Genomic DNA, 72,089 nt, shown 5'->3' with positions numbered 1-72,089 from the left:
GACATCACAGTATTACAGGGGAAAATATAGTCAGGCCGTAAGTGATTGGTCAACAGGCTGCATTAGTCTGTTTGGGCTGCCATAAAAAAAAAACTTGCCACAGACTGGGTGGCTTATCAACAAGAGAAATTTATTTTCTCACACTTCCAGTGGCTGGCAGTCTGAGATCAGGGTGCTGGTGTAGTTGGGTTCTGGTGAGGACTCTTTCTAGCTGCCTTCTCCATGTGTCCTCATGCAGTGGGGAGAGAAAGAGAAAGAGCCAGAATGCTGGTGTTTCCTCTTATAGGGGCATTGATCTCATCATGAAGTACCACCCTCATGACCTTATCTAAACCTGAATTCTTCCTAAAAGTTCCATCTCCAAATACTATTACACTGGGGGTATAGGGCTTCAACACATGAACTTTGGGAAGATAAAATTCAGTTCATTGCAACAGCTGTGCTACTTTGATACAATTGTATAACCTCTCTGGGAGTCCAATTCTTCCACTATAAAGTGAAAATAATACTGCACACATTTGAGATTATTGGGATAGTAACATAAGGTAGTATAAGTAAAAGCATTTATTAAAGATGGTGCCTGATAAATAGTAGGGACTAAATAATTAGTGTCACAGTCCTCTTCTACCTGCCCTTTCTCTGCTTAAAGCTCCCAATGGTAGGAATAGATTAGATAGTGGGACAAGGAAAAATAAACTGTAAAGGCACCTCTCATGAGGCATTATGATATGCTCTGTATTGACAATACTTTATCATAGAAGGGAGACATTAATTCCGATTCTGATTTCTTGGAGTAGTGAGCGGCATGGCAGAGGGCTGCAGGGGAGTGACTAGGAAGGAGGAGATATTTGAATTGGGTTTTGAAAACGAGGTGGAATTGCCCTAGGCTGAGACCCTCTCTGCTGATGGACACAGTACATCTGGGGAATCTGGTTGGCATGACTGTGAGCACCTATCTGAGGAATTTCAGCACACTCTAAGGTGATTTGCTTTTTTTCCTTTGAAAGCTCCTTTACCACTTCATCTTCTCATCTTAGTAGTCTATCATTTCCAGGTAAGAAAAACATATGCCATGTATTACTGAGTGCAAATTGGAAAGATTACAGCACTCTGGGTTTTGGAGTTGCAGATATAAATCTCTTCGCAGGGACTCCCAGACAGAAGGAGGCACATGTGGCAAGTCTCAGCCTTCCACGGGGCCTGACTGAGCCTCTCAGCAGCTGCTATTTTATTTCCTTGAAAGCATGTCTGTTAGAGAAAATCCTTTTGCACACAGTCTCTAATGCTAACAGTTTCTTTCCCAGACAAAAAAAAGTATTTTATTTCACATACAGAAACCAAAGTAATAGAACCATTTAAATGCACAACTTTTAGGGTATCTGATTTTTCTTCTTAAAATAAAATATTAATGCCCTTTTTTTCTTATTACAGTGGTAGTTCATGTTCAGTTTAAAAGCTACAAAATACAGATAAACAGGAAAAAAAACAAACATAAGTCACCCGAATTCCTACTACTTAACGATAGTTAATGTTTAAATTCTAGGGGAACTTAAACTCTTTAATTTGTATTTTATGCATATAATATTTTACTTTTCTATATGGTTTTTAATGTTTTATCAAATATTTTTGGAAATAAGGTATTTTTCTAATATAATTATAGTAGCTGTTTAATATTTTAGTATAATGTTGTGCCATAATTTTTTTCACCAACTTTATATTCTTGTTTATTTAGCTTTTTTTTGTGTGTGAAATTCTGTGATATCACATTTATAGCTTGTAAATTTTGCATAAGTTAATACTTCTTACGATAAAGTTCTAGAAGTGGAATATTTTAAGTTACAGGTATACATATTTTACATGCAGTTGATAAAGTGTTACCAGTTTCTGACCACAAAGAATATGCTAATATAAAATTTACCAAAATTTTGTGAGAAAATAGATGTCTTTCTGCTTTTTCCAACACTGGACATTAGTATTTTTTAAAAATATTGCCCATTAGATATCTTTTTCTTTTTAAGAATGAGCTTTAATAGGGAGGTACTACTTGAGCTTTAAAAGGGAGAGACCTGGGGAGAATAAAACCCGAACTAGAACAAAGGACTTGAGAGTTCAAGGATAGAGCTTCCCTAGCTTACGTTTTTGCCTGGGGTTAGCCCTGAGTTGCAAGACATATTGTTGCATTTTGTCTGAGATGCCATGACATACTTATTTGGAATTCTAAAAAAGACCATAAAACCACCTTTCTTTTTTCTCCATTTCTCTCTCTCTTTTTTTTTTTCTTTGCTTTTCTCCAAATATACCCTTTCTTTCTCACTGGAGTTGCCTCCACTATTGCAGGAATGACAAGCAAGTGGCAGAGATTAGACTTTGGCTTCTCTACGAAGGGTGTCTATACTTTCTTCAAAGACTACTATGGAAGGGGGCCGCAAAGATGCCTACTCTGCAGGCAGGATTACCTGGTGGAATACTTCAGTTCATTGTTTATTTATTCGATGACACACAGAAATGGAAATTTCTACCCGATACACTGTTGAAGTGATCATGGAAATAAAACCAACAAAAGAGAACTTTTAAAAATAATGTTTTTCGGGAATGTCATTTTCCTCACTCAAAATTTACTAAATCACAAACCTGGACCTGACTATGAAGTGCATGTTCCAGCCTTGGGGTTGACTTAAATTGTAAATATGTAGTTGCAGTGTGGCCAAGAGGACTGTGTGTGGCCAAGAGGCCTGTGTCTGGCCCAGTGCCGTGTGGGAAGAGGACTGATTAAGGGTAGAATGAAGTAGTTAGAGGACTGGCTGTGAGACTGAGACCTGAGTTAGAATTCACTTCCATCATTCACTGACTGTGTAACTTTGGTAAGTGGCTTAAATTTCTAACACCTCAGTATCTTATCTGTAAAATAGAGATTATAAAAGCCCCCTTAAAGGATGTGAGGATTAAATGACATACTTGTAAAGTATTTAGCAAAACATCTGGCTCATTGTAAGTGGTCAACAAGTAGTAAATATGTAGATACAGTTGTATCTACTACCAAGAACCCAAAAGTCTCATTACTTCACACTGTAGCCCCTTGTGTTAACATTGTGTGAAATGAAGAGGCCACATTCCGTTAAGTGTTAGTTTTAAAATGTTCACAAAGGATGAAAGCAAGAGGAGGAGGAGACCCATACAAAACTGTGAAATTCTCCCATAAAGGGAAAGATACGATGTAGATCATAATCCTGCTACTTTACTGAGATTGTTCAAACTCATTTCAACTGGAAAATTGATCTTGGCTGGGGCACAATTTACAGATAGTATTTTTATTCTTTAGGACAGGCCTCAGTTCCTATAGTCTTCTTGGACTGAGATGAGAGATAGCTGATTTTTCCCCCCAGGAAACAGGTAAGGCAATATTAGTTAAACAATAAATTTATAAACAGGCTTTATCTATTGGTCTCAAGAAAGTGAGAATTCTGGTCAGGTGACAAATCAGATTCTTGAAAATGAATTTGGATGTGAAGACCATTTAACAAGAGGCTGGAAATAACTGATGAATGATTCAATCATATCTATCTCTAGATTGATAAGTCAAGGATACTGAAGCTGGTGTAATGAATGGCTAGATACTAAAGTGCTTGTTTATCCTTTTTATCCTCCCCAAGTGTTTAGCAGGGCTCACACACGTAGGTGTTCAAGAGCTACTCATTTTTAATTAAATCAAATGCATATTTCATTATCATGTTTTTACTATTATATAATACTTCAGTGTAGAGAAAGTAGAGTATTAGTATTCTGTATGTGCCAACAGGTTTAATGTTTAGTTCCAGAAACAATCAGTTGTTTTTATAAAGAATCCATTCTCCAAAGATGGTGGGCTAACATTTTATCAGACGGGCCACACTCCAGAGATGGCTACTCCAAGATGTATAGCAAACTATCCATATTGCAACTAACATGTTAGGTGATGTTAGTTAACACAGTGAATGTCAAAAATGGGTTATTATTGGTGAAATTGGTGGCTTGTTATTTAGTATGTTTAATATCAGAGATGAGTTCTCACTGTGATGTTAAAGTATACAAAACATGTGAATTGGCCAAAATAGTTTTAAAAATCCTACCCCTTTTTCCTCCTCCTTGCATGAACGAGGATTAAGAATCCAGTATTGTTGGTAGCCAGTGCCTTTAGGCACAGGAAATGAAGCCCCAAATGGCCCTGAGCTCAGCTATTGGTTTAAGAAGCTTAGTGGCCTGGTACCAACTATAAGGGTAATAAAAATCTACTTCTAAAATATGGGTCACATCTCAGAATTGCCTTAAAGGACACTGAGTTCACTGAACAGATTGTATGAAGTGTGTTGAGGGTTACTTGCTAATGAAAGCTGAATGTGTGAAAGAATTGGGCTTGAAGTAGTTTTCATTGGCAAAGCTGTATTGTGCAGAGGTAGGAATGGAATCCTCTCACCCACCTCAAATTTCTTCAGGAACTACCATAAAGAACCTAAGAAATGTGCTTGTCCAAAATGAGTTACGTATAATTTGCAACATGCTTACTTGCTCTATACAGAGTTCCTTTTTTAAGATCCTCTGATTTTTCGGAGGAGCTCCTATTTGTTCAGAAATGTTCAGAGCAGATTATGTAGACTATTCTATCATCCCTAATTAACATCATTATTATATTTAATGTTTTTAAAAAATTGATACTGTGTTCTCTTTCTTTCCTCTGAGTGTACTAGACTCAATGACATTTGATTATATGGATAATATATTGCCTTCAATTTTTCCCAAAGGAAATGTTGGTAAAAGGAGAGAAAGGGCTTCCTCTCTATGCACAAATACAGTGGTGCAGGGATAGAACTTGCCATATGGCCCCAAATGGGAAGAGGGCCAAAGGAAGGAGCAGAGGAATGGGTGCATTGTTGGCCATGACAGGAGTCTGGAGGGGGATAGAAGCAAAACTCTTCTCTAAGAATAGCAATTTTGTTTTTGTTTTTTTTTGGGGGGGGGGGAGTGGAGGGGACGGAGTCTCGCTCTGTCGCCCAGGCTGGAGTGCAGTGGCGCGATCTCGGCTCACTGCAAGCTCTGCCTCCCAGGTTCATGCCATTCTCCTGCCTCAGCCTCCCGAATAGCTGGGAATACAGGTGCCCGCCACCACGCCCTGCTAATTTTTTGTATTTTTAGTAGAGAGGGGGTTTCACCGTGTTAACCAGGATGGTCTTGATCTCCTGACCTCGTGATCCGCCCACCTCGGCCTCCCAAAGTGCTGGGATTACAGGCGTGAGCCACTACGCCCAGCAGAATAGCAATTATTTTTATGGTGACTATTTACTGAGGATTTAATATGTGTAAGGCAATGTGATAAACTCTTTTTAGTACAGAGTCTGCTTTTACTTAAAGTCTCTATGAGGTAGTTACTATTATCCTCATTTTACAGAAGAGAAAACTGGGACTCAGAGATGTTAAGCAACCTGCTCATAAGTGTTAGGGACAGAAATCAAACCAGCTGACCAGCAACACTCTTTCAAGCTCTCCTTTCTTCTTCTTTTTAAAAGAAATATTTTTAAGAATAGAAGTTTGTATATACTTTTGAGACAATTCTACACAATTTCACACACCCTTTTTACATTTCATAATCTTTCAGAAATTTGGTTACTGAATCCTATACTTGCTTCTACTAGCACTTGTGAAGATTCTATAACCAGGGAAAGAAAGGGAAGCAAGTCTCCATTTTTTCTGTGACCTCCATTATAGCAGGGATCCCCACACCCTGGATCATAGACTGGTAGTGGTCTGTGGCCTGTTAGGAACCAGGCTGCACAGCGGGAGCTGAGTGATCGGGCAGTGAGCATTACCGCCGGAGCTCCTACTCCTGTCAGATCAGCAGCAGCCTTACAGTCTCATGAGAGCACGAACCCTATTGCAAACTGCGCATGTGAGGGATCTAGGTCTCGTGCTCCTTAGGAGAATCTAATGCCTGATGATCTGTTGCTGTCTCCCATCACCCCCAGATGGGACCATCTAGTTGCAGGAAAACAAGCTCAGGACTTTCACTGATTCTATAATGATTCTACAATTCTATATAGTGAATTATATAATTGTTAATATTTTATTATATATTACAGTGTAATAATAATAGAAATAGAGTGCACAATAAATGTAATGCACTTGAATTATCCTGAAACCATCCACCGATCCCAGTCTGTGGAAGAATTGTCTTCCACAAAACCGGTCCCTGGTGCCAAAAAGGTTGGGGACCACTGCATTATACCGTTCTAGCACAATTCTAAGTGTTTTAGAGGAGCTCTAACTGAATAATACTATCACTCAGAGAAAACTGCTATTAAATTTTTGAATATTTGTCTTTTAGGTATTTTCCCCCAATGCACATGTAGCAAAATGGAATCACATTATAAATATTATGTTATAACTTGTATAACTTGTATTAACAACACATTATAAACACCTTTTGGTGTCACTAAATATAAACATGGAATATGTAGTCTTAAGAATTATATAATTGGTTTCAACAACACATCCCCCCATCCAGGAACTCTTAAAATCTCCTTACTGTAACTCTATTGAGAGGATGCATATGACATTATTAGCCAAGAGGAAATCAAAGTTATCAAATGCATCTGTACTATTCTCCCACAGCATTGTTTTGACAGGAATTGCAGTATTTTCAACCAATGTTTTGGCACAGTCTGAAAATTCAACTTCTCTTTGATGATCACAGATGGCATAACTGAAGCAACTTGATGCTGCTGTTGTATAAATTTTGTTACATTTTGTTCTGGGAATGGGGTCAATATGGTCATAGATCGAAGCTGGGCACTTCGGCAGCAGGGAAATCAATGCTGTTTTGCATTTCCTTTATTGATAGGCTCTAGAGGACCACACTTAGACCAATTCTGAATTCACATTTTGGTAAACACTCATCCAAAAAGTAGATGTTAATGATTTGACATCTGATAGGGTAGATAGCAAAGTATCCCTCCTTCAAAGTGAAAGAAGTACAAACTATCAACAAAAATTTTCCTTATTTTATTTCTTAGATTGCTGTGATATTCTACCCACTTCCCTCTCTTTGCATACCTGATGGTTATAATTGTTAATCTTAAGTAATTGATATGCATATATATATATATATCTCCACATTACAGTTTTTAAAAATCGCAGTTCTTTACCGACAACACCCAAATATGGCAGATCATCTTACAAAGAAAAAAAAAAATCAGAAACAAACCTCAGATGAAACAAGAATACCAAAAAGAATTCAAGGTTTTTATCTACCAACTTAAGAGGAAGGCAAGGCACTTAGTCGATCTTGCCTTTTGCTGGTGTTTAGTCTCTCAGGCCCTCCTCGGTTTTATGAACCAAGAGCCACCAGAGGGAAATAGAAAGTTGAAACATATGAATATGTCAAAGTGTGGAAAGGTGAGTCTCAGCATTTCCCATGTGGGTGTGTTTTGATTTCATGTCAATTTGCTTATTTCTTCTCTTACCTGGAGCTTCAGAGGCTAAAATTGAAAGTGCAGGAGATCTTGACTGAAATGCTAAATTACTCTTCCGGAGGCTATGATTCCACATAGCCTAGTACCCTAGCATTCAAAGAATCCATGGAGGAAGTCATTTTCATTATTAATCTGTTCATTTTTAAACCTTAATCTATTATAGACTAATATTTTGGTAAAATACAAAATCTTGCTCTTGGCTGTCATGGCAATGCCAAATTGTTATAAAAGGTTTTAATCATGTATTCTCAATCTCTGTGCCAGTAACAATTTGAGTAGTACTGGTCTACTGAACTAAACATTAGTTTGAGGGTTTAGAGATTGGGACTAATCTCGATTTGAATGCTAAAAGTCCAAACGACTCAGTTAGATCATTTAGCTTTTCTAGGACTCTGGCTTTTTTAAGCTTTAAGTTTCTGTATCATAGGAGATGTTAGATGTTAACCAGCTTTGATTAAAAATGTTTAAGCATGACACACAAACTGGTGGGAGAATTTGATACCAGCTCATTTGGTAACTGGGAACAACTTCAGTGCACCTGATTTCAACATTTTCTGTGGAAATTGGTTTCTTAACTGAACTGCTGGAAAGAATCATTAATAATAGATAACATAAAACTAAACACCCACATACACACACACACACAGACATCCATGTAATACAGCCATTGTAGATATGTGTGACTCTTGCAAGAATTGGTCCAAGAAGCCCAAATGGATCTAAAGTACATGAGATTAAATGTGTCTTCTTTTAAATTATTTTAGGCTTTTACAAAGAAATTTAAATTTTCTTACACAGAAAGTGGGTTGCATAATGCTGATTATGCTTACCTTAGGTACATTTTTTTTCCTCCTTATTTTGAGGCAGAAGCTATTAGAGGAAAAAGGTGTGGCTTGGATGAACTTAGTTTATTATAATTTGCAATGGGAAACATGGTGTTTCTGAGAAAACATTATATTTTAATTATAGTTGACACACACAGAAAAGTGCATAAACTGTAAGAGAACAGCTCAATGAATTTTTATAAAATGCATAAACCCACCAAACCAGCACTCAGTGACTGAAGAATACGAACAACCTAGAACCTCTCCCTCCCTTAATCTCCCTTTCAATCACCAATCCCCCATGGGTAATTATATCCTGGCTTCTTATGCAATAGATGAATTTTGCCTGTACTTGAACTTTATATAAATGGACTTACACACTAAGTTCTCATTTTTGGCTGACTTCTTTTGCTCAACATTGTTTGTGAGATTCATTTCTGTTGTTGCCTGTAGTTGTGGTTTGCCTATACTCATTGCTCTACAATGTCCATTATATGAACATACTCATTTTTTTTTTTAATTGGGGAAAACTTGAATGTATTTGAAAACTTTTTGAACCCATCTACAAGACAGAATTATAAATCCATGAAATGTTTATAAAGACGTTGCTCCTGGGGTGTTACACTTCTGTGTGCCATCCCATTTTCTCTTCCCAATTTTCATTCTACAAATAGGCCGGAAGTTTGCCTAAGCTGAGTCAGAAGAAAAAAGGTGAGCAGATCCCATCCAAAAGCATCAGCAGCCAAACAGATGTGGTAAGAGTGATGGTTCTGATGTTAGAAGGCACCTGGCTACTGCCTCCCTGATTCGGGAAAACAGTACCCAGAGAGTTGCTTTGGAAATGAGTCAACTGATCCATGATAGGAGAAGCTGATTTATTTGTTGAAATATAGGCAGGAAGTATTGAAACTAGCCTCACTCATCAAGGTTTATGCAAGGCCATTATAGTATTTCCACATTATCTCTGCCTTTATTAATTCATCCAAGCAGACTATTCGCTTTTTGGCCCAATGTAGCCCATTGAGCAGACATCTTTCTGAGTTGTTCATAATGACGCCTAGATCTTTTTCGTGAGAGGTGCCAGCTAATTCAGAGCCCATCAGACCCATTAGTGTGTGGGAACTTTAAACGATCTTTTTCAATATGCATTACTTTGCAGTGAACTATTTGGGAGTGTGTTTTCATGCATAACCTAATCAATTTCTGTTTTAGTTTCTTTGGGAATGCCACAGAATCTCTCAATGTTTCAATGAGGCTTAAAAGTGTTGTTGAGATCTCATAGTTAAATGGGTCAAGTTTCAATTCTTTTTTCTTTCAGGATTTACATTTTGAGAATTTATTTGTCTAGCAAAACCCTAAGGTTTTTATTTCGAGCTGAAGTTATAGTTGAAATATTTTTTGTTTGTTTCAAAAAATATCTACTTGAAAAAAGCTTTGGGCATTACAAAGCTCCAAAGAATGAAAGAAATCAGAATGTGTACCTCATAATGAAATCCTACACAGAGAAAATGAATTTAAAATTCAACTATAATAAAGGAAACCACACCTAATAATTCTGCATATATTTGAATTGAGCAAAGCACTATTTTGTTTATATTCTATGATTTGAAATTAATTGAAATGAGCTGGAGGTTTTTTTTTATTTTGAAAAATACTCTGTCAATAATCTTAATAATTTAAGACTAGAAGCAATCTGTAGGATCCATCCTTTTTTTTTTTTTAGAGATTCACTTAATTTAACTTTCTCTGAGGAGTTGGGCAAATAATGTATTATAAAAGAGGCAGAATTATGCTCTATGATATGACGACTCTTTATTTCATCTGTAGTTTTACAAATATAAAGGGAAAATCAATCATATTTTATCTCTATAATGTAGAATATTTAGACTGGTTATAAGGCTAACCTACAATTAAGCCTATTAGTCTTTCAACTTTGACTTGAGACAATTTCAAAGCTATATAAGAAATAATTTGGGAATTTTCTTAAAATAGAGATAAATTCTTACTCTGTGTGGGAAAATAGATTTTGGCTGCAGCTCTGCTGACCACCACCCTCACCACCCATAGGTCGGGTTCTTGTTCTTTACATTTTTATAAAACAATATATAATGATGAAAGTACATACTGATCATATGATGTCTTTGATTTACTTAATTCTAATTGACTTAGGATCTTAATATTATATTAAAGCAGTAGTAGCAATAATGTGCATTATAATCCATAATGATATTGTGATGCACATCCATGTGAAGAGACCACCAAACAGGCTTTGTGTGAGCAACATGGCTGTTTATTTCACCCGGGTGCAGGCGGGCTGAGTCTGAAAAGAGAGTCAGCGAAGGGAGATAGGGTGGGGCCGTTTTATAGGATTTGAGTAGGTAAAGGAAAATTACAGTCAAAACGGGGTTGTTCTCTGGCAGGCAGGAACGGAGGTCACAAGTTGCTCAGCGGAGGAGCTTTTTGAGCCAGGATGAGCCAGGAAAAGGAATATCACAAGATAATATCGTTTAAGACAAGGACTGGACATTTCCACTTCTTTTGTGGTGGAATGTCATCGGTTAAGGCGAGGCAGGGCATTTGCACTTCTTTTGTGATTCTTCGGTTACTTCAGGCCATCTGGGCGTATATGTGCAAGTCACAGGGGATGCGATGGCTTGGCTTGGACTCAGAGGCCTGACAGATATAAAGCAACAAATATATCTGTATTTTGAGAGTAATTTTTTCCCAGGTGGTAAGTGAAGGTCAAGAGGAATCAGTTGATTTTTCAGCTCCAGACTCTTAAGTATAATTTCACCTTGAAAATGGCAAAACAAAATATTTAGTATTGCACGAGTCAAAGACAAATAATGCCAGGAGCCCAAATATACTTCATCAAATTCAGATATCCCTCTGGAACCACTGGCGGATTTTGATCACCAAGGATGATCATGTGAGAAGTTATTTATTGACAAGGTTTTTCCTGGTTGATAGAAGCCAAACATCATGCTCAATTGGCTGTTTAGTAAATGATTGTGCTGATAATGATATCAATTTTACATGTGTGTGTTACCCTTTATTTACTCCTTTATTTTTTAAAAATTATTATTTTCATTTTGTAGAGATGGGGTCTCACTATGTTGTCTGAGTTGATTTTGAACTCCTGACCTCAAGTGATCCTCCCACCCTGGTCTCTCAAAATGCTGGGGTGAGCCACCACTCCTGGCCAATGTCACCATTTTTTTAAACTTTTATTTTAAGTTCAGTGTTACATGTACAGGTTTGTTATATAGGTAAACTTGTGTCATGAAGATTTGTTGTGCAGATTATTTCATCACCCAGGTGTTAAACCTAGTGCCTATTAGTTATTTTTTCCTCATCTTCTCCCTCCTCCCACCCTCCACTCTCAGGTAGGCCTCAGTGTCTGTTGTTTCTCTCTGTGTCCATGTGTTCTCATCCTTTAGCTCCCACTTATAAGTGAGAACATGTGGTATTTACTTTTCTATTCTTGCATTAGTTTGCTAAGAATAATGGCCTCCAGCTCCATCCATGCTCCTGCAAAGGACACGATTTTGTTCTTTATTTATGGCTGCATAGTATTCCATTGTGTATATGTACCACATTTTCTTTATCCAGTCAACTGCTGATGGACATTTAGGTTGATTCCTTGTCTTTGCTGTTGTGAATTGTGCTGCAATGAACATATGCATGCATGTGTCTTGATAATATTTACAGAATATTTATATTCTATATTATATTATATTATATTTATTATATTATTTATATTCATTTGGGTATATACCCAGTAATGGGATTGCTGTGTCGAATGGTAGTTCTGTTTTTAGCTCTTTGAGGAATTGCCACAGTGCTTTCCACAATGGTTGAACTCATTTACTCTCTCACCAACAGTGAATTGTCATTATTTTAAAAGTCAGCTTTGTCAATTTGCCTCCTTACATCTTTCTGGTGTTATCAATTACTTCCAGATCCCTGGATCCACTCAAACATTCTGGAGAATGATTGACATTTACTGGTAACCAGTGTCATTAAAAAGGATGTAGCAACAAAGAAGTTATATTAATAATACAACTTTCTAATGATTTGAATCTGAAGAAATATCTATGCCTTTTTATGTATAATATTGATGTATTGAGAACTCACAAAATCTTATGTGAGAAGGAAATATAATACTTTTCCGTGATGATACTTTGGTCCACTTTTTCTCAACTCAAAACTGTGGAATTAAAAATACAGCAGGACCTAAAAATTCATCATTTCAATAGTGAGCACAAATAGATACTCAATACTTCATCTTTGACAAACCAGAAATATAGAACTCAATTTATATTTCATGTTCTTAGCAGTTATTTGAGGACAAAAATTATTTTTTAATGTGTTTTGTGAACAACTCTTGCAGGAATGTGGGTTATTAATAAATTTCAGTTGGGGAAGATGATGATGGATCACACATGAGATTGGATGGACCCTTAATGGTGGATTAGATTCTTTTAGCATGCCTCAGCCACTTGGAAATAGCAACATAATACATAAAGATCAGCTTTGTAAGTTCTAATGCAAGAAGAAAAATGGCAGTACACTGGAACCATGAAAGATACCCCAAATCCTAGCAGGAGGATGCCAGCAAACAGCCTCTGTGACAGTATCTGGCTGAAAAAACTGAGTGAAGCCCCAGTACCTGAGAGAGGCAGAGTGCCTCCCGCTGTGACTCACCTTTCCACCTGGAATTCAAGCAACTCAAGCCAAAAAAGAGCACTTTGTTTATCCCAAGCTCTGGAGTTAACTTGGGGAGAGGCTTGGAGGCTCTGAGAGGGAAAGACACTGGAAAAAGCTACAGGCATTTTCACAGACCCAGCACCTAGAAGAGGATGCCATTTTTAATCCAGGTGCATACAAAATCAGCCATTCTTTGGGGACCCAGCAATGTGGCTGCACAGACACGTTAGTCCCGGGTCAGAGATTGGAGCATCTCTCGGGCCATAGATTGCAGTGGGGTAGAGGCCTCCACAGCCAGGACTGTGGAAAGTGCCTCAGCAGTAGGCACTGGAATTGTGCTCTCCCCTGTTGTAAGCCTAGGGCAGGAGGAGAGCTGCTACAGCTGCAGTTTCTCCTGGATGGCAAGACTTGTAGCCAGAACCAAGTTGGTACTAAGAACCGGTCTGCATGTGCCATGGCTGGGTGCTCCAGCATGCTGCCCTGAGTTCATGGTGCAGAAAGGCCATCTCTGCTCCATCCCCAGGCAGACATGTGGGCATTTGGTGCACATGCTTGCCTGAACCAGCAGCCTTAAGCTTCCCCATCCTTCCTGAACATAGGTCATGGAGCAGCAGGGCTCTATCCACTCCACACCCAGACAGATCTCCAGGCATTCAGAGCACCCATTCACCTGGTTCAGCAGCCTGAGCCACTCTACCCTTTCTGACATAGATTGTGGTGCAGTGAGGACCTCCTCATTCCATGCCCAGGCAGATTTTCAGGTATTCAGAGCACCTGTTTGCCCAGTTCAGCAGCCTGAGTCACCCCACCCTGCCTGTACAGAGATCTGAGTGTAAGGGGACCCGCTCTGCTACATACCTAGGGAGACCTCCAGGCATCAGGAACACCCAATCTCCTGGTTTAGGAGTTTAGTCCACCCTCATCCCCATATATAGAACTTAGGACAGAATACAATGGGTGGCCACCAAGTGCCCAGAGGTGTGCCTAGGCATGGAGCTAGGAAACCATGGAGCTGCTATCCCAGTTCCATGCCAAGGCACACCTCTGGGCACTTGGTGACCACCCATTGTATTCTCCCTCAGTACTGGTGCATGTGCTTGTCATTGGGTGACCTGTAGGTGGACCTTCCTGGTCTGGCCCTGCTCATTGTGGCCCCCACTCACCCTGACCTGAACAGGAAGCTCAGACCACTGTGCATGCCACAATCAGCCCACTTCCTGTGGCAACAGAGAACCTCTCCCACTAAACAGGGATCAAGCATATACCCAGCCACATTGTACACAGCTGGTTCTTACCTGTAACTGCCATCTACTGGCTTGCAAAACAAACTGCACAGCCCAATATAAAACCTGCAGACAAAGGTACATAGGGCTATAGGAAGCAAAACTAAAAGACCCTACCTAGCATTCTCTATAGTCTCACCCCTAAGGAGCAGGGGGGAGGAAAAGGGAAAGAAAAAAACCAATATTATGGGGGAAAAAAGGGGAAAACCCTACATACACACAAATTACAAACATTGGAAGTGCTATTATCTCAGATGAGAAGGAACCAACTCAAGAATTTTGGCACCCTAAAAAATCTGAATGTAGTGACACTACAAGAGGATCATACTAGCTCTCCAGCAATGGTCACTAAGCAAAATGGAAACTCAGAAAAGATGGATAAAGAATTCAAAGCATGGATTGCAAGAAAGCTCAATAAGATCCAAAACAAGGTTGACAATCAACACAAATAAACTTCTAAAGCAATCCAGAAAATAAAGGAAGAGATAAACATCTTAAAAGGAAATCAATTAGAGATTCTGGAATTGAAAAACTCACTTAAAAAGTTTTAAAATACAATTGAAAGGTCTATAAATAGATTGGACCAAGCAGAATGAAGAGTTTCAGAGTTTGAAAACTGCTCTTTCAAACTAACATAGATAGAAATTTTTTAAAAGATTATAAAAAGTGAAAAAAGTCTTTTGAGAAATATGGCATTGTGGAGAGTGACCAAGCCTGAAATTATTGATATTACTGAGGGAGAAAGAAAAAAGTAAACAACATGGAAAACATATTTGAGGGAATAATTCAAGAAAATTGTCCTAATCTTGCTATAGACATAGACAACCAGATATAAGAACTCTAGAGAACTACTGTGAGATACTATAAAAAAGTCAATAATGCTAAGGTATATAGTCAATAGAGTGTCAAAGGTCAATGCCAAATAAAGTATTTTAAATGCAACTAGAGAAAATTATTACATCACATGTATAAGGCAGCCCAGCTTGCCAAAAGTGGACTTCTCATCAGAAACCTTATAAATCAAGAGAAACTGGGATCCTATTTTCAGCATTCTTAAATAAAAATAAATTCTAACCAAGAATTTCACATCCCACCAAACTAAGCTTCATTAGTGAAAGTGAAATAAAATCTTTTCCCAACAAGCAAGTGCTAGGGGAATTTGTTACCACTAGACTAGATTTACAAGAGATCCTAATGAATGTTCTAAACATGAAATGAAAGAATAATACCTGCTGCTACAAAAACATATGTAAGTACATAGCCCACAGACCCTATTAAACAACCACACAATAAAAACAACAAAGCCACCAGCTAACAACTTCATGATAGGATCAAAACCTCACATATCAATATTAATCTTGAATATAAATGGTCTAAATGCCCTACTTAAAAGACACAGCGTGCAAGTTGGATAAAGAGGCGAGACCCATCTGTTTGCTGTTATCAAGAGACTCATCCCACATGTAATGATGCTCGTAGGCTCAAAGTAAGAGGTTGAAGAAATAGCTACCATGCAAACAGAAAAAAAAAAGAGCAGAAGTCACTATTCTTATATAGGATAAAACAGACTTTAAACCAATAACAGTTAAAAAAAAAAAGGACAAAAAAGAACATTACATTATAATAAAGGGTTTAATTCAATAAGAAGACTTAAATATTCGAAATATATACCCACCCAACATTGGAACACCCAGATTCATGAAACGAATTTGTCTAAACATATGGAAAAGACTTAAACATCCACATAATAGTAGTGGGGGGCTTCAACACCCCACTTCAACACCCCAACACCCCACCCCAATAATAGTCAGCGTTAGTAGATTATTGAGGCGGAAAACTAACAAAAAAAGTCTGGACTTAAGCTTAATACTTAACCAACTGAACCTAGTAGACAAGTATTGAACACTCCACCCATCAACTAGGGTATATACATCCTTCTCATTTGCACACTATATTAGTCAGGGTTCTCTAGAGGGACAGGACTAATACAAAGGGGAGTTTATTAAGTATTCACTTACATGATCACAAGATTCCATAAAAGGCTATCAGAAAGCTGAGGAGCAAGGAGATCCAGTCTGAGTCCCCAGACTGAAGAACTTGGAATCTGATGTTCAAGGACAGGAAGTATCCAGCCCAGGAGAAAGATCCTCAGATTATTAGGAACATCTCTATGCACACAAACTAGAAAATCTAGAGGAAATGGATAAATTCCCAGAAACACACAACTTCCAAATATTAAGTTGGGAAGAAATGAAAACCCTGAACAGACCAATATTGAGTTCCAAAAATCAATGAATAATTGAAAACTAATCAACCAAAATAAAGCCCCAGACCAGATGGATTCACAGATAATTCTACCAGATGTACAAAGAAGAGCTGGTATTAATTCTACATTCCAAAAAATTGAGGATGAGTGGCTCCTCCCTAACTCATTCTGTGAAGCCAGCATCACCCTGATACCAAAACCTGCCAAAGACACAACAGAAAAGAAAACTACAGGTCAATACCTGTGATGAACATAGATACAGAGATCCTCAAAGAAATGCTAGTTAACTGAATCCAGCAGTGCATCAAAAAGTTAATTCACCACAATCAAATAGACTTCATTCCTGAGACTGAAGGTTGCTTCCACATAAACAAATTAATAAATGTGGTTCACCACATAAACAGAATTACAAACAAAAACCATATGATCATCTCAACAAATGTGCAAAAACTTTTGATAAAATCCAACAATCCTTCATGATTAGAAACCCTGAATAAACTAGGAACTGAAGAAACATACCTCAAAATAGTAACAGCCATCTATGACAAACCCACTGTCAACATCATACTGAATGGACAAAAACTGGAAGCATTCCCACTGAGAATTAGAACAAGATAAGAATGCCTACTCTCACCACTCCTATGCAACATAGTACTGGAGGTGCTAGCAAGTCTCTTCGGGCAGGAGAAAGAAATCAAAGGCATCCAAATAGGAAAAGAAAAAGTCAAATTATCTCTCATATCATGGATGATATGATTCTATACCCAGAAAACCTTAAAGACTGACAGAAGGCTCCTGGAAATGATAAACAACTTCAGTAAAGTTTCAGGATCCAAAATCAATGTACAAAAAATCAGCAGCATTTCTATACACCTATAACATTCAATCTGAGAGCCAAATCAAGAAAATAATCCCACTTACGATAGCCACAAAAAGTACCTAGGAATACATCTAATCAAGAAGATGAAAGATCTCTATGAGGAAAACTATAAAGCCCTGCTGAAAGAAATCAGAAATGACACAAATGGAAAAACATTTTATACTCATGGATTGGAAGAATCAATAGCATTAAAATGGCCATACTGCCCAAAGCAATCTGCAGCTTTAACACTATTCCTATCAGACTACCAACATCATTCTTCACAGAACTAGAAAAAGCTATTTTAAAATTCATATGGAACCAGAAAAGAGCCTAAATAGTCAAAGTAATTATAAACAAAAGAACAAAGCTGAAGGTGTTACATTACCTGATTTTAAACCATACTATAAGGATCCAATAGCCAAAACAGCATGATACTGGTACCAAAACAGAGACATAGACCAATGGAACAGAATAGAGAACCCAGAAAATAAAGTTGCACACCTACAGCCATCTGATCTTTGACAAAGTTGACAAAAATGAGCAATGGGGAAAGGGCTTCCTATTCAATAAATGGTGCTGGCATAGCTGGGTAGCTATATGCAGAAGAATAAACTGGACCCCCTAGCTTTCACTATATGCAAAGATTAACTCAAGATGGATTAAAGATTTAAATGTAAGACCTCAAACTATAAGAATCCTAGAAGTAAACTTAGGAAACATCATTCTGGATGTTAGCCCTGGGAAAAAAGTTTATGACTAAGTTCTGAAAAGCAATTGCAACAAAAACAAAAATTGACAATTAGGACCTAACTAAACTAAAGAACTTCTGTAAGGAAACAGAAACTATCAACAGAGTAAACTGACAACCTACAGAATGGGAGAAAATATTAAGACATTATGCATCTTACAAAGGTTTGATATCCAGAATCTGTAAGGAACTTAAACAACTGAACAAGCAAATAAATAAATAAATTTATTTTCTTTTTTTTTTTTTTTTTTTTTTTGAGACGGAGTCTTGCTCTGTCACCCAGGCTGGAGTGCAGTGGCCGGATCTCAGCTCACTGCAAGCTCCGCCTCCCAGGTTTACGCCATTCTCCTGTCTCAGCCTCCCGAGTAGCTGGGACCACAGGCGCCCGCCACCTCGCCCGGCTAGTTTTTTGTATTTTTTAGTAGAGACGGGGTTTCACCGTGCTAGCCAGGATGGTCTCGATCTCCTGACCTCGTGATCCGCCCGTCTCGGCCTCCCAAAGTGCTGGGATTACAGGCTTGAGCCACCGCGCCCGGCCTAAATTTATTTTCTTAATAAATAATTAAGAAATGGGCAAAAGACATGAACAAGAACATAAACTTATTTTTCCAAAGAAGACATACAAGTGGCCAGCAAACATATGAAAAAATGCTGCACGTCACTAATCATCAGAGAAATGCAAATCAAAACCACAGTTAGATACCATCTCACATCAGTCAAAATGGTGATTATTAGAAGGTGAAAAGACAACAGATGCTGGAGAGGCTGTGGAGAAAAGGAAATGCTTATACATTGTTGGGTGGAATGCAAATTGATTCAGCCACTGTGGAAAGCTCTGTGGTGATTCCTTAAAGAACTAAAAGCAGAGTTGCCATTTGACTCAGAAATCCCATTACTGGGTATATATCCAAAAGAAATGGATATTCATCGCAGCACTATTCACAATAGGAAAGAGAGGGAATCAATCCAGGTGCCCATCAACAGTGGACTGGATAAAGAAAATGTGGTACATATACAGCATGGAATATCACCTGGCCATGAAAGAGAATATCATGTCCTTTGAAGCAACTTAGATGCAACTGAAGGACATTATCCTAAGTGAATTAATGTAGGAATAGAAAACCAAATACTGCATATTCTCCCTTAGAAGTGGAAGCTAAACATTGGGTACTCATGAGCATAAAGATGGTAACAATAGAAACTGGAGACTACTAGATAGGGAAGGAGGAAGCGGGCAATGGTTGAAAAACTAACTGTTGGGTACTATGCTCAGTACCTGGGTGAAAGGATCAAATATACCCAGGTAACAAACCTGCATGTGCATCTCCAAATCTAAAATAAAAGTTAAAAATAACACAAACAAAACAAGAGCAAAATAAAATTTGATTGGGAAAAAGAGGCACCAACATGGAAAGACAGCCACTGCTATAGAAAATTTAATATCTGATGCCTACATGGGGGTTAGACAGAGAGATGTAGCTGTATAATTGCATTTTTCTTTGGTCCAAGGATCTTAATTATTACATTTGGAATATTTCAGTAGTTTCCAGAGTACACTGTCATTTACCTAGCTCAACACAAATGTCTATGGAATAAACTATAACAACATATATTTTATACCCAGAACAGAAAGAAACTAATATAAACTAATATAATCAAAATTGTGGAAAGAAAAAAAATGAGTAAATTTGATGTGGTTCTAAAGTGAAAAAACAAATCAAGATTAAAGGAATGCCATAAGAAAAAAAAATGTTCAAGTTGTAAAAGGCCTATTCCAATGTTGCAGTAGCTAGGATTTGCTGATTAGGAAAGAAGGAAAAGTTGATCAGATAAGTGTAATGGGAATAATATTTTAATGGCCTCTTATGTGTGACTGTGTGTATGTGTGTGCATGCATGCATGAATTTGGCTGAATATTTTAAATCAACTTGAGTGACATATAACTTACATGTAAGAAAATGTACATATGTTAAATATGGAGTTCAATGAGATTTGAGGATACATGTACCTATGTAATCCTCACAGTCAAGATGTAGACTATTTCTTTTTAACTAAGAACCTTTTTCTCTCATTGCAGGCAGCATCTGAAGCAGACATAGAAACTGCATTGAGAAAAGTAGGAACAAAATATAAACTCTAAATAGAGTTTTTTAAATCTTAACTGAGGATATTGGTTTTGGAAGAGAGTTTAGGTTCAGAAGTTTGGGCATTGGAGTATGAGAGCCAAAGCTCCAATTAGCCATCCAAAAGGCTTGTGAAAAATGCTGAATGAGCTTTCTATAGGAATCTTTTCCTCTCTTAGTCTTGCTTAAAGAATTTCTTGGGCTGCAGAGAAGAAGCTGAATCAGAAATAGTAAGAATTAGCCAGTTTGCGCCAGTATTATGGAGTAGGAGGATGGTAGAAAAAGTGATATGGTGTTTTTCAGTACAGATGATCAGTTTCTCAAACCTCTGGTCGTCTTAGGAGTGGTATGTGAGAGCATCCCAAAATATCTCATCACTCCAAAAGAGGAAAGGGTACCAAAGAGACAGCCTGTGGGCCTAGGGTGAGGAATGCAGGGTGCACTATCAGCTGGAGGCTGATGAAAACTCAGACATCAGCAGTGAGTGGCTAAACCAAAGAGCAATGTGAGCCCAAAACTGGAAGTCTCTCCTGCCCTCACTCCCGGTAGCCTAGCTGTGATACAAGTTTCCCAGAACTTGAATTAACTCTGGGGAGAATGGTGAAGGGGAAATCCTGGAATGTCAGAAAGCACCAGTTTGACAAAAATTAAGTTCTCTGCTACTAGGTAAAATGAGGCTTAATGTAGAGATTAGGTTGAATAGTAGAAAAATAAAATGACATTTTCTTTTTTTGCATATCTAAATTCTGAGAAATGTGTACCCACTACATAAGCAGAATAAATAAATCCAATGTCATATTAGAAACTAAAATTAGTAATGAATGAACATTATTCAACCATATTGAGTAACTATGTTTGTATGGCACTTGAGAGTTGACAAGTGGTTTTATGTACTCAATCTTATTTGGTCCACTCAATAGCCTGCAAGGTAAGCAAGTCAAAGACCTTTCCTTTACAGGAAAATATAGACAGCTATGAAATACCATCCCTGAATATTCATTGATTCAATTCATCCAAGAAGTCAGTGAAATGCCACATACTTGCCACCTACTTGACATTTCATTTTCTCTGGAGTGCATTTCCAAGAGGCTCTGAGGGATATAGAGCAGGGTCACAAAAGCATCATGAGAGGTAGGAATGTAGTAAGACCAAGGGGTGGCTATGCCCATAAACAGAAATGGGCATAGAGGTAATAAGTATAAAACAATGAGTTCTTGACATTTTATGTTACTGTTGCAGAAAGGAAAGTAATATGGTTTGGCTGTGTCCCTACTCAAAATCTCATCTTGAATTGTAACTTGAATTATAATCCCCATGTGTTGGGGAAGGAACCTCATGAGAGGCGATTAGATCATAGGCATAGTTCCCCTATGCTGTTCTCATGATTCTCAAGATAGTGAGTGAGTTTTCACAAGATTTGATGGTTTTATAAGAGGTTTTCGCTCTGTACTTCTCCTCCCTGCCATCATATGAAGGACATATTTACTTCCCTGTCTGCCATGGTTTTAAGTTTCCTGAGGCATCCCCAGCCATGCAGAACTGTGAGTCAATTAAACCTCTTTCCTTTATAAATTACCCAGTCTTGGGCAGTTCTTTACAACACCATGAGAACGGACTAATACAGAATGGGAACTCTAGTGATATCCTCATATCTGCTGGTGGTGATTTAGATGGTGCAGAGAAGAAGCAAAAGGTTCACAGGAGAATAGTCTTAGTCATCTGACTGAGCCAGTGGTGGCATCAGTAACCCTGCTGGGTGGTGAGGAAGATGCTGGATAAGGTAAGAAAAGGGCTTGGAGAAATAAAACTAGTTTCAGAGACTGGTCTTTGCATACAAGATGCAAAGGGGTGTGGTGTTCTTGAGCTTGCCCTGTATCTGAATAAGTCTAGACATGCAGATCTGCACTTATTATCCAGGGAGCAGGTGATATCAAAGCCTGGCAGGTGGCTGGTCAGTTCCTTCACAGCCAGGACCCAGCCACTGGCCAGGATATGGAAATTCATTCAAACAGCTCAGAGATTAGAATAGAGTTTCAATTCCAGCTGCAACTGGAGTCCTGGAGGGAAATCAAGTTTGTAATCCTGTCTGTGGTCTAGTGCAAAAAGAGAGGGGAGCAGAGAAAGAAATAGTGGAGATGAAGTCAGTGGCAGCAGGGCCCCTTTCCTGCCAGTGTGGGCTGAACTGCTGCTGACCTTCCGACAGGGTCAGGATGAACGTGAACTCAAGGGACCTAGACTATAGATGAAGGTCATCCATAGTGCCAGTGGTGTATAGAGAAGACAGAGATTGAATATCACAGCACCCATACAGGGTAGCTTTCGAGCCAGACTGGAAATCCCAGTCTGACAAAGTACACTAGTCATCGATTTGGCGCACTGCTGAGATGGGAAACAGGTAGCTGGAAAACAATGCCTGATTGGTAGGCCATTTATTTAAAGAAAATAAAAAATAATTTTAACCAGATGGCTAAATAATTTTGATAATAATTTGTAATTTTTACAGGGTTTAGGACATAGGAAAATTTTCCTAGATAAGTAGTAAGAAATGTTCCAAGCTGGACTCAAGAATTAAATGAACAATAAAATAATTCCTGATTACTTCTGTCATATATAGAAGCTCATTCGACTTAACTGTTCATCTGACCAGCCTAGTCGTGTAGAAAACTGGCCAGGCCAGGCCAGTCCCATGATTTCAATTTCTCCCTTAAGTCCTATGTCCTGTCAGTCAATTTTGGCAGGATCCTGAGAGAGGCATTTAAGAATACCTAGGTTTTTTGTTGGTTGGTTGGTTGGTTTTTGCTTTTTTTGTTGTTTTTCTCTATTTCTGTTTACTTGAAGAGCTTCCATTCTCCATGCACACAGACAAAAAAGAAGTATAAATTCTGGAATAATAGGAGCAAGGTCTTATACACTTGTCACACGTACACTATCTAGTCGAGTTACTACATGACATTAGAAGCTCCCAATGCACCAGGTAATTGATCTTTAATTTTATTTATTCCATTTTGTTAGAGAATTTTGAACCAGGTTTTCTGTATAAGTGCCTAGTTTTTCCTATGTAGCAGAAATAATAAAGATGATAAGAGAAGAATGAACACCTATAGAATGTGTACTGTGTACTGTGTCCTAGGTATCCTTTGAGTTGCTTTTCACGGATTATCTTATCTGTCTTCACAAACTTATGAGGTAGGTACTGTTATTATCTCTGTCTTCCTGGAATCCACAGGATTTTAGATCTGAACGACGTGTTAGCAAACATGTTGCCCTGTTTTCCAGTTAGCTCTTATGCCATACCAGTGTCTCACACAAATGAGAATGAATTAGACACCAGTGTCTTGCACAAATAAGACACTGAGGTCCAGACCACTTAAGTCAGTTGCCTAAGGGCTTGCTTTTGTTATATGACAGGCCTGGAATAAATGTAGGTCATTTCATGTTCATTTTTCTTTCAACAATACCATGCCTTCTCTTAATTATAATTTAAAAAAATATCTTCTCTTAGAAATATAAATGTATGAAACAGATGAGGTCTGGTACAATCACCAGAAGTAAATAAATAAAATTCTATGTGAGCTGATTATACATATATATTTATATATAATGCTGCCTTTAACAAAATATCAGCAAAGGAAATAAAAGAATACATAGAGATTTCAAATCTTTGAAAGCTCATCAGACTTCCTGATAACCAAGTTTGTGTCAATGGTTTGGAGCCACTTTCATCTGAGCTTCTACAAAAGATCCGAAGAAGGCACCTATTAAAATTTCATAGGTCATAATTAATGATCCTGCTCATAAAATTGCTGCTATTATCTCTGACTCTAGATAGACGGTTTACCTGCAGGGAGAATTTTCTTTGCAGCAACACGTGGAAGACCATAAATTGGCCTGGTTCATTAATTTAGTGGGTCTTGGAAAGCTAAACCATCTTTCTTTCTAAATGATTTCAAAATAAGTTTACTGCAACAAGACATGGAGAGATTGCTATATACCCACTTTCTAAATCTACTACCATGGTCTGAGGTTGTGAAAATTTGAGAAAACTTTTGATTTTCAACTCTTATTGTGGTTTCCCCATGTTCATGTCCTTGTGTTTGCAGGGCATGCCTCCACAGCTCTATGGTACACATTGGGAGCACAAGAAAAATCTGTGTCTTTTGTGATCTCTGCTGCATGCAATACAGTGTGAGGGACAAGGTGTAATTCCACATTTGTTGAGCCATTGAGACTTTTCCTTTTACCTACTTTGTCCTCTTCCTCTACTGTTTCTTCCTCTCTTTCTTTTCTCCCATCTCAACCATTACACCTCTGAAAGATTCTCCCTAAAACAATTTCTTAATTGTCAGTGTACAATTGAGCCAAGAAAGCATTTTGTTACCACACTCGCTTCCTCCAACCTCCCCACCAGAGTGTTCTTTGGTTTCTCCTCCACTGTTAGAGGAAATGAGCTATAGGGATATTACCTTGACGTGAGTGTGATTCACAAATGCTTATCAAATTTAATACTTGTTCTTTTGTTGAATTTAAAAAAATGTAGAGATGGGGTTTTGCCATATTGACTGGTCTCAAATTCTTGGGCTCAAGTAATCCACCCACCTTGGCCTCTCAAAGTGCTGGGATTACAGGTGTGAGCCACTGCACCCTAATATTTGTTCTTGAAATGTGTAATTATAAAGATAAATCTACCAGGGGTAAAAATATATTACACTTTAATTTAAACAGTATGGCCAATTGTTCCATTTGGCATTTTGGATTATCTGCACCTTCAGGGATTACTGTCTGAACCTAGCATTTTATCTGCAACAGTTTTACATCCTGCACAGACTTTTTGATGGAAATGCAATAAAAGTTATTAGTTGGCAGGAAAGAGTGCTGTTAAATTTGCTTTAAATAATAGACCCAAGTGACATATCAAAAATGTTGACTTGGTTTTCTAGACCTCATGGAAACAGACTAAACGGGAAGGGAGTAAGGGTGTTAAGTACAAGGGTGAAGATATAATTTACACTTGGTTATTAACTTAACCAATGTTGTCAATAGTGTATTTCCTTTTGCCTTGGGGCTAGCTGGAAATGGTAAAATTATCTCCAGTCCAATCAACTGGCATCTGCCATTCACGGTGTGAATAATACCACACTTAAAACTTGATAGAACAACCCATCTCATGTAGACTTTGAAACGTCACCACTTGGAAATTGCATCTCAAGAAACCAGAATCAAATATGACACATCGACCTAAAGTGAGGAGGGTCAATAGCCCATTAGCAGTTCCCCAGAGAGTTTGTGTTATAAGTGACCTTCCCTTTCTGCTGCCACTCTCATCCAACTGCATCAAAGCTGCTTGGGGAAGAGACAAACTAATCACTTGCATATACTAAACTTGCTGCAGGCCATTGTATGATAAATTGTCCAATTTCACTAAGCAAGGTAGCTTTGAAAAAGAAAGAAAATTCAGTCTCACAGAATATAACATCATTGTGTGGTCAGGTCTTCAGCTGTAATGCAGGACTAAAAATATCTACATTTTCTGTCAACTTCTCTCATCTTGCTGGGTGTGTGTGTGGTGCATAGAGGGTGTCACTATTATAAAACAGTCACCAGAGGAGTCTCCTTGGCTAGAAGAACTTGATTTTTTAAAAAATATGTCACCTCATTGATTTGAAGGTTGCATTTTTATAATTTTGTTCTTGTAAGAAACTAAAGCATGAAGTATGAACCCTAAGAGTCAGGTCAATTTGGAGTACACTTACATGACGAATCAACTTGACAGCCTCTGAAACAACTTTCAATGGCTTTAAAAATATGAATAATAATTTGAGTTATAGCAGTTTGGGTATTGAGAATGATGATGATATCATAAATTCTACTGCCTGATTTAAGGATTAGGTAGCTTGGGGGAATTTTGTTTTGCTGCAAAACACTTATGTTTAACTGTTGTTGCTAATCTTGTCCCAACATTTCTAGGCAGTAATGTTAGGAATACCAATTTTTCTGTTGGCCAATTCCGGGCAGGTGGTAGGTGGGACGTTAAGTGGGGTTAAAAAATGGGTGGCCATATCTATTGTCTCCACAAATTGTTCTTGGTCCTTGTTTACTGCACTGTTCTATCTCAAATGTTAGTTTCTTTCATTTATGGAGTGCCAAAGGGTATGCCTCACAAAACTGGTTACACAGCAAGAAAATAGATGCTACTCCAAAAATGATAAGTTATCATTTAAAATTACTAATAAGTTTAATTGTTTAAATTTATTTAAACAATAAAATAGGTGCTTTTCTCAGCGCTTTAATTACTAATGTGCATTGTGGCTAACCAAAAGAGATAGAAAATCGGTGGCATTTACCAACCTTATTTGTCCAACTATTTACTTTAATCTAGGGGAATTTTGTGGGAGTGATGTTCTATGGAGCATACTTGGTCAAACATTTAAATTGCTCAATTTCAAATGAAAGCAGTCCTTAAAAATGATCTGCAATACCTACCATTTGAATCTACTATAAAAGAGAACCATAATAGAGATGGCAGCAATATAGAAAAATAAAAATTCAATGTGAACTGACACTATGAATAGTTTTGAAAAACTCTCAGACTAGCGTACAGAAATTCAAGGGAGAACAGAGGTTAACTGCCTCCACCTGCGCTCTTGCAGGTTGCCTGGTCAGTTTTCAAGGGTGATGAGCGATTAAGAGATGCTCCCACATTGTGAAAATTGTGAGGAGCATGAAGGTCTTAGAAGTTTTATTCTCCTGTGACAAAGCAGCTTTGGGAATTGTGACTTGCCTTGGAAGGGCAGTTCACTAGGGAAGAAATGTGGCCACGGAGGCATCCATCTGCTTAGATGGCATGTTACCCTGCAGGAGAGCACAGACCTCTTCTCTCTGGGGCATGCTTAACAAGACTCCCTTTCCCTCCAGAACCAGATACATCCATTACCAATCAGAATTCTCATTAAAGTGGTTTATCTTGGTATAGGAAACATGCCTATAAATTGTACTTCTTTATCATTTGTAGATTAACCTGAATAACTTGAAAAGCCATGTAATTAAAATGCTTAATAGAACAATAGAACCTATTTTATTCATTTATTTAAATATTTATAATTTCATTTATTTTTGAAACCTCTATTAACAATTACTGTATCAGCTGTCTTCTAAGCCTTGACTCCTTTCTTTCCACATTGTCTCTTCCTAGACTTTCCCTGATTTTCCTGCTCCTGCTTCCAGCTCCTGAAACATAGCATCAATGGATTTGTAACAATTGTATCTAATATCGTCACATGAACAAGAATGCAAATAAACCTCCAACCAAAAAAAAAAAAAAAAAAAGAATGAATAGAACTTCATTCAAGGCAATGAATGAATGAACTTGTAGATCTTCTTTGCCCCCAATTTAAGAGTCTGTCTATATAATCTGCCACTTCAAAACATCTAATGTTTTTAAAGCCAGAAGCATTTTGTGTATTCATCATTTCTCACCAAATATAAGAACTGCCACAGAAATGCCTAGCTTTTAAAATTCTATAGCAGAATTAAACAATCTCAAGACTAAGCAGAAAATCAGAATGCCGAAGCTAGAAGAAGAAAAATGAATGTAGCTTAGTTTGTTTCTGCTGACAAGCCAATCTGTAGTTCTCTCTTTAGGTCAGTGTTCCTACGAAGCTGGAGGCTTCCAGCGGTTGCACTGGAATCTCCATACTCAGTCGCTGAACTGTTGCAGAGCTGAGCACCCCCGCCTTGTTTAAATCATGAGGGAAATCTCAGCTGTCCTTCTCTTTGAACAACTGAGGTGGCTTATGGGTCATCATGGCGAATGGCCAATAAACCAAAGCCAATACCTCGTCATTCCATGACAGAGGGCAATGAAGCCAGGTTGTGGGGATGATTGCCTAAGGTTGCAGAATCACAATTTGTCTTCAGGTCCCTGACATCTAGATTAATAGTTATGTTCAGGCTTCTTTGTGATGGTGCCTCTCAAAACTCTGTAGAAGGTACTAATCCTGCTGATTTTCAGAAGACAGTTCTTGCTATCTCTATTCAAAATACCTGACCTAAGGATCTTAACATGCTTCATGAAGAAATTGCCTCAAAATGTTTAGAATATGGGTGATGAGAGGAAGCATGGAGAAGTTGTCTCTTGCCTTATAACAGAGGAGCTGGGAATAGTGCCCAAGCCTGAAAAAGAAAGATCTCCACTGCAGCAGGGCTTGCTAAGGCTTGCAAAGGTCTTAGGGAGGTGAACGATGTTTCAGGAACAACAGTTATTTCCAAAGGCAACTTCCTTAAGAAGTACAGCTTTTTGACAACTCTTTCTGATAAAGCCATCTTCGATTTAGAGACTACCACCCAAGTTCCAGATGGTCTAGATTAAGCTTGGGATATCAGTTTAAGAAGAAGAAACTAGTCAAGAATAAAGAATTTTTCTGAAGGAAAAAAAAAACCTTACTAGCTAAATTTAGAATGTTCATTATATGTTGGTAATTTTTAAATAATTTCTCTTTGATGCCATTCTGCTAATGTTCTTGGTGTCTAGAAAGAAAACAAGCACAATTTTATTAGATCCAATATGTGAGTAGTTTTGGCCACTTTGACACCTAAAAAATTCTCATCATTATTATAATTATTATTTAGAGATGGCAACTTATTTTAATATGATTGCTTTCTACCATTCTGTGAAGAAACCTCTGGAGCCATGATCCTTTTGAGCAGAAGAAAATGAGGTCTGATGAGCTCAGTGATTTATCCTTAGAATCAAAATTGAGTCCTTGACTGGGCTGGGATAAACCGCAGGTTCTTACTCACATGAAGTATTTATACTTTTTAAAGATTTTAAATAAAATTTTTTGCTTCTCTCCACAATATTCATTAGTTCTAATCATATTATGGTCCCTATGTAGCTATTTTAAAGTGAAATTAAAAGGCAGCCCAGCTTTGGAGGGTAAGAGTTATTGAAAGAGGTGTCTGGAGAGCCATTTAAAATTTTCAAGTAAAAAAAGAGAGAGTGTGTGTGTATGTGTGTGAGAGTGAGCTGTTCTTTTCCTTTTAAAAATTAAGAAATCAAATATAGAAATAGTCTAATTTACATTAATGGTCTGCAATCCATGAGACAATTTTTAACCATTTTAAAGTGAAAGGCTAGTGATTATGTGGGTGAGTAGATGGCGATAATAACCATAAATCTTTGAAAAGATGTGCTAGGTAATAGTATATAAAAATGAGATTGGTTGGGTTTCTGGCCTGTGTGAGAACTTTCTTTTACTTTTCTTTTCTTTCTTTCTTTTTTTTTTTTTTGAGATGGAGTTTTGCTCTTGTTGCCCAGGCTGGAGAGTGCAATGGCACAGTCTCAGCTCACTGCAACCTCTGCCTCCAGGGTTCAAATGATTCTCCTGCCTTAGCCTCCCAAGTAGCTGGGATTACAGTCACTTGCCGCCATGCCTGGCTAATTTTTGTATTTTTAGTAGAGTTGGGGTTTCACCATGTTAGCCAAGCTGGTCTCGAACTCCTGACCACAGGTGATCTGCTCACCTCGGACTCCCAAAGTGTTGGGATTACAGGTGTGAGCCACCATAAGGAAAATCTAAGCCATTATTCTGAGCCCTTGAGAGGTTGAAACTTACTATTTCTTCTTGTCCTTATACTTGAAGGGTTAGTCTTTTCCTTTCTGGCATCTTCTCCACCGCTATGGACACTGTGTAGGATACAGTTAGGTCTGCAAGTGAGTACTGGCTCTTCTTAACCCCCCTCTCAGGGAGAGTAGGGCTAAGAGCAGTTCAGAAAGTGGGAATACTGGCTGTGAAAATAAAATCCCTGCAGAATGGCAGCTAGCCCAGGTGGACTCCAAGGAATTCCCCACTGGTGTTGCTGGGAATCAGCATTCTTTCCTCCTAACTTGTATCATGAAAGCACGGTATGTGTCGACTGCTGAAATTGTATTCTCCTTACTGCTACGCCCAGTCCCTCTTAGAGAAATAAACATTATTGCTTCATAGTGGGGTGGGTGTGGATAAGGGACTGAGGATGGAGGGTGAAGACACGAAAGAGGGAGGTGAAAGGCAGATTTGTCTGAACCTATCAATGAGATGAATGAACCTCAGCTCATATGCAAAGGGAAGATGAGTGTCCACCAGATGGTTCTACTAGGAAACAGAGGCAGTCATGACATGCGCAAACTGCCCAGATGTGCAAATTGAACCGGAGACTTGTTTGAAAATAGAGTCTACTTGCCCTGTTTCCCAGTTCTAGGCTCCACATCATCACTGGGAAAGAACATATCATGGAAATCCACATGTAAAGCATAGTCAGAAACAAACTGTGCATTTATGTGGGTATGATTTTAAACATACTCAGTGATACTCTCAAATATGTCATGAACACACTTTTAAAGAATTCTCCTTTACCACTTAAAACATGTAAGTGCAATGAAAAGTATGCTTGACTGCACTGCAATAAATAGTATGTTTCTTAACAATTTTAATATCTCAACTATACCCCCAAGTCTCTTAAGATAAATAGTTAATGGTAATTCTTTGTAAATGTTATACTTTAAGGGAATTCTATCGCATGAATTCGGTTTTATATGACAGGCCAATACTATGAAAAGAATTTCAAAATTTAACCTTATTTTTAGAGACAAAAATGGATTTTTAAAAAATGCCTGTGGAGAATTGGCTCTAGCAATGCCATTATGTGTTATACATATTAGAGAAGGGGGCATGGCATGGACTCAGAGAGTTTTAGAGGAAATTAGAATGCTACAAATGATTCCCTTTCTTGAACCCTAAAAAATTCTACTTTGATTTAGCACTGGTGGAATTGTTAATAAAAACTTCTTTGCACATGGTGTATAAACAGCACAGCCCAGCCTGTATCAACTTTATGCTCCAATAAACAAGACAATAATGACAAATTATCAAAGCAGGCCTCAGATGTGACCCTCAATTGGGAGAGCAGCAATTTAATGAAGACAAAAGCTAGGTGAAAGCTGCTAATATCATTTACTGATAAACAGATTTTCTCGAGAGGCTCCTAGCTGAATCCCCCAAGGACCCATAAACCTGCATAATTCCATTTAAAATATTGTGCAATTCACTAAATTAGTCTTTGAACATCCTTACTATCCAATTACGAAGCCCCAGCATGGACAGAATAATGAAATTTTTCAAACTGTGGAATGCATGTGGTCTTAACAAACTTATGACAAACACCAAAATTAGCTTTCAATTTTGAGGCCAATGTAGCTCCCTTTAATACCTCAAGTCAGAGAGTGGCAACAATAAAACACTATTGCAAGGCTAAGCAGAACAGAAGAAAAATAAATCTTGACTTACTCAGAATTCTGAACACGGTCTACCTTCAGGAAAAAAAAAAATCATATGAAGTTGAATGATGTTTTGCATTTGCAAGCTATTTCGTCGCTTAAAATCTAGTAAAAGCTTTACTGAATAAAGGGGACAAAATACCTCCTGGACAGTTCTATCTTCCAGGCAGGCAGAAAAAGGCGAGAGTTTGAGGAAGTGAAATTTATTTCTGTTCAAGCATTGCAAGCTGCATTATTAAAGTCATTTGTCATGGTTTGAATATTTCTGCCTGATTCACCATTAAATTGGCCTTCTAATTACCAACTTTGTCATGAAAAGTGGTCTGGCTGTTTCATTCACCAGAAAACTTTAATTCTTTAATCATCACTTGCTGCATGAAAATAAAATAAGAATTAAAAAAAGAAAAGCCCAGAAAACAACAAACCATATATTTTATCCTAAAATCTTAAAAGAAATGATGTCATCAAAATTATGCTTAAATTATCACATAGCTACCCATTTAAAAGATGGTGATAAGTAGTTAGAAAGTTAGTTCTTTCATCTTTGTAAAGAAACTTTGCCAACATAAACTCATCATCTGGTTATGTAACTCAGTTTGCTGTTTGACCACATAACCTCATGTGATGGTTTCAAAACCAACACATACCAACTATAATCATAGTGTGCCAGGTGAGTTATTTCTCCTCCTCACATTTTCTAGGTTCTTGGCTTTTTGGTTGCTATATTTAACTCTATCAACAGGGAAGTACCTGGAATCCATGGCTTCTCTCAGCAGCCCGGCGAGGTCATCAAGTTAACTGCTTGTTCACCCTGTAAGGGAGGCGGGGGTAGGGAAGTGTGGCGACAATCACAGTATCTTTCATTTTATATTAATTACTGCTCGGTTGTGATATTACAACATGCACTAATATTTTAAACTATGCAGCATAGTTTCTTTCAATGTTGGGGGAAAGAAGATGAACCTATCAACATGACTCCAGTAAAGGCTTAGTAATATAACCATATTTGGGAAATGTTGATATATATCAAAACAGATTGGCAAAAAAATGTAAAACACCAAATTGTGAGAAATTGTAGATAGAGAAACTAAAACATAGAGGGTTTTGTAAATTTCCCAGAGGTCACGCAGCTAATAAGAGGCATAATCATAATTTGAATCACTGTCAACCAGACCTTCTGGAGTTCATGAATGGAACCATCTATCTCCCTGGGTGTATGGAAAGCACTTAACACAGTGGCTGGGATGGGTGCATACCTCAGATCTCTGAATGAGCTAATTTTTATGTTTAGGCTATCTTTAAAAAGAAATAAATGCTTTAGACATTTTCCTTTTTAGACTCCAAATAAAGGGATCAATATTTTAGCTACTGCAAAGGCAACTGGCAATAAAACCAAAGAACTTAAAAGTTACATCATTGGGATTGACATATTAGCATCTTATGATCACCCTCAAATTATGTATTATGAGAGGAATCTTTGGATAAGCATTTTCTGTTGACCTATATGAGAAGCAAAAATGAGTAGAATATCTGAATAAAGTTTATGAATGTTGAAAACATATTTTTATATATTTTTGTCTTATTTCATTACTAACTTTACTTGAAGGAAACTTGCATCTGCTAGTGAGAGGTTTACTCCCAGCATAATTATCTTGTAGTTACAAGATAATCATGCATATTTTCTAATTCATTTCCCAGAATTTATATAAATTGAGTCATTGGTTTCATGTTTTTTCACATTGAACCAAAATGAGGAAATCTGATTAAGAATCTTGAACATCATAAAATACGAGATTAGTATACACCTTTTAGAAATAAGTAGGACACTTTTGAGAATGAAAGGAGTGCTACTAACAATTACGTCCAAACACTAGTGCTAAACCAAGACTGTTCAAATAAACCGAGACATCTTTTCACTCTAACATTAGAGTATTTATATTCTATATTTATATTCTCTCTTGATTTATTTCCTACTTTTTCTGAATTATATAACCTGCAGTGGGTTCCAAAAAAAATGTGATGGTAGGTAACATTTTTGGAGTCCTAATATGTTTAAATATATATTTATTCTACTCTCAGACTCAATTGAGAATACTAATAATATAAAATGTAGGGTTTATGGTCATTTTGCCTTCGAATTTTGGAAGCAATTTTTCCTCTTCTAGTTTCCAGTGTTGCTTTTGGGAAATTCAATGCCATTCTAATTCTTTATTCTCTATATGCAATCTATTGTTTTGTCTTAGGTTCTTTTCTTATCCCATTTTTTTCTTTCCTTTCTTTCTTTCTTTGACGTATTTAAGATATTGTGTTTATCTTCAATGTTCTGAAAATTCATGATAATGTGCCTTGATAGTGCATTGGTTTGGTCTCTCTTTTTTATTAACTGGCCTGGGTACTTGAAATATTCTTATAACCAGGAGACAAATGTCTTTCAGTTCTCAATGTTTTTCCTCTTTTATTTCTTTGGTAATTTCATTTGCTCTATTTCCCTTATTCTCTCTAGACCTTCTATTAATAAAATGTTGTGTCTTCTCAATTGACTAATTTTAAAAATTTGTACACTTTCCATTTCTTTGTGTGTTTTTTTTTATATACTTTGAAGACTTTTTCTTACCTTTATCAACCTTTCTGTCAAATTGTCATTTTTGCTTTTCTTTTTCTTAATTTATAATAGCTCTTTGTGGTTCTCTGATAGTTTCTTTTCACAGCACCCTGTTCTTGTTTTATGAACACAATATCTGTTCTTGACTCTCCAAAGATATTTTTGATTCTTCTGTTCTCTGTATTGTCTTTCTGCTCTGAATTCTTTTCTTGTATTATTGTTTTATAATATTTTCACAATGGAAGCTTCAACCCAATGCCCTATGATCCCTTGTTGCTTGTTAAGGTTTATGAATGAGGCATTAAAAGCTGATTGGAGGCTCCAAATGTGTGGATGGGACTTGTGCACGGAAGGGCTTGACTGTGGGCTCAACAGGAAGCAAGATGACCCTTTCACTGGAAGATCGCTAAAAGACCAGTTCCTCCACAGAAGACTCCTTCAGCTTTCTGCTGGTTGGTGGGAGTATTCTATAAGCCTGCTTTCTCTTAAAGGAATTATTCTGTTATCAGCTCCATACCCCAATCCTGACCGCCTTTGTTTCTGTTGTACCTGAATCTGGGAATACTCTGCCCAATTTCTCCCAAAAAAATAAAATTCTAGTCTCCTTGGGAGATTCAATGACCATACATACAATTTTAGCCCAAGCATGTCTTCTTGGCTTTGTACCCATCAGATGCCTGATGTTTCCAACTGCAGAACCTCTTAGGGGTTTATTGGACAATGTAGCTCATCTGTGTTGCTGCCCCACCTGTGCCAGCAGGTATGTTCTACTTCTACTCTGCTCTACCCTACTCTACTTCCACTCTGGTAAGTCTGTTACCCCGTGGGTTAAATCCATCACCCTCCATCTACTTCCTATCTTAAAAAAATTTGATAAAATCTCTCTTCACATTTTTATAATTTCAATATCAGTGGGTAATATGCTCTAAAAATCAGGTCTTGCTCTGATTACTAAATTCAATGAACAAACAATGCAAATGGATTGGATATCTGCTGATGGCCAAATTTCAGCCATTGTTTCAAGACAACTGAAAACTCAGAGTTCAGGCAAAAATTCAGATATGAGATCTGAAACCAAATACTTTTAACTTCACAAGATCCCTGCTGACGTATCAAAGCAGGCAGCTCCGGCACACAGGATGTTGCGTATCTTGAATCAGAAAAAAAATTGGAAAAGAGGTGGTGAGTTTGCAGAGAAAAAAAATTAGGTAAAATACAGACCTGCAGTGTTAGCAACTGACATTAAAAAAAAAAAAACTTAAATGATGAGCTTGTAGTTTTAATATCACTGCTCTATCCAACCCTCTGAATCTTTTTATCATACCTAAAGAATTGTTCATTCATCTTTCAGGAATACATTAGGGTAGGAGACTTTTCCCATAGGCAAAACCATTATACATATTTGCAAATGTCTTACATAATGATGCAAATACTATGCACAGAGATGTTTTGATGAAAGGTAGAAACAATGCAGCAATTTTCATTTCGTTTCATTAGCTATCTTAGCTCCAAGTAAAGAGAGTTTTCTTTGTTGTTTATGCTTTTTCAAATGTTAAAAATGCAGATATTTAGAATTTATGGTACTGCCTGTAAAGAGAAAATCAAGTTATCTGATGGAAAATATTTGTTTCTGATCTGATGCAAAATAGATGTTTCATCTCATAACCATATTTCTGGTCACTATTTTTATAACTTTATTTAAAATATCTGCTTATTCAGAAATTATGGCCAGGTTTTTCTTGGATTTAAAAAGTATTTCCAATATATTGTAGAGAGAAAAATATGTATATGTCAGCTGCAGATACAAAATAAAAGGTTGTCTTCTTATTTTGCTTGTTTTGGTCAACTCGGGTTTAAAATTTTATTTTTGCAGCAGAAGCTTAAATACAACTACTTACATTAGACCTTAGCTGTCAATGTGAAAAAAATAAACAAAAGTCCCAACCATTTAGTGCCTGCTTTGCATCTACATAAGAATTCCCCTTTCAATACACCCCTGCTCCTGGCAGCTTATTATGGCCATTGTTTAATTTGTGCTCTGTTTTTACAGATGACACTTGTACAGGTCTCTTGGGGCAGCTGATAGAAGTCAGGCTCCTCTCTTTCCCTTGTGTCAATTCTTTTGTGAACCTTTATAATTAGCCACTTAACAAATTGAGGGAAATGAACCTTCAGCTGCAAAGTACATTCTGAAGTTAAGTCAACCATATGACAGGCAAAACCGATACAGGAAAATCTCCTTAACTCAATTGTTGAGTTGCCTCAAGGGTTAAGAGGGATTCTACCAGTAATAGCCTAAAAGAGAAGCATTAGGAGTGATGTTTTTGATGGTTCTCTACCTAAATGCCTCTTAGCCTTCTCAAGAAACAGCACATACCAGAAAAAGGGACATATTTTAAAGCATGTTGGCTACTTCTTTTTTAAATCTTTTGTTTTGCAGGAGAAAAATGTCAAAAGCCTGATTTGTGAAAGAAACAAGGTCCCTAGGCTTCAGCCTTACAGGTTAAATGTAGATAAATAAAGTTTACATCTTCTATGCTGAAGTATTTGAGTATTGAAAATGATATAATGTAGATTAAGATATTAATGAATTTGTTTTCAGAATCTGTAATAAGGACCCTAAGAGCAGGGTGCTATCAGTACAAACTCTTCCCTTTTTATTACTAATTAGACTTCTAAATGTGAGTGTAAATGTACCTCAGAGAGTATGTATTAAAAAGTTGCATATGCATAAGAGATCATTTCAAATTCATTTTCCAACAAAAACTTCAACTTTGATATTTTCTCATGTTCCCATTTATATCACATTAACATAATCTTTTGTATTTAATTTATAAATTCCATTGTGATCATTCAATCAAGGTATTTACTTTGGGGAACTGTCTGATATCTTAATCCCCAGTTCAACAACCAACAGTCAAATATTATCTATTTAATGTATCCTATTATTCATCAGTGATTCTTTTTCAAATTATACATGTATTTTCTCTAAAGTGTATAATAAATCTGGTTTAGTGGCATATCCAAATCAAAAATATATATGGAAGCTTTTATGCAGAGCTGGGGAGACATAAGTGAGGGTTTAGAATATTAGAAGATCAAAAATGTTAATATGCTATGTAACATTAAGATACTAGAATCGTTTTCATCTTGAGAATAATAAAATGGAGCACAATAGCACAATAACATTTTTGTATTGGTCAGCGAGATTAAGAAAAAAAGACAGAAAGTTTCACTTCACATAAGCTGGAAGTGTTACTGTAAACAAAACCTTTATTTTTATTATGATATAGATCTCAGATATCTTAATTATAGCTTATAGCAACCTGTCATTTGTTTTGTAGACTATTAAATTGGCTGTAGTCTATTGAAGTTATGTTTGACATTGCTTAATGAAGGCTGCATCTATAGTAGGACTGTTAATTTATGCATGTCTATCTTTTTAATTGATAATGTAGTGAGAAGAACCCCTTATTATATGATTGACAGCATGTCAGGCACTGTTCTAGGCACTTTACACATATTAATTCATGTAATCCTCATTGAAACCCTATTGAGGGTATGTGATATGGTTTAACTGTGTCCCCATCCACATCTCATCTTGAATTCCCATGTGTTGTGGGATGGACCCAGTGGGAAGTAATTGAATCATAGGGCAAGTCTTTCTCATGCTGTTCTTGTGATAGTGAATAAGTCTCACAAGATCTGATGGTTTTAAAAGGAGGAGATCCCCCGTGCAAGCTCTCTCCCTTTGCCTGCTGCCATCCATGTAAGACATGACTGGCTCTTCCTTGCCTTCCACCATGATTGTGAGGCTTCCCTAGCCACGTGGAACTTTAAGTCCAATTAAACCTCTTCCTCTTGTAAATTGCCCAGTATGTCTTCATCAGCAGCATGAAAACAGAGTAATACAGTAAATTGGTACTGAGAGTGGGGCATTGCTGAAAAGATACCCGAGAATGTGAAAGCAGCTTTTGAACTGGGTAACAGGCAGAGGCTGGAACAGTTTGGAGGGCTCAGAAGAAGACAGAAAAATGTGGGAAAGTTTGGAACTTACTAGAGACTTGTTGAAGGGCTTTGACAAAATTGCTGATACTGATATGAACAGTAAGGTCCCGGCTAAGGTGGTCCCAGATGGAGATGAGGAACTTGTTGGGAACTGGAGCAAAGGTGACTCTTGTTATGTTTTAGCAAAGAGATTGGTGGCATTTTGCCCCTGCTGTGGAGATTTGTGGACCTTTGAACGTGAGAGAGATGATTTAGGGTATCTGGTGAAAGAAATTTCTAAGCAGCAAAGCAGTCAAGAGGTGATTTGGATGCTGTTAAAAGTATTCAATTTTATAAGGAAAACAGCATAAATATTTGGAAAATTTGAATCCTGAAAATGCGATAGAAAAGAAAATCTCTTTCTGTGAGGAGAATTCAAGACAGCAGCAGATATTTACATAAGTAATGAGGAGTCGAATGTTGATCCCCAAGACAACAGGGAAAATGTCTCTAGGTCATGTCAGAGGTTTTCGTGGCAGCCTCTCCCATCACAGGCCCAAGGCCTACGAGGAAAAAGTGGTTTCATGGTCTGGATACAGGGTCCTTGGACCTTGGTGCCCTGCATCCCAGCTGCTCTGGCTGTGGCTGAAAGGGGCCAATGTAGAGCCCAGGCTGTGGCTTCAAAGGGTGCAAGCCTCAAGGCTTGGCAACTTCCACATGGTTTTGAGTCTGCCAGTGCACAGAAGTCAAGAATTGAGGTTTGGGAACCTCTGCCTAGATTTCAGAAGATGTATGGAAACACCTGGATGTCCAGGAAGAAGTATGTTGCAAGGGCAGGACTCTCATGGAGAGCCTCTGCTAGGGCAGTACAGAAGGGAAATGTGGGCTCAGAGCCCCCAACACAGAGTCCCTACTGGGGCATTGCCTAGTGGAGCTGTGAGAAAAGGGCCACAGTCTTCCAGACACCAGAATGGCATATCCACTGACAGCTTGCACTGTGTGCCTGGAAAAGTTGCAGATACTCAGTGCTAACCCATGAAAGCAGCCAGGAGGTAGGCTGAACCCTGCAAAGCCACAGGGGCGGAGCTACCCAAGACCATGGGAACCCACCTCTTGCATCAGCATCACCTGGATATAAGACCTGGAGTCAAAGGAGATCATTTTGGAACTTTAAGATTTCACTGCTCTGCTGGACTTTGGACTTGCATGGGGCCTATAGCCCCTTTGTTTTGGCCAATTTCTCCCATTTGGATTGTCTGAATTTACCCAATGCCTGTACTCCCACTGTTATCTAGGAAGTAACTAACCTGCTTTTGATTTTACAGGATCATAGGTGGAAGGGACTTGCCTTGTCTCAGATGAGACCTTGGACTGTTTACTTTTGTGTTAATGCTGAAATGAGTTAAGACTTTGGGGGACCATTAGGAAGGCATGATTGGTTTTGAAATGTGAGGATGTGAGATTTGGGAGGGGTCAGGGGCAGAATGATATGGTTTGGCTGTGTCCCCACCCAAATATCATCTTGAATTCCTGGTGTGAGGTAATTGAGTCATGGGGGCAAGTCTTTTCCATGCTGTTTTTATGATAGTGAATAAGTCTCATGAGATCCAATGGTTTTAAAAAGAGGAGTTCCCCTGCACAAGTTCTCTCTCTTTGCCTGCTGCCATCCATGTAAGACGTGACTTGCTCTTCCTTGCCTTCTGCAATGATTGTGAGGCTTCCCCAGCCACATGGAACTGCAAGTCCAATTAAACCTCTTCTTTTGTAAGTTGCTCAGTTTTGGGTATGTCTTTATCAGCAGTGTGAAAATGTACTGGTACAGTATGAGATAGGTACTCTTATCATTCCCACTTTACAGATGAGGAAACTGAGACTAGGGAGGACAAGGTCACAAAGAGCAGAAAGTGGCAGCACTGGAATGTGAACCTGACAGCCTGGCCCCAGAGTCTGTGCTCTTGACCACTGGGCTATGGTAATTCATTTCCCGGATTTATTAATAGCTCTGCCAATCAAACTGTGTTTAGTATCACATAATTAGCTCCAGAAACCCTTATAGCAGTTCTCCTCAGTTAGAAGCATTTTAACCTATCAGAAGTCTTCTTTCCAAAATAGTTGATAATATTAGATAGCTATTATCCAAGGGTGAAGTCAGCTAGTATTAATGTGACCGTATAATTAATTGTGTCAGTGGGGCGCTTTTAAGAAGAAAGTAAGGTGCTATTAATAATTATACACCTGGGCAACTGACAAAAACTGGGACTGTCTTGGTCAAATCTGGGCATATAATCAGCCTAGTAGTGTACCTCAAAATCAGAAGCTCGGCTTTCTTATAGTGCAGACAGAAGGGCAGGTGGCAATCCTGCTGATTCTCCTGATGCCCTTACAAAATAAGTACAAATACTATGAAGATAGAGTCACCTCGCTGACCTTCTACTTTGTACATCAGAATTCTATTTTAAATTTAGTTTGAGAGTCCTAGGTAGGCCTACCTCTTAGAAATTGTCAAAATGAGTCAGCACTCTGGCCACCCTTAAAAGAAGTCTTAGTTTTTCATATTACCAATGGGAAAATATTTAACAATCTTTGCAGGGTAAGGGGCTCAGGAGGGGGTAGTTATTTGGTCAGTGAATGTACCCTGCTGTCTCCTTGTTACTATCATCTACCACTCATTGGTCATAGCCTTGGATGATTACCTTAGTCCATTAACTATCATCATAGTTACTAGGTGATAAGGGATACCAAGTACCATTCATTCCCCTCCACTCATTGGAGCTGCTGATGGTTTAGCATAAAGCCGGATACCTCATACCTGTTTAACCCTGATTCCTGATTACACATGCATAAATGAATGAATAAACATGAGGAAAAGACTATTGCCTCCTCAGCATTATTAGTAGCAGGAACACACTGAGCTGCTAACAGGATTATAGGTGGTGCTTTCATAGCCCTTCATGTTTAAGGAAATAGGTTATAAAATATTTGAACTGAAAGTCAAGTTGCCCATATAAGATAGAAAATCTACAATATTTATGCCTATGTGGCCTATTAGAATAAATTAATTTTGGTGGTATGGCTGCTAAGACACCTATAATTTGATAATAATATTCCTTATGTTCAAAATGTTGTTCCAACTTTGATGGCTTGAAGAAGGAAAAGTCCAATTCCACAAACAGTGAGTGTGCCTAAAGTGTTTTCACCTCTGGACTTTTGTTTGTTTCTCCCTGCTTAGAATGTCTTTGCTGACTTTCTTTGGGACTCAGGTTCAAGTTTAACTTCTTTTGTGGTTGTTTTCTCCATTACCACAACTGTTCCACAGCAAAAGATACAATATGTACTGCTTGAATTGGTAGACACATATTTATTTGTATAATAAGTTCTATAATGAGGTTTTCACAGAACAGATTGTGTGTGTGTTTGTTCCTGCTTACTGATAGATATTGAGAAGTGTTGCAAGATTAATTATTGCTTCCATTGTAAAAAATCATCAGATAGCAATGTTGAGGGAGAAAAATTTTAGCTTGCACCTATCTCTAACTATTAGAAGCTTTGTGTATCTACTCAGAAGAACTTAGTAATTGCAAATGCCTAAATGGGCTCAGATCAGTAACAAGACTATTACTGAAAGGCACAGGGACTTAGTGTTATAATTTTTATTCATAATGCTATGTGATTGCTCAGTTTATATGTGAGTGCTAGATTTATATAGTTTATTTCTATTAATGGCTGACAGAACATATGCATAAATTATATATATTTACAGCATTTATTATATAAATAAATGCAATCTTTTGTAGTAATTCAAAGTATTATATAAATAAATGCAATCTTTTGCAGCATATGTGTTAATCAGAACGACATGGATAACAGGTAATATAGGAGTTCAGATAAGGAGTTCAGATAGATTACTATGAATTTTAAAGTTCTTTTCTGCTACTAAAGCAACCTCTAAGGATATAAGAATACCCACTTAATATGAGGGTGAATAATTAATTATGGGTGAATAATTAGTATGAAAGTGAATAATTTTATACTAATTATAGTGCTAAATATAACCCTCCTGCTCTAAAAGGATTAAAGCATCCCTATGTGAGTTCAATATACACCAGTACTCAAGTGAAATAATCTGTTGGTTTTTTTTTTTTCCCCTTGGCTTTCCAGTTATACTAAGAAAGAATAAAAGGATAAACTGAGGCATGAGGATATGTGTTACTTTCACAAGGGAAACAGAGAGGGTTCCTGATTCCCAAGGCAGTGTTTTTTGTTTTGTTTTGTTTTGTTTTGTTTGAGGATGTTGCATAATGCATTTAAATGTTTTAATGGGCAAAGTTCATAGAGGACATTGGCAGGAGGATGTACCTCCATGTTTTCCCCTTGGGCCCCTCTATGCTAACCATCCATGAGGGGTGATAGTTGAATTTAAAATAGTATAATGATATTGGGTGTTATTAGTTTTTCTCATAACAGCTCCATAATACTTTTCACATACAGATACTCAATAAATATTTTCTGGTGCTGCTTATGAAGAATTCATATTCAAAAGAGAAGTGATTTGGTGAGGTGTGAATGAAAACCATTCTCTTCTTCTCTAATAACTTCTTTTCTGAATGGTGCTGCAGGGGACAGTGAGACATTTTTCAGCCTAGGCACAGAGAAAGTCTCTTTTGTGTTGGTAAATACAGAACATAGTGTGCAGGTGTGCTGTTCCAACAAATTGATACAAATGAATAATACATCCAAGGTATTGCATGTCCATGGTAAACTAGGAGGCAAGAACATGTATCTTTTACAAATCTTATGCCCGTATAGCAATTTTAGAAATTCTTTTGTCAATTTTACATATCATTCTTCACAGTGACAAGTTGAGATTTTAAGCATATTGTTCTTAACTATGTGATCATGATGAATAGAAACAAATGACACATATTACTCTATGTAGCAGGCAGTATTGACCTATTCTAAAATGCATTATTGGACCAATTTTAAAACAGAAGAATCAAAGTAATTGATTGATGGTGGTGGGATTGTCCTCCCATCAATATTTACATGTATTTTGAATTCTCTATATACAGTTAAGCAAACCTAATTGAAGACACCTACACATGATTGTTGATGCAATGAAAATAGGAAAATATTCTGAAGGAAAAAGTTTAAAGCTACATCTCTTTAATATTTTATTCAAATAAAAATGAAAAGTCCTTGCTGACATTAGTATAAAATAATTTTTTATCTTTGAAAATAATTTGTAAAGTAGGCTATTTCTCACCTTGAGAAAATATATTTTAGAAAAGTTTCCGAAGTGAGTTTTGAATAAGAAATACAAATATGTAAGACCAATTTTAGACTGCCAGAACCTTAAGAATGTAAAAGAAGAATGTAAGAATGCAAAATTTAAGGATGTAGAATTTTGAGTGATAATTTTGTTAATCTCTACAAGAATCACTACTTTAATTCCAGGTTTTATATAAAATATGCTAAATACATATTTATTGTTTCTACTGCTTTTTCATTTAGCATATCTTGACATATTATGGTATCTATACCTTAATTTCTTTTTAATGTTCAAGTTGCTTTTGCTAAAAGTGTCACAAAGAGCAAGCACATGATTTGTTTTCATTCAGTTGAAACTAACCAAAGGGAAAATCAAGACACATCTACTTGCACGTGTCCAGTCCTTTATGCCCTTGCATATAAAACAGCCATGAGGCAGATTGAGAAATGAAATCAAGCTTCACATTAATTGCATGGAAAATTCTCCTTTAATGAAAATTCACTGATTACTGTCATGGATGCCTTAGTTTTCAATTGCCCCTTGTATTGCTTTCATGGTTGAGAGATACTCATTTTTCTTAAGCAAATTTGGGGGTCTACTAAGCACATAGCAACACAATTCACTAATATAAGTCTATTTGTTGATCTCTTAAAACTCAGTGCACTCTGATGGAAGTAATGCAAACTATTTTCCGCCACCCTTCACTTAACAAGCATAATAATAAATGAATATTTAAAGTAGCAGCAAATATATTAACGGGAAACAAGTAGCTTTTATTTGTAACAAGTGCACACAGGTTAATTAACAAGAAGGAGGTTTTGTGTTGAAACAAGGCTCCCTGATGCTGTTCGAGCAGATGCCGTTAAGGGCCAATTGAGCTCTATAGGATAATTATGAAGTACCAGTGTGTTCTTCCGTTTGTTAACAAAGTGCTGCCCACAATTTGCCTAAACCTATAAACCATCATCTGTGATCCTCGGTAGCAATTAAATGACAAATATCTCCTCATCAGAGACTCGGGGAAACAAAAAAAGACATGATAGCATTTAAGTAGCCAGATGGATTTTTTTGAACTTTTTGAAGACCTCTTTTCAATAAGAGAATATTAGATGAAAACATATTTGGTACTATGTGAAAGAGGAAACACCGTGGTATTTTTTTTATGGGAAATTAAAGCGGGCATATTGAATAATTGAAGCAGTGCATATTTGAACAGCTTTGGTTTTAAAATCTTGGGGTGTTCAGAAAACTTAATAGTAGATGGAAACCTAACTCATCTCCTCAAAGCGCCATTGAAACACTTCGCTCTTACTATTCTAGCTACTCACTTATATTTGAGGAGGGGCTATGAAGAGCATAGTAAAAGTTCTCAGGCAGCATGATGGTGAAAGTCTAACCAGTCTCACGTACTTTCTCTAGGGTATGAGTTACTAATTAGTTCCTTTTTATTAAAAAAAAAAAAAAAAAGCTTATTACTGAAATCCTATATCAGCACAAAAAAAGTAATTTTAGACCTAAAGATTGCCTTCTATCACAAACTAATTGATCTAGAAGTTTTAAGGATGTAACATTTAAAATGCTTCTGTAAGCATAGCAATAGTTCCAGGAGCTATAAACCTTATAAAGCCTTCGCTGAGTTAGTTAAATTAATTGTCTGATTGGAAGAATCTCCAAAACTTGCAGTAGCTCTTGTTTTTATAGTTAAGGATCTTCCGGGCATTTAGTTGCTTACATTAAACAATGTTGTCTAACTGGTTTGCATAATTGGTAGAGCTAAAAGGCTATTCCGTAACATTAAAAAATAAAATTATAAATGTATGAATTTCCCGCAGTCAGAAGGTGCTGATTTTTTTTTTTTCCAGTGCCAAAATAACAGTATTTACAAATGTTTTTACGAACCATGAGAAGCTACTGCTCAGTGTGTTTTAATGTAGTAGTGGGTCAACAGCTCTCTTGAAAGAACAAAACCAACCTAGGGCCAAACAGGCAGACAGGCCTAATTAAGCACTCCAGAGGAAGAAAACCTCTCAGAGAACTACAACGGACTCGACCCCTGCTTTGTACTTCACCGCGTTTCTCTATACCTTTGCCACTTTCCTCTGGATTTATTTTTTATGAATTATTTAAACATGGCCATTTCACATCCACAATTAATTTTCAAAGAAAAGGCAACAAGAGAAAATAATCACAAGTTAAACAGCTTGAGAACGACTCTAGTTTTGGCAGAATGTAAAAGGCCTGTTTCAGAGCCTGCCTTTGGAGGTGGCTTCCCAAATCCTCGTTTGTTTAAGTCCCTTAGATTCAGTCTACCTGACAGCCCAAACCCCTGTTTCCACCAGGGAAGAAAAGCAAATTCAAGAGTCGCTTTTCTAGGTTACCTACCTGTGTTTCTTTTATTTAAATGAATGAGAATTAATGATTATAATTTGAATAGTGGAAAAAAGTAGCCTACAAAGAGTGATAAATTTTTCATTATCATTAAGGAGTAACAATTCATTGAAAAATGGAAGTATTTGCACCGCTAACCATTTGCAAAAATGAAAGTGCTTGACAATTGTTTTATTCTAGTTATCCTTTCCCATCAGCACATGATACTCTGTCCTGTTATAGCAGGGAATGGCCTCCAAAAATGATGGTATCTTGATACCTTATTCTCCATTACAGAACCATTCAATTGGAATAGAAATCAAGGGATTATTAAATTCATCCTTCTGCCTTAGGTGTGGCTACACTGCGCTGGAACTCATCATACTAAAATATAATATAAATATGACATGATATGATATAATATAGAAGAATTTCATCTAAAAACTTGTCCAGTGTAGGAGCTGAGGCTCAGTCATTTGCTATTACCAGAATACCCCTAACACGATATATCCCCCTAAAATGTCTGTACAGAAAGAAATTATATCTCTAGACATGCAAAATATATATTTCTTTTGGGGAAAAGAAAAATCTTTGAGACAAAAAACCAGACTTTAAAAATTCACTTGCCAATTTTTTCTGACCATTTTGATGTTTCATGATACCTGCTCTGGCAGGTATTATGTTTTCCATGAAGAGGGCTCAACAGGACCCTCTCTCTTCATTGCCTCAGGAATGACTTTACAGCCCCCCCCCCCCCCCCCGCCAAAAAAAAGCATCAGTTTCCACTTTATTGTTATAGGCCAGTGAAGAAATTATCTTGAAAATAAATTTTTCTAAAATGTTAATGGACTCAATAGTGCCGCTTATATTTAAAATTGAAAAAAGTCATTAATTTATTATATGGCTTAAAACCAAATTGCTAAAATACACGACTAGAAATAGTTCTATTTGATATAACCTTAAAACTCTTTAAGATTATAAGTGGCATTTATTAAAGAGCCAACATTTGTCAGGTCCTCAGTAAAAGATTATTCCTAAAACTCACCACTATTACAAAGGAAGTTTTGTCATTCCCAACTGACAAGTGTGGAAGCCAAAACTCAGGGAGGCTAGGTAACTGTCCCACGGTCACGCAGCGAGAAAGGAGAGGAGTAGAGGGGCCAGCATCCTGAGGCTACACCACGTGCTGGTTGTCTGACTCGAGGTTGGACCACTGTAACCAATTTCTTTTCTGTGACTGAGTAAACCCTGAATTAGAGATTGGACTTTTCTTCTCTAACTTAGAGGCCCATATCCACAAGTAGTTAATGACCATGGCCAAGTTAACTGGAATGGGAAGAGTAGCACCAGTCCAAAAGTGGCTCACACCATTTCACCTGTAATACAGTAGCATGCCATGCACACTATGTCAGGGTACCAGAAACACCAATATGACATGCACAAGATGCCAGGATACTTTGTGTTTTCCATGAAGAGGGCTCAACAGGACCCTTTCTCTTCATTGCCTCGGGAATGACTTGCAACCATGGCAAGAAAGATGGTGTCCTGTTCCCACCATCTGCCAACATGGAGCCAGCACATGAGGCAGTGCTGTTCCTCCTCCAACTTTTTCCTCCTGCTGACAAATCTTTAGTCAACCCTCTCTCAATAGTATTTACATGAGACGAGGTAACAGGAGAGGAGAAAAAAATCCAAATAGGCACAATTTAAAGTTTTTTTATTTGCTAGTAAAGCATCTCTGATGAAAGTGATGTAGCCGAAACTTGGATTTTAAAACCAATTGCTTATTTAAAAATTTAACGGAATACTAGTCGTAACATAAATGTCATTATTTTATGCACTGACAATTGGGGCAGAAATCGGATATGTTAGCAGAAGCTATTTTAAAGTGATTGCTAGAATATCTACAATTCTAAATGAGATTTCAAGAAGACCAGAAGCTTCTGGGTTTTGGATTAAAGGGGAAGGAAAAATCCATGGACTGCCACACTCACAAGGAGCCAGAGCTGCAGCAAGGACAGTGTATACCCTTTTCTTCAGCTTTTAAAATCTTTGTTGTTTTCTGAGCCTAGGAGTGAACAGAAGAAGATCAAGAGGCAGTGATGTATCATTATGATCTCCATTTCATACACAAAGAATGGAGCTTCACAGTAGTTAAGTAACTTGGCCGAACTTACACCAGCATGAAGATTCAAATTCCAGTCCAAAACTTGTGGAAATATCTATTAGAGAAACCTGTATTAGTTCTCTAATTACCAAATATATTTTCCTAGGGAAGCCACCTTTGTTCTTACCTCCCTCTGTCTAATTCTCTTTCTTCAGTGTCCTCTGAGAGCTCCTAACCAAATGTTTTATGCATAGTAGGTGCTTTGGTTGAGTGAAATAATGTTTTTTGAGAAAATCAAAACTATAGTTACGTGTCGCTTAATGATGCAATATGTCATGAGAAATGCATTGTTAGGTGATTTCATTGTTCTAGTATCATAGAGTGGACTTAAACAAACCTAGATGGGATAGCCTCCTACACCCCAAGCTATAGCCTATTGCTCCTGGGCTACAAACCTGCACAGCATGTTACTGTACTGAATACTGTATGTATGAATCTAAACATATCTAAACACAGAAAAGGTAATGCATTGCACTACAACATTATAACAACTCATATTTCTGTCACTAAGTGATAGGAATTTTCCTGCTCTGTTATAATCTTATGGTACCAAAACATCATTATGTGGTCCATGACTGCACCTGAGTACGAGTATTTCCTCCTTGCTGACTTATAATAAAAAATATACCTTAAAAATAATGCTAATATGTGAATTTATACTGTGAAAATTATATTCCATACAAGATAGCTGTCAAACATTATAAAATAAAATACTACAGAATGTAGAACCAGAGGCTACTAACCTAATTAGTATACTAAGCAGGAAATATAAATGGTTATATTGTGAAAAAATAATTGAAAATAATGGTTAGCCACATTTCAGAATTATACAAAAGATACAATTATCTTATAAATGTTAAGGTGATAGGAATATTGTTAAGTAAATGAATTAAAAAGATGAATTTTAGGGAATTCTATAATTTCAATATTACTTGCTAGAATTGAGCATAAAGCTTTGAGGATAGTTTAAATTGGCTACTTTAGGGTTGGCTAGGGAAAGGCAAAGTTTGCCTTATGTTGCACGGTAGTTTATATCAAGTACGTTCTTCCTCTAGCTTAATAAAGACAGCAGGTTTAAGATTTCTAGGGAGAGGTTAAGAAGCACAAATAAATAAAAGGGCAGACCAACTACAGCTTACAGTGGTCTTTAAATGTGGCCCAATTTTATGTGGTAGAAACAACTGGGAAACAAACAAACCAAAAAAGCCACAGAGACTCCAGAATGAGAATATTCTATAAAGACGGAAACCATATATTTTTGGTCATATGTACCTCAAATTTGTGCAGCATCTGACCTAAAATGGTCATTTAGTGAGGAAACAGTAGATAAACAAAACAACTAGACAGGGAGACTGAGCAGCATAGAACCTTCTAATAAATCTAAGTACATCACAGTCTTGCTTAAAACCCTCATGGTTTCCCATCACCAAGCAATAGAATTCAAATTCTGTAGTTGGGCAAACAGTTTCTGACATAGAGCCTACCTCCTGTGCAGCTGCATCCCTGGCCACTGACCCAGTGCTCCAGCAATAGTGGGTCACTGGGATAGCCCTCCATAAACTGCCCACCTGCTACCCCTCAGTGTTTTCAATCTCCCCACTGCTCCCCACCAACTTCTGCCTGCATAATATACTTCTGTTCCCTTGCCAAGACTCCTCCTTAATGTCAACCCTTACAATGTTCCCCCTTGGTTTTTCTACCTTTGTTACACTTATGAAACATACATACTTTCCTAGAATTAGCTATGTGTGTTTTCACCTGGGAGCTGAGTCTGACTTATCTTTGAATTCCCAGAAATTCACAGGGTCTGGTTGCAAATGGGGCACAATAAAAAGATTTTTGAATAAAAGAAGAAAGTGTGGGAAAGAAAAGAGAAAATGTGAGACTCAAATAGGACAGGAACTGATGTACAGCTGGATATGCAAAGAGGGTACTCTGAAAAGACATGATTTCCAAATTCTGTCTTCAGTGTTTCAAGTCGAGTCTGCATAAGACTAAAACAACTTGCTTTTTAAATAAAAAATTAGTTACCTGTTATTTGGCAAAGTAACAGTTACTCATTATGAGCCAAAAGATGTGGCAGTGTCATCCTGTTTTTACTGATTATTTTATTTTACTTTCTGCAAATGTTAGACTTGTAGAAAAGTTGCAAGAATAATACAAATAATACTTATATCCTAATATTAAAATTTATCTTTTTTTCACTAAATAATGTAAGAATTGTAGGGATGAAAATGCATTCCCTTTAAATACTTCAGTTTGTAATTCTTAAAAACAAAAAATTATCTTATGTAACCACAATACAATAAATAAAGTCAAGAGACTAACATTGAGACAATACAATTACCTAAACAACCAACCTTTATTCAGATTTTGCTAATTGACTTGATGTCTTTTCTAAGAAAGAAAAAACAAGGTCATGTGCTACACTTAACCACTGGGTCTTTAGTCTTTTAAAATCTAGAACAGTATTTACTATTTCTTTGTGGCTCACAACAGTGACATTTTATTAGTATAAGTCAATTATAGGGTTGGTCAAATGTTTCTTCATGAAGTTAGATTTAGGATTTGGGCTTTTGGTGGGAATAACACAGAAGCAATACTTAATTCTCAGTGCTTTATCTCAGGAGGCATAAACTAGATTTGTGCATTTGTTGTTGACGTTAACTTTGAGCACTTGGTTAAAGGGAGATTTACCACCATCCTCTACTTTCAAGTCTTTAAAAGTGGAGAGATACTATGATATGATATCAATAATTCTTCTCAAACTTTTATCCACAGGTTGTAGTCCATTAATTATACTTTCCTGAATCAATTATTATTATTAAGGCTGCCAAATGGTGATTTTTCTAATTTCATAATTTCTTTCACATTTATTACAAATACTGCCTTCCTATTGTTAGAAAACTCTCTTTCTTCTCATTCATTTGTTTATGTGTTTATATTAACATGAACTCATGGAGTTTTACCCTATTCAGTGGGTTACAAACTTTTACTGTTATTATGTATTTTGATTCCAAACGGTCCCAGACTTGTCCAGTGAGGGCCCCTCAGGCTGGCTCCTAAATTTCATTTATTTCATTTTATTTTGAGACAGAGCCTCACTGTGTCACCCAGGATGGAGTGCAATGGCATGATCTCGGCTCACTGCAATCTCTGCCTCCCAGGTTCAAGCAATTCTCCTGCCTTAGCCTCCCAAGTAGCTAGGATTACAGGTGCCTGCCACCATGCCCAGATAATTTTTGTATTTTTAGTAGAGACGGGGTTTCACTATGCTGGCCAGGCTGGTCTCAAACTCCTGTCTTCACGTGATCCGCCTGCCTTGGCCTCCCAAAGTGCTGGGATTACAGGTGTGAACCACCATACCTGGACACATTTCACTGATTTTTAATCCATTTTCAAGTGGTTTTCTTTGCATCTTATATTCACATCCCTACCAACCTCACACTTTGATCTTGTTGTTCTTTTAGTTTTCTAAACACTGCAAAGCAGCCATGTGTACCCTTCAATGAAGAAGGATAAGTAATCAAAAATTGGGATACTCTTAAAACCTTGTCTTTGAAGATTTTATTCTTCATAATCAAATTTTACATAATGCCAATCCCAATATCAATTTAGGATGATAATGTAGGACAGTAACAGCAGCTGAATTTCATGTTTTAAAGCAAACCTGCATTTTGATTTTTTTTTCTGATTATTTCATTCTTGATCACTTTATTTGTAGATTCAGAAATGACTGAATTTGCAAAACATTTGAGTTTCGATCATCATAGGCAAGGTGAAATAGAAAGTCGAAGAAATCATCTCGATCATTACAGTAAAGTACCACTTCTTTCTGTGGGTAAAAGTATTCTTGGTTTTCTGTTTGTTTTCAGGGCTAAGAGTGTATGTGTGGGTGCAGAGGGTGGGCGTGTGGGCATCAGATAGAATAGGAGAAGACGGATAAGGTAGTGTGGGAGAGGGCCACCTACCCTACCCAAGAACCTTAGCAGGCTACATTGATAAAGTGTAAAGAACAATTACTCAATTCAGATTACTCTGTCTCTGTAAATCTATTTGCCTATCTAGACACATTTAAAATGTTACAGGATTTTTAAGGTTTCCAGGGCTAATTTTAAGACACAAACCCCTAAGCAATGCACTTGAAAAAAACAATACCTTTCCTTTGTGACTACTGTTTCAAACTCCAGTGTTTCAAATGCAAATTACAGCAGATACATTTATTAAATGAGTGGCCATGGTCCTCTAGAAGTCCTTCAGCTAGGATGGTCAGCTTCGTGACAAAGGTATGTTAGCATCCAGCCAGGACTCCAAAAGCTATGATCCAATAATTGCTCCAACTGAGACTGTGGAGGAATTTAAGCAGAACATAATTCCTCAAATCATCTTTTGGCCACCATTGCATGTTAACAGTTGCACAGAAATTAGCTTACACGTGTATTTGGTATTTTGCAGCTTTGCAGACACAACAGTATATTCCCCCATCTGATTTCTTTGACTGACAGAGGCCTTGTTTCGGTTGCTGGAGCTCCATTTCTCTGGCTCTAAGAAATTCAGAAAGTGGCAACCAGGGAAAAGACAGGCAACCAAATCTCCTGTTTTCACAACTGCAGTGCTGTCTGAGCTTGTGTCTGGACTATCATATACCATTACAGTTGATCAAGCTTAAAAAGCAAACTCAGATTTTCAAGCACAGCAGTCACTGGAGTACATTTATGGATCGTGTTCTCATTCCAATACAGTCCCCAGGGGAGATAGTGAACAGCACCAGGAACGGATCTGCTGTTTCCCTTCAATATAAGTTTTGCATAAAACAGAAATGCTAGTCTGTAAACAGTATGAGCACCTGTCATACACATGGCAACCAGAAGGTGGCACGGTCTTAACATTGACCGAGGTCTGTCAGCTCTACTCTCGAATCCAAGCAGATTTATTTGTGAAGGTAACTGCTGATTGCACTACATACATGCATTTATGCATTTGTGTCTTTCCTCAACTACATAGAAACAAACCTCTTCCTACGCCTGAAACCTGAGAACTCTTTGCTTGTTTCCATTTTCTTTTTATCCCCTCTCCCCTCCTCACCTATACAATTAATATTGTTTTGGTTAAGCTTCAGAGGACTTGAATACAGCTCTGTATTTATCTTCCTGTTAGAAGCATTTGGTTAATGAAACCTAAATGAAGCCTCATGATTTGCATCTTTCTTATGTCTTATTCGTAACCACTTGCATCATGAGAAGAAGACCTTAATTTTATATTCATTCATTAGTAGAGTTTCATTCAAATAGTAATTAACTCTTTGGTCAAAATTAACAAAATGAATTACTAGTATTGAGTGGTGTGCATGCGTATAATTCAAAAGGACATTATAAATTTCTGATGTGTTACACATTAGATTTATATTGCAGGTTCCATTATAAAGAGAAGGCCATGAATTCACTAGTATTTTTCTTTCTTTAAGAGAAAAGAGAGCATGCCTTTGTCTTTTATGAAACTGGCTATATGAAGATTCATGAGAGACCTTAATGACAGAAGTGAACAATGTGTAGACAAGCTGACAACATTTCATCACAACCTGTGAGTGCTCACAATTGGCATCATTTTTATACCCAAAAAGTACACTTCTCATGGCCACCAAGTAAACTCTTTAAAATTAGTTACCCTTCAATTGTGAATAAAACCAATTTCCCTGATGTGAATTATTGTATTTATCATTTCTTTCTGGGTCATTTAGGTGGAAGGTTAGATTGCAAATGGACCTCCTGTTTTCTAATATTTGGGACAGCTCCCTTCCATAGTACCCCTCCATGCTTCCATGCTCACATCTCTCCACAAATGGGGTATTTCCCTGTAAATCGTTCCTTTCACTTGGCCTTCTAGGCATTCCCTCCTTCTGCCTCTGCCATCTGGCAGCCTTCCTGCCCCCACATGATATCCTCTGTCCTTAGTCCAATATGCCTGTCAGAAAGCTTATTGGGAGGGCAACCCTCTCCAACTGGGAAGCATACTTAGCCCCTACATACAGGCAGCGTCTAACATTGGTTGAACTAAACCATCACTTAGTCATGGGGAGTTCAAATAGCAACACAGAGAAAAGTCTACATTTACTTTTTAATAAGCACAAATCCTGAAGTGATGGCTCATTCCTATGAGCATCCTTCCCTACTAAGTCCCCCTTTAAAAAAAAACAAAGGCACCACCCAAAACCCAGATTCTAGATATTTCTCTTTTCAGAATACGAAGAAAGTAGGCTTAAGTGAAGCCCAGTGGGTAAAGTTTACCAATATACAATGTTTTTCACTGTTGGACATTTTTAAAGGCTATTTTACAGGTATAAATAGGTCATACCTCAGAGAACCTAAACGTTTTATCTTATATGCCCTAACCTCAACCTTCTAGGCTTTAGAATCAATAACGGCATTTTTTGTCCCCTCCGGTTCTATTTCTACTTATGCCATAAACCAGAGAAATGGAAGCTTAACCTCATACTGGCTCTGTGACATTTTGACTCTCCCCTCAGGGTCCTGAAATATCCCAGCATATGCCCATTCTGGCATAAATCAGAGAACAGCAAGCTCAGGGGACACCATCTGGCCAAGCGCCTGCATGTTACACTGGGGCATGCTGAGGCTTCAGGTACTCCCAGTTAGGCTTAGATCTGGTATTGGTCTTGTGGACCAGAAGTGAATTCTAAGAAGTCCTCTGGGGAGGACAGTCCAGCCTAGGGAGGGCTGAGAATAGCTACTTCAACCTGGAAATGTTTCAAGAAGCTACGCTAATTGAGATTGAATTGTCATCCTCTCATGTGAATCAACTACAGCCCTCTTCTGCTCAAGGATAAATGGTGAAGTGAAGACGATTTACTTCCATAGGGGCCAAGTGGAGACAGTGCTCCACTCCTCCCTGACATAGTCTGGGTGTTGTAGGAACCAGGAGGTTTTCCTCCTCTCCAACTGAATAACACTGTAGTAGGTCTAACAGATAAACAATAAAGCCTCAGGAGTCTCATGCCAGTATACAGTAGGTGCTAAATAATGTTAAAGTGAACAAATAAGGTCTCAGGTTCCATGAAGTTAAACGTAGGTGGTAGAAATTCATCCTGAAACTTTCCTTCTGCTCCCTCTTCTCTCTTCCCTGTGTCTTACAGATTCTGATTTTCTATTTAGCTCCAGAGTCTACATCAGAAGTTGTAGATTCCCTTTGTGGAGATGTTGTTGAGGGTGTGATAAAGAAGGCTGGCCTGCAACAAAAGTCAGGAGAGGCCTTACGCTGTTTCCTTAATAAAGCATAATAATTCAAATCAATTACATTTAAACTTCTTAGTAGTATAATATAATCAATTATGTAGGTGAAAAATGAGGAAGACAAAGTAGACACAGAAAGGCGAATTTGGGGCCAGGTGCAGCAGCTCACACCTGTAATCCCAGCACTTTGGGAGGCCAAGGCGGCAGGATCACTTGAGGTCCGGAGTTCAAGACCAGCCTGGCCAACATGGTGAAACCCCGTCTCTTCTAAAAAATACAAAAGTTAGCTGGGTGTGGTGGCCTGTGCCTGTAATCCTAGCTATTCAGGAGACTGAGGCAGGAGAATTGCTTGAACCTTGGAGCCAGAGGTTGCAGTGAACTGAGATCGCACCACTGCACTCCAACCTGGATGACAAAGTGAGACTGTCTCATAAAAAAAGGAGAATTTGGAAAGGAATGGAAAACAGAAAAAAATGTGAGGACAAGAAAGTGGGAAAGAGGTAGAGAGAGAGTAGGCTGTGATAATGTGTACCAAAGAAAAACAAACACACAATTAGTTAGGCCAGTGATTTTTTTAAGGATTGCTTTCCGCATTGTGCTTGAGTGCCCTCATTTGTAAATGTGTACTTTCTTCTGAAAACTGTCATGGAGATAATATGAGTTTGGTAGTGAAAATACCTGGTATTGGCACATGGCACATGGCAAGCCCTCACAAAACTTAGCCATTATTTTTCTTTCCTTATGGGTAAATCAATATGATAAAGATGACACATCTTTACAATTTAATTTTTAGATTTAATGAAATTACAACAAAGATCCCAGTGGGATATGGAGTGGAGGGAGATAAATTAATACAAGTATTAAATTCATTCAAAAGAATAAAACCAATAATTAAGAACACTTCAAAAAATAAAAAGGATTCAGGTTTTGTTTGTTTGTTTGTTTTTTGACACAAAAAATGTCTCGCTCTGTCATTCAGTCTGGAGTGCAGTGGCCGGATCTTGGCTCACTGCAACCTCCACCTCCCGGGTTCAAGAGATTCTCCTGCCTCAGCCTCCTGAGCAGCTGGGATTACAGATGTGCACCACCAGGCCCAGCTAATTTTTGTATTTTTAGTAGAGATGGGGTCGCGCCATGTTGGCCAGGCTGGTCTTCAGGGGACTTCTTTTACTTGTTATAAAACAGACTAATAAAACAGGAGCAGTAGAGGAAGAATTACAAGAAAAATCAGCAAATTGAATATACAGTCTTTCAACAGACCTAGTATAACTTCTTTGAGTAATAAGAAAGTATCAAATACCAAATGGTGTTTAAAAACAATTGTTTGGAAAGACCTCGGTGTCCTTTTATGTCACTCACTATTCTATAAAGCATTACATGAAGTCTTATTTCTTCCCCACTGTCAGGTAGTCGTATCTTTTGGTTTGCAGGTGAGGAGATGCAACTTCACTGGTGTGATACTCCCTCTACTGTTTGAGGTCCCTCCTGATTTTACTTTCAATTAGCCTTTCCTTTTACAGATGAAATCATTTTAGTTAATACTCAACTGGCACTATGAGCCACAATAAGTATAAAATAAACTGGTGATTTAAATGTAAAACCTGAAACCAAAACAAGCTAAGAAAATACAGTAACTATTTAATTGATCTCAATTATATAAAGGACTTTTAAGCACAAAAGGAAGGAAAGGAAAATGGATATTTTAAGTGAAAAAAATTAACTCTTATATATAAAAGTCATAAAAAATAAAAAGACCATTGTCAAATTGGGAGAAATATTTGCAGTGAATGTAACAGACACAGAACCACCATCCTAAATGAATAAGGAATATTTGGGGCTAGTTAGAAAATCCTCAATGTGCCAATAGAAAAGTAGGCAACAACTATTAACAATTAAGATAAAAAACAGTTAATACAATGGACAATAAAGATATAAAAATTAATCAGTAGTCATCAAATAAATACAAGTTAAAATGATTTTTTCAATTATGGTTATTAAAGATTTTTCAATTTCATAATGTACGTGAGACAGCCCTGTGTTCTAATGTTCAGCAGATAAGAATGCAACAAAAATAGACTTTCATTTTTGTGGTGGTTGTTTTTTGTTTTGAGATGGAGTCTTGCTCTGTCTCCCAGGCTGGAGTGCAGTGGAGTGATCTTGGCTCACTGCAACCTCTGCCTCCTAGGTTCAAGTGATTCTTTTGGCTCAGCCTCCTGAGTAGCTGGTTCTACAGGTGTGCACCATCATGCCTGGCTAATTTTTTTTGTTTTGTTTTTTGTATTTTAAGTAGAGATGGGGTTTCACCACGTTGGCCTTACTGGTCTTGAACTCCTGACCTCAGATGATCCTCCTGCCTTGGCCTCCCAAAGTGCTGGGATTACAGGTGTGAACCACCACCCAAAGCCAGAAATGGACTTTCTAAAAGCTATTTGGCAATACATGTTGTCGGATGTATTTTTAATATTCTTAATTTTTGAGCCAGTAATTTCACTTTGAGAGACAAACTCCAGAGAATTAATTACATTTTGGGGCAAAGACTTTTTTATAAAATGAAAAATAAGTCAGATGTAATTTCAATGTTTATACATGGAATAAATACATTAATAGGTGGAATATATTTCCATCTATGAAAACATTAAAAATAATGTTTTCAAATAATTTTGAAAAATGATCATAAGATAAGGTTAATAGAACCATGTGCAACGTGATTTCTGTTATGAAATATATAATCACAAAGAAAAGTTAGAGAGTGGACTGAACCATTTTGATTTTCTGTTACTTTATTTTTTGAAAATTCCAAAAGAAATTTCTTTTACCTTCATAGTTTAAAAAGTCGTTGATTTTTTTTGTTGTGGTCTTACTTTTTCTAACTCCTCACACTTAAGACACAAGAAATATGCAGAGATAAAAAATAAAAGTGAATAAAATTGAATATTAGGATGATGAGAAAATTACTGGAGATCATTTGCATGAATAGGGCAGAAATACATTTAATTATGAAACATAGGAGGGAAAAGAGAAGAGTTAGGAACAAAAGAGAAAAAGACACAGAGGCAGACTGACACTGAAGGCTTTGATGTAAGTAATTTTCCAGAGTCATACCCCAAAATTTACCAAGACCCTGGACTTCCCAAGGCATCTGCATTAAAAAGTGACTATGTTACTACTTTGCTCTCTTGTTATTTAAATCCTTACAGTTAAGCTGAACTCTGAGTAGAGTTTTCAGAGTAGCAGAAAGTGTGCAAAGTATGCTCTGGTTTGAAGCAGCCATTCAAAGCTACCTCACCCTGGAGGCCAGAAGAAGCCAGTCCAGGGCTTCCCTGGTCAGAGGGTCCAGGTATGTCAACATTCATTCCTCATATTTGGTCTGACAATCAGAAGACTGCTCCATTCTGAAACCACTCACCTGAAAATTCTTCCCAAAGGGCTATAATGTTTAGGTGCTATTCTGATGGCTTATGAGCTGTACATTACATTTGTGGCAAACTGTGGTAAACTAAGGAGAACTGGACCCATGGTGTCCATTTCAAAGATGGCGGCCATCACTAAACTTCAGTAGCTGCTTCCATGTTGAAATGTGAACTCGGTGTTGTCTCATCTCCTAATTGTTGTTCTGTTTGTTTGTTAAATATTGAGCTAGGAATCTGGATTTTGAAAAATGATAAATCTGTCAATTCCTAAAGTTGTCAGTTATTTGAAAATATTAAAGCCCTGTGATGGGCAATTTTTTGAGTTGAACAGAATATGCCTGCTGGTCCCAAAGACTGCAATTTGAGACTTCTGTTTTTTAATGTTGAGTGTGACTTATCGGGCTCTATTCTAAAAATAATGTACAAGACTCTGAACAACCAGCGGTGGAAAGATGGAAAAAACACATTTTCTGCCCTTAGGGAGTTTCATGTCTCGTGTAGGAGAAAGACATTTAAGAGGGCAGATCACAGTACAGCAGTGTGGTATTATTATAGAAAACAGAACAAAGTACTGTCTAATGTAAGGAGGTAGTTTTGTCCCAGGGAATAAAGGGACGCTTAATGAGGGAGGTGTCCCTAGAGCTGGTGTGTTCTGTGATTCCCAAACATAAAGGACCCTACAAAGTTTGGTTTGCTTTCTGAGGGAAAGAGGTAATCTGAACTGAAACCAAAAGCCAACTGTTTTCTGATCAATGGCAGTTTTCTTAGGGGAGAAAAATAGTTCAATCCTCTAAGTAAAAACAGGAATTAAGGAATAGTAGACCAACAACAACAAAAAAAAAAAAAAAAAAAAAGAAAGAAAAGAAATGGTCAGTGTTGATATGACAGAGAATACTAATATTAGAAAATATAAAAGAACAAGAAGCTCCAGGACACTGAACATATGCATGAAAGGAAATTTAGAAAATGACAAGTGGGCTCATAATGACTTTTAGAAATGCCTTAAATCTCTGGGATTATCTGACATTTGATTCCTTGCAGAGGGTGAGCATTGTGGTTAATGAAGGCTGATTTAGACTCAGCTTCCTACTTCTTCTAGCAAGGAGGAACTGATGATCAAAAATACATGGGTGTGTGTATATATATATACACACACACATATACACACACACATATGCACATGCATATATATATATATATATACACACACACACACACCCCTAGATAGTTTTCTCCCAGGATATAGACTATATATAATCAGTGGTTCATTGCAAACTCTAAATGCATAGTAAGCATGATTATAATGCTATCATGTTTCCCATGTTGAATTATTTGGTGGATAAACTTTTTACTTAATGTCCTACTTATGAAACCCCAATAAAATATCTGTGGCATGTATTATTTTGATCACTCTACCAGTATTCCAGAAGGTATATTATCCCTGACTGGGTCAGCCTGTGTGCTACACACTCAGCAGAGAGAAAAGAAGAGTTATGAATAAAAGTGGTTACATTATTCTTGCACACAATTAGCTCATAATTATCCTTCAAAGCAAATACGATTACCCTTTTCATTCCACACATAATTCTTAGGTTGAATATTGCCAAATTGGGACTTTGAATTCCATTTCAAGGCTTCCCTTGATGCTAATTTTAACCTGAATTCATTTAGATAAAAATGTCTGTGGGACAAGAAAGGGACATGCAGCATGATTTGCCCTGAACATCACTCTTCTAGAAGAGAAATAATACTGGAACCCAAGGACATTATACTGGTTAGGATGGGCTAAGTTATGTTGCAGTAACAAATAATCCTAAGACATCAGTGCCTTAATATAACAAAAGTTTATTTCTCACATTTTATGCGACAAATTTTTCATTCACACATCCTTCCTTAATCACTGCAGCAAGAAGAAGGGGATGTGTCAAATTATGAACTATTTTTTAAAGCTTCTGTCCAGAGATCATCCAATCCTTTCTATTTCATTGACTGAATCATGTCATGCCCACCTAACTTTGAAATGGGCAAGGAAGTGCAATCTTACAATACACTTGGAAAGAGAATATAGCTGCAATATTTATGAACAATTCTGGGGGTTATTATAGGCATAACCCTTTGAGAGAGAAATTTTCTCTTTAGGTTATTGCAGAGTATAAGTTAATAGCTACCAGCCAATGAGATGAGCTGCTTGACTCGTGTCTCTACTCATGACTCAAGAGGACATATGCATGACTGAGAAGTACAAAGATGATAAGATTATCCTTTTTCTCAAGAATCTTGCAGGCCAGTGATGAGGAAAGAGGTAATGATATGCATATAAGAAGGGGCAATGCCTCAAAATAATTTCTGAGATGGAGGGAAGCACCAGAAGCAATGGGATTATGGGAAAGATGAAAGACTTAAGAAATATAGAGAGGATAGAACTTAAAGCACTTGATGACCAATTAGTTACTGGAAACAAGACACAAATCTTTGATGATTCCCAGACTTCTGATTTGGTTAATCAGACAGACATTAGTACATTAGTCAAGAAAGGAATGGCAGAGTCAAGGACAATCTCGAGCAATAGAAAGGAAAATACAGGAATCTAATTTTATCCAAGTCCTTAAGTACTGATGGGAGGATTTAAACAGTGGTGTCCAGTAGATGTCTAAAAGCACAGAGGTCTGGGCTAAGAGCTATTTACATTTAGTTGAACAAGTATTTATCGAGTGACCACTGTATGAGGTACTTTGCAAGGTGCTTTGGATACAAAGTTAGGTAAAACGTAACCCATGCCACTGAGGAATTACATTTAGTGGAAGTACAACAGATATCAATCAGGTAATGATACTGCAAGGTGGCCTCTATTATAAGATGTGCAGAGTACTCTGGGAGATCAGTAGAGAGACCTCGAACTGAGCTTAGAAGGGTGATTGTGTTTATTATTCAAGGATGTTTTCTTAAAAGTGATTTCTGAGCTGAGTGTGGAAAGTTGGATAGAAGATCTCTGGATACTATGAAGTATAGTAATTTGCAGTTTCTGGAGTTATAATTTATGGATGTAGGTTTTGGGCTTATTATTTTCTTTTGTAAGTCACTTAAACCTTTCTGTTCCTTGGTTTTCTAATCTCTAAAATGGTGATTATAGTAGTTCTACAATACCTATCTCAACGTGGTCCTGAGGATTAAATGAAAGGGTCCCTATCAAGACAAAGCTATTGCTAGACATAGTAAGTGCTCAATAAACATCAACTATTATAATTATTATTTGTAGAGGCAGGATGGGGGAAGGCTATTACAGACAACAGACATAAAACAAATGTTTATGAAATCATAACCACAGGGTTATTTGGATAATTGTAAGTAGTTTACTACTGTTAGAGTTTAAAATGTGAGGCAGGGAGTGGCAAGAAAGGAGCCTGGAAGGACTGCCAGAGAGGAAATAACACAGAGCTGGAACTTATTTCACAGAAAGTAGCAGCAATTATAAGTTTTAAGAAAAGAATAGTAATCATATTTCTATTGCTAAGAACTCTACATAGGAACTGTTTGGAATTGTAGGGGAAAAAGAAAGGAAGCTGATAGTAGGAGTATATTGCAATTTTGTAGGTCAGAAATGGATTAAGATTGAATAAACAATAAGAGTGCAACAGACAGAAACAGTGAATTGAGAAATACTTAGGAAGTAAAACCAGCAAATCTATGTGACAAGATAGGGCCAGGGTAAGAATGAGGGATGATTTCATCAAGTTTTTTCCTAGGGTCTCAGGAGCATGATAGTACCACCAAGGGTGCATTTTATAACGCAAAAAGAGAATCAGGTTTAGGGGTGTTAGTGCTGTTAAGACTTTTAAGTGGAAATGAGGATTTGAAAATTTTTTGACCTACAGATAAATAATTTAAATGTCAATAGCATATAGCCTTTAAGCCAAATTAGGAGAGTAAGTAATATTCAGGAGATTCTGTTGAAAAGGAAGACCAGTAGGCTGATTATAAAACTCTGGTGAACACCAACAATTAATGGGTGGGGAAAGCAAGAGGAACCCGTATGGGAAACCTAGAAAAATGGCCAAAAGGATTTGCATTTCTTAAAAAGAAAAATTTTGTTTATGTGGGAGCTAAGGGAGTAGCCATTCACTAATTTAAATAATAAATGTATTGAACATCTAACTCTACTCGGTACTGTGGCCACCAGAAACACATTAAGAATATTAATAATATGAACTAAAAATTGTGCATTGCATTTAGCCATAAGGAGTTTCACTGACTAACTGAATTAGAGCAACTTCTGTGGATTGTTGAAAGCAAAAAGCATAAAAGCCATAGTATAAAGAATGAATGGTAGGTATAGAGAAAAGATAGTAGGAGTAGATAAGTTGTGTATAAGCTTACATATGAAAATATATAGTAAAATGAGAAGAAATCAATGACAAAAATGAGATCTTGGTGGAAGAAGAAAAATCAGTAAGGAAGACAGAGAAGGATCTATCAGATTCAGATTGAAAATGTGAGAGGAATTGCACTGTAGAAAGCAAATTGTTAGAATTAAAAAAATAAGTTATAAGATTTATTTCAGATAGTTGCAATATTTTTTACTTATGATTTCTATTTCTCTATTGAGAACTTTCATATTTCTATTCAGGAGTGTTTGCCTTTATCTGATGGAACATACTTATAATAGCTGCTTTAAAGTCTTTGATAATTCTAACATCTGGATTATCTCAAGATTGGCACTTATTGATAATCTTTCCCTTTGGAATTTGTCACATTTTTTGAGTACTTTGTAAATTGAATACTTTTGTATTGTAACCTAGACATTTTAAATATGTTCTTTACTTTTCCAAATTGTGAACATTGATTATATAGGTGACCACTATTCTATCTAGTTCTATCACCATAGACAAGTTACCTGTTTGTGAACTTCTAAAGTGATATAGTATGCACTCTTGTGTAAATTTTTTTTTTGACATATGTCTGAAAGATGCATCCAAGCTCTTTTGTGTAGCTGTGGTTTATTTTTTTTCAGTACTGCATAGTATTTCACTGCGTATCACTGTATGATATACATTTATTCTAATTTGTGTTGTTTCCATTTGTGAGTTGTCATGAATAAAGCTGCTATGAACCTTATTGTAAAAAAAATAAAAAAATAAAATAAAATAAATATGTTCTTTACATTCTAGGTTATATTAAAATCCTCAGGAAAATGTACATGTTTTTTGGTGGTTGTGGTGGTTTGTTTGGCATTCACCAAGTTAGGTTCAGATGGCAATTTCTGTCTCACTTTATGGAAATGATTGTTCCAATGTCAGTTCAATTGGCAAAGCCTTTGATATGCCATTTGGGGTCTACTGTGAGTATGTACCACTCAGGGGTTAGTGTAAGACCTGGGTGATATTTTAAAATTAAGGTTCCACTATCAAAACTTTTGCTGTGCACTTTTGGATCTATCCTGCATAAGTACACTTCAAGAGTAAGCCCAGAAGCTAAACTTGTTTATTCGCAGAATTAGGGGACTCCTTTCTCTAAATCTCTCACCTCCAGGATTTCCCCCACACTTTTCCGTTGGAAGGGACCTCTTTCCCTGATCTTCAGGCCAAAAATATGGATTTTAACTTGGGGTTAAATTCCTTGCTGCCTTTGCATACTGAATAACTCCAATGATTGTGGCCATCTCAGGCAAGAATAAAGACAGAAAGAAAATGGGACTCATCCTAATACTCTCCTGACTGAAGAGTTCCGTATAACCTATTCATCAAGCCAAAAGGATATGGGTTCTACTGGAGTTTAAGCTTTATAGCACTGCCCACGATATAGGCACCACTGGAAGTGTCATTTCCACTCTTATCAAGCCACAAGAGAAAAAAATAAATGGTGATTCCCCTCATGTTCTCTTGCTCATAGAGGCCTATATCTTAGCCTTCTAGAGAGAAAGACAGAATTATCTCAACATGTTAGATGCCCATAGTGATGTTGTGTCAGATTCACTGGAAGCCTGTGTTGGCTCAAGTCTATGATAGAAAAAAGAGAAAATAAAAGGGAAATTAACTTACATATAGATCATTTTTAAATGTCTTGACATCCTTCCCCAATCTACCTGCTTTGGTTTATTTTTCAGAGTCCTCAAGTAGTTGCTTTTTGTACTTCAAATAAAGACTTTAGTCATAGTAGGAGAGATAGACTGTAAGGGACGTACTTCACCATGGCTGCACCAGAGGTTCCAAGAAGGAATAAGTTTTGGGGTACTAGGAGAAGCCCCAAGTGAAATTTAAAGCCTGAAAATTATTTACTGGACATGGCTCTGAGGAAACTATTTGAGGCTTACACATATTTAATGGAGCATAGGGCCAGAAACTGCAGTGGGATGAGGGGTGAACGGGGAGTGGAAAAGTGGGGATGGGTGTGGACTGTTCAGTTTGGTTGTGGAGGAAAGTTAGAAAAAGGGCAATAATCAGGGGGAATGAAGATTGACAAACATTTAAAAGTAAAGAGGATAGAGTTTGTGCCCAAAGATAAAGGTCAGTTGGTAGATTTGCTGGTAGTAAGAAGAGCTAGTTCTCTCTGATTTTCTGTTTTTCCCGGTGACATAATATGTGAATTATTAGCCGAGAATCAAAAGAGGAAGAGTTGAAATCTCAAAAAGAGAAATGTACAAAAAGTATCTTGATAAGAAAGTAAGTTAATATTCCAGTGAAAGATTGTAGAATTGAGAAGCAATGTTGGGGGAGCCACTTTATGTAGTGCTAACCTGAAAATCAATTTCATCCAATCTTCTAGCTCAATACTTTCTTGTCTTCTTGTCCTCTAGTGGCTTTCAATGTCAACCCACATCTACAACCCACCACTTTCAATGTCAAGCCACACCCTACACCCTGTGGTTATCCAGTTGTGAGTCCTTTTGGAGAGGATGAGGTAGGCCCACTGGGGAAAACCTAAGGATGAGAGGTACAGAGGTTGGATGAAAACATGGAGATATTATCCTCAAGTTTATTCAGAGAGTCATAGAGAAAAGAAGAAAGCAATAGTTAATAAGGAGACTTGGGTTCTTTAGAAGGAAATTAACCAGCCATTAAACTGATGGTGTTTAGATTGGAAACACAAATCGATGATGAGTTAACCAACTGAATTAAATCAGATCAGGAGTATAAAACTGAGGAGTGAGGAGGGAAGACTGACAAGTGAGGAGGTACAAAATGAGGACCTATGGGCATCTAGCTGGTCATTCTTTCTACATCAGCTACTGTGCAACTCACAGAGTGAGGATGGATGCTTACAAATAACAGATTGGAATGAGCAACTCAGGATTGCTGCACCTCAAAAGCAAATCACAATATTCCATGCTCCTCCTGTAATCTACTATCCTTTGCTATTATTGTGCTTGCTATTCATCTGCATCAATTCTTTTAATTCTATGAATTTTATTCCCATCAATTGTTCCTAATTGATCAGTCCATTCTGGTTTAACTTTTGTTTTGTTCCCATCCTGAACACTGGTCTTTCAATTCAGTCTTTCTTCCTGGGCACTCACAAACCTCTCAATCCATTTTCTTCCTTATATCTGTCCTTAAAACAACTTCCCTCCACCTTCAGATAAATTTAATCCTCTGACTTCTACTCGCCTACTGAAACTATTAAACACAGCTGAAATGCCTTCTTTTGGGGGCTGTTACTCACGTCTTCTATCCCAGCAGCTTATTCATACCACCATCTTCCCTCACCAGGATCACCACCACTAGCCTTATACACTTGACTATCACTCATACCTATTAGAGTCAATTCTCTACACATCAGACAAAGTGAGCTTTATAAAATACAAGTCAGCTTGCATTACTTCTTTGCTATAAGCCTTCAAAGGCTTGACATTTCCATTAGGACTCTGGCCTACACAGGCCCCCATGATTTGACTCTGCCCGTCCCCCCTTCCACCTTTGCCATAACCATCTCCTCCTCTTTCCTGGCCTTCCTGCCATTTCTTAAAAATGACACGCTCATTCCTATTTCAGGCTGTTACACTTGCTCTTGTCTGCCCAGAATTCCACACACCTTCTCCATCTTACACAGGTCAAACTCAAATGTCACCTGTTTGTCTCTGTAAAAAATGGACCTCCTCCGTCATTATTATCTTTGCCTTTATTCTGCTTTTTCCCTAGTGCTTATCACTTTCTGAAACTATGTTATTTGTTTGCTTGTTTATTTCTCTGCTGTAGCCCACACTAGACCAGAAACTCCTCAAAAGCAAGAATTTAAAACTATCTTGTTTGGCTACCATATCCATAACTTATAAAACAGTACTCAGCATGCAATAAACACCTGGTAAATACTTGTTAGATATGTTGAATTATCACCATTAAACCTAAAATTCTCTAGGATAATGGTGGGAGTCAGGGTGAGAGTGAGGTGTCAGTGTCACCTGATGAGTTGAAGAAAAGATAATTTTACTATTTGAGAGAAAAGACTGAAATATGATATGCTAAGGAGTTGTTGCTGAATTTAAATTTTTTTAGGGAATCTATATTAAAATATGCTGTATATTTTATGTTAGAGCTGGAGGTCAAAGCAACCCATTCACAGGGTTTGCAAGTATCATTTGTGTCATCCTCAGTTTTGCAAATAAAATGTTGCATTATTAAAAGATAATAAGTAGCTTCAGCAGAAGTAATTAGGTATATTTTTTTCACCTTTTTTTTTTTTGGTCCAGATCTGGCATGATTCCTAGGCATGTGAAATTAGTGATGGGGGAAAAATGTAAATATAAAGCTAATGCAATAAACTTCACAAAAATATTTTGCTCTATACAGTGTTCAGCATTTTAACCAGCTCCACGGATTTCAGCAGGAAGTCTCAAAAATGTATCATGCATTTTCTGCATTTTATAGGAAGAATATCATGAATGTAGTTGGTATTAGAAAGTAGGATGTGGAAAATAGAGTGTAACTGGAAAATGAAGGGGCTTACCTGAGACAAACAGCCTCTTCTTACCCATTTTTAAAATGTTCAGATTTAACTAAATGACCATGACCATGAAGGACTCCTCAAGCTCTTTGGTTCTACAGGTGTATGGCAGTTTCCTGGAGGGGGTCATATGGATCTACCACTACCTTCCCACTGACATTAAGCAGATAGAGGTTCATTGGATTGGTTTGGTAGGTGTGATGGTTAATATTGAGTGTCAACCTGATTGGATTGAAGGATGCAAAGTATTGTTCCTGGGTGTGTCTGTGAGGGTGTTGCCAAAGGAGATTAACATTTGAGTTATTGGACTGGGAGAGGCAGACCCACCCTCAATCTATGTGGGCACCATCTAATCAGCTGCCAGTGTGGCCGGCATAAAAGCAGGCAGAAAAATGTGGAAGGAGCACACTGGCTCAGTCTCCTGGCCTACATCTTTCTCCCATACTGGATGCTTCCTGCCCTCAAACATTGGACTCCAAATTCTTCAGTTTTGGGACTCTTGGACCTTTGACCACAGACTGAACACTGCACTGTTGACTTCCCTACTTTTGAGCTTTTAGGACTCAGACTGGCTTCCTTGTTCCTCAGCTTGCAGACGGCCTATTGTGGGACCTCACTTTGTGATCATGTGAGTCAAAACTCCTTAACAAACTCTCCTTTATGTATGCATCTATCCTATTCGTTCTGTCCCTCTAGAGAAACTTGACTAATACAATAGGGAAGCCAAAGTGACTGTCACTAATATTCTTAATAAAAGAATTATTATCTATGCCAACTCTGGAGAGCCACAGATAAGCTATACATAGGTCAGAGTATAAACCAAGGATTCTCTGAGTGTGGTTCCTGGACCAGCAGCATCTGGTGACATTCGAAATGCAAATTCTTGGGCCCCACCTCAGACCACTGAATTAGAAACTCCAGAGGTAGAACTCAGCAGTTTGTTTTAACAAGTTCTCCAGGTGATGCTGAGGCACCTCACAGTTGGAAATAGTGAGATAAGTAAGGAATTTCAGTAGTTTAACTGCTGAAATGTACATCTTAACAAAGTGGTAAATGAATACAGAGGAGAAAGGGATAAGTATCTGAGACATTTAGACCTTGTTTCACGAATAGGAGGTCAGACGAAGTTAGGGAGGTCTTTTGAGGCATAGGAAACAAGACATGCAAAGACTGGGGAGGTTAGGAAGACCAGACTGATTCCAAGACATACAATGGCCCAGTGGGACTTGGGGTAGCAGGGTCCACTCTTTTTCTTAGATATGCTTCGTCATCTCTGCTCCATGGTGCCACACATGATGCTGGTGATAAAGGAGACTGAGTGAGGGTGAAGATTCACAGTGTCAGCAAAGGCTTGGACGTTGGCAGCCTATGGGTCAAATTGTGCTTGTGGATGGGTTGCATTTGGTATTGTACAAACACTATGTATTTGGCATAGTATTATACAAAGAAATGTGAACTGACATTTAATAACTAGTTTGGATATGTGTATATACTTATGTATAAATAACATATATATGTTAACATAAAATATATGTAATATATTTATATTCTATATAAATAACCTAAATATATATGTTAACATAAAAATATATGTATTATATTTATGTTATATATCTGTAAAATCTTCATTTTGGCTTTTCATCTTCATTTTTGGCTCTTCTCAAAGACACAGATGACTTCACCCGCATTTCTAACAGTAACAATTTGCTCATTCTAGGAGCAGCTGCTGCTTTTTGTTGGATCATGTCTTCTCCATTTCTCCACAATCCCCACAACTCCCTTTTATATCCACAGTAATTATTACACTTGGACTCTTCTTTTCATACAGTAAAGAAATCGTTCTCCATTTTCGTGTCAAAGTCAAAGATGAGAAAATACAAGAAGGATCAAGAGTGCTTCCTGCCTCTTTCAAAACAAATGGGAAAGAGTATAATTTTGGGTGGAGGTCAGGAAAATAGTATTTCTACATGTTTGTTAATAACTCCAAAGAAACTTGTAAATATAATTTAATAGGAGTAAAAATGAAAAAATGATAAACTCTGACCTGGAAAAACTTCACAAATTAAGTAATAATGGAAAAGGGTATTCAAGAGTGAATAGGAGTTTTTCCAGATGAAAATTAACCCCTTAGATAGTCACCTGTTCAATAAAATGTGGAGTCTGAGGCAATTAATCATTTTGGAAGTGTTTAGCTTTTTTCTGTAATTAAATTGATAATCTCCCATTATGGGGCCACATATCATCTGGCCATGTTGTTCAAGGCTACATTTTAATTACCCTGGCCTGAGGCCCTCCTTGAGCCCAAAGGTACCTGGAAGTCCTTTTTAATAAGGAATTCATGCTGAAGGCTTGCTGCGACGCCATAGCTATTCATATTTGAAAATGAGCAGTGGAGATACATTCCGTAAATCAAAAGCCTGAGGAAAAATAGTTAACCCAACACGTTCTGAGCTTGTTCATGCTTCCTTGAGGGAGTTTATTGTGAATGAATACTTGGCTATGTCACTAAAATATTTAAAGGAGAAAAGCAAAAAGCACCAGAACCTAACCTTGTATGCATGTATACAGATGTTACTTTGAAAGACTAAGGCAAAGTAACCTTTCTTAAGAATCATGACTGGCCACTTAAACAGAAGCAAAGGTGGTAGATACTCCTGCCATTCACTAATTAAGAGACTTCTCCAGTTTCAACAGTGGCTTGCTGTCCTGAAGTGGAGTTTGCAGTTCAGATCTGAATGGAGACAAATTCCTTATGGGGGTGCCCAATTATGGGTCATGATGGCCTGCGCCAAGTGCAGCATAACTCAGTTAGTGCACACCTGCTGGAGAGGTCCCCGTGCCAGGGACAGGCTCAAGAGCCGCTCAGCCTTGTCTGCTTGAGCGTTTGTTGTCGAGTGCTTTGCGACTAGACAGGGAGAGTGTAATGGCGTCCCTCATAGCTGGAGGCCTGGAAAGAGGATGTAAGTGTGATTACCGCAGACAGCTAATGCAGCATCACCGTCAGAGCCAGTGGTGGCGATGCTGCTTTTGCATCCCAGGTACTTTGGTTCCCATCCCGGAAAATTTCTCATAGGAAATGATTGATCTTTCAAACAAAATAACTAAATTAACCAAGTTGTTTCTATCTTTTGTATTTCAGTTCCTCATCCCTAAAACACAAAGACAAATGGCAGTTAAGAGGTAAAATATTTGCTGAGCAACACGAAGGTTTAGAGTGAATGCCTGAAGATCTTTGCCATCACCTTCTCTTCTGCAGATAGCGCAGTGACTGGGAGAGGAGAAGGGGGAAATGTGAGCTGTCACGTACGATTTGCATGCATCTGAATACACACTGTATACACACTAACTCAAAGTGGTTCATGAGATATTCCCATTAACTCACAGTGATGGCATCTGCATTTTATAATGTCAGAGGAGCTCACTGGAAATAATAGACTTGAGAATAATGTAAGTGTATAAGAATAAAATAAAAATAAAAAATCAGAAGTAGTGTGGCCAGCTTGGCTACAACCACTACCTTTTTGTGCTTTCTCTCCTGAGGCATCCTGGTTCATGCTTCCTTCATGGTCCCTGGATCTGGAAATCTTCACACTGTTCCACATGTAAACCTCTATTGAGCCATTTAGTTCTAGTTTCTGCTCACAAAACTTTTCCCTGACATTTATGGTAATTATTATATCATAATTATTCATATCTGTAACTGATTCTGCAAGAGTGACTCCCTTATTTTCCCTCATAAATTCAACTCGCGTTCATTAAGCAGTTATGTGCCTGGCCATATTCCAAGTACAAAAAATACACAGATAAAGGGAGAAAATAGTAAACAAGTAAACAATAAATGATAATTTCAAATATCAAGTGTTGTGCTTGGACTCAGGAAGGGGAACATCACACACCGGGGCCTATCATGGGGAGGGGGGAGAGGGGAGGGATTGCATTGGCAGTTACACCTGATGTAAATGACGAGTTGATGGGTGCAGCAGACCAACATGGCACAAGTATACATATGTAACAAACCTGCATGTTATGCACATGTACCCTACAACTTAAAGTATAATAATAATAAATAAATTTAAAAAAAAAAGTGTTGTGATAGAGTACTTAGGCACTCAGAGGTGAAACAGAAGCAGAAGAGGCTTCAGAGGAAATTGAGGAGTACTGCCCATTAGGTAGGAGTATTCCAGAAAAGAAAGTGTGTGAAGAAGAAAAGACTGCCCAGGTTTATCAACTGCCATCTGCTTGTGAACTTTGGCAAGGGGGAAGCCAATGAAGACCTTAATAAGTATATTTGGATGGAATGATGGGAACAAAGGCTTTTCCTGGGGGGAGAATGCAGAAAATAAAAAGACAGGCATTCTGTTTCATTCATCTTTGTACCATTTTTGTACCTCCATTGTCTAATACATAGTAGTCGTTTAATAAATGTTGCCTAAATATACAAATTTCCTGGTCCTTTACCCCAGCCCATGTAGACTTGAAT

The 72,089-nt window shown here is 37.5% G+C and overlaps 1 long non-coding RNA gene across 1 annotated transcript; it reads right to left on the bottom strand.

Annotated features, from left to right (window-relative positions):
• Positions 1-27,235: 27,235 nt before the first annotated feature.
• On the bottom strand, positions 27,236-34,442 carry LOC103879342. The gene is made up of 4 exons (XR_002518435.2): positions 32,377-34,442; positions 31,637-31,659; positions 29,927-29,997; positions 27,236-27,539 (listed from the first exon to the last, which is right to left on the bottom strand). It is a non-coding gene; the product is annotated as an uncharacterized LOC103879342 (long non-coding RNA).
• Positions 34,443-72,089: the final 37,647 nt, after the last annotated feature.

The sequence above is a fragment of the Papio anubis genome, chromosome 15 (assembly GCF_008728515.1).
Source record: "Papio anubis isolate 15944 chromosome 15, Panubis1.0, whole genome shotgun sequence".
Taxonomy (NCBI): Eukaryota; Metazoa; Chordata; class Mammalia; order Primates; family Cercopithecidae; genus Papio; species Papio anubis.
The sequence above is the reverse complement of the archived record's forward strand: the minus strand, read 5'-3'. Positions and strand labels throughout refer to the sequence as shown.